The following is a 72,089-nucleotide window of genomic DNA, read 5'->3' on the forward strand; positions in this document are numbered from 1 at the left end:
TATCCAACTGAGGCTATCTTGCGAGATCGCCTTTTCGAGAGGCTGAAGAATTCTATTTTTCCAGTGACCATGAAGGAAGCCCTCGAGAAGAGGGACAAAGAACTCGCATCCGCTTGGAAGGATGTCAAGCCGAAAACCCACACATCTGAGGCCAAGCTCAAGATGGTTGTCACTTTGGAGGAAGAGAATCGTCTTCTTAAAGCCGGTGCGGAGAAGACTGTGGTGGAGCTTCCTGAGCTAAAGAAGCATTACGCAGAGTGGGAAACGAACCTCGAGAAATCCACCGCCAAGAAACCTCAGCTGGAGAAGTTCGTCGAGGACTTCAGCGTGGAACTCTGTGAGAAACTCAAAGGTATGTCGAGCGTCGGGATACTTCCCCATGATCATTCTGAAATTTTCGACTAACGTTTCTCATCCTCTGATTTTCGTTGAATGTAGCCTTTGTTGCCGATGTTAAAGAACAAACGACGCAAATATAGAAGGAGCTTGATCCCAAGAGAGGTCTTCTGAAGGACAGTGTTGGTTTGAATCTCCTCAGGTCGGACGATCACGTTGATTATGTACTAGCTTGCTTCAAGCTGCTTTAGTCAGCAGTCGGGGAGATTGACCAGGATAAAGTGCATGAATATTCTCCTATGAAGGATGCCTAGTCCCTAGTGAACCGTGTGAAGGCCATTACCAATTAACTCAAGCCGTGGAAGAAGTCATCGGCAAGGGTCAGAGCTGACATTGCCCTTTTGCTCATCTGCAACCATTGCAAGGGGGTGGATGAAGAGAAGCTGAAGAATTTTTGGGTCCGCAACTGCAAAAGCGCCAAGTAAGGTTCATGGTGGCGACCACAGGTATCGCACAGGGAATCAATCTTGACTCCTTTGTGGAAGCGGTGGAATCTTCGGCCTCCGAGTGATGCTCGGAGGAAAAACACTTAAGCTTTAATTTGCCTCGGAATGCCGAGCGATTTTATGTAACCCCAAACTTCGAGCTGGCTTTGAGCCCTCTCTTTTGTGTACCTTTAGCTAAACTTGATACCTTTATCCATAATTGATTTTGGATCTCGTTTGCTTGTTCATCGTTATTTGGGGTTGTTTATACTCCGTCGAAAGCTGGTTCGCGTCCGAGTCCTTGAGTGTGGAAGTTGTCCTCACTCGGGATTGTTTGTGACTTAGGTGAAAACTGGTTCGCGGCAAATCCCCCGAGTGTGGAGATTGTCCACACTCGAGACCGTTTTTTCCTGGGTGAAAGCGGAATTGCTACTTGGGATGATTGTCCTGTTCAACTTGGCATCCAAATGAAGATCTTGCCTTCATTCGGAACCACTTTAACTTAGGCGAAAGTTGGTTTGCAGCTAAGCCCCCGAGTGTGGAAGTTGTCCTCACTCTGGGAAGGGTTTACCTTAGGCGAAACAGGTTCGCTACCAAGAAATGTTTGTTTTGTTTATCTTGGCGTCCGAATGAAGATCTTGCCTTCATTCGGAACTGCTTTAACTTAGGCGAGGGCTGGTTGGCAGCTAAGCCCTTGAGTGTGGAAGTTTCCGCGATCACTCTGGGAAGGGTCTACCTTAGAAGAAACAGGTTCACTACCAAGAAATGTTTGTTTTGTTCATCTTGGCATCCAAATGAAGGGCACCCAGTGAGTGGAAAATCCTTAACTGTGAACCTATTTTTGCTTAACGTAAAACCAGTCTCGAGTGCGGACAATCTCCTCACTCGGGGGCTTAGCTACGAACCAACTTTCGCCTAAGCCAGGTTTGCAAAAACAAAAACCGTCTTGGTAGCGATCCTGTTTCGCTTAAGGTAAAACTTGTCTCGAGTGCAGACGATCTCCTCACTTGGGGGCTTAGCAACGAACCATCTTTCGCCTAAGCCATGTTTGCAAGAACAAAACCATCTTGGTAGCGAACCTGTTTCACCTAAGGTAGACCCTGCCTCGAGTGATCGTGGAAACTTCCACACTCGGGGGCTTAGCTGTGAACCAGCCTTCACCTAAGTTAAAGCGGTTCCGAATGAAGGCAAGGTCTTCATTTGGGCGCCAAGATGAACAAAACAAACATTTCTTGGTTGAGAACCTATTTCGCCTAAGGTAAACCCTTCCCCAAGTGAGGACAACCTCCACACTCAGTGTAACGCTCAAGATGCGACTCTATCTTTATTTTTGTGCAAGGGCCTCGACAAGGATAGAAATGCATCTCGTCATTTCACAACGATGGATATCGTTACAAGTACATGTACTGAAAAGATGAGTATATGGAATTGGCTTACACTCGCCACAAGCTACATCCAAAGTTGTCAGAATCGCAATTCTGAATTGGACCGGAGCTCCGTTGCTAGGATCGTGAATCGTAGAATTAATCTTAACTATCAGGATCGTAGAAACTTAGATTCTATGAACAAAATCGTAGAATCGGAGGGGCTAGTTTGGATCATAAGATCGTAAGATTCTAAGACTTGAGTCACGATTCTAACAACTTTGGCTACATCAGAGTCACATCAGTACATTTCATACAATCATCATGAAGAAGAGCAGGGTCCGTCTACAGACTTAAAACAAACGATAAAAGAACGACGTCCATCCTTGCTATCCCAGGCTGCTGGCCAAGAACCCATCCTAGATCAATGAAGAAGAAGAAGAAGAAACTCCAAATGAACAATCATCGCGTGCACGTCAAGTAACTCTTTACATGTACCTGCAACTAGTGTTGTAGTAATCTATGAGCCACAGAGGACTCAGCAATCTCATTTCCAAAGGTATCAAGACTAGCAAAGCTTATGGGTGAGGTATGGTTACGTGGTGAGGTTGCAGCAAGCAGCTAATCATTTATTTGGTGGCTAACTTATGAGTACAAGAATAAAGAGGGGGATGATCTACGCATAGCGGACTTGAACTACTGATGATCAAATGAATGATCCTGAACACCTACTTACGTCAGGCATAACCCCACCGTGTCCTCGATCGGAGAAGGAGCTCACAAAAGAGACAGTCACAGCTAAGCATTCAGTTGGCAAGTTTTAATTAAGCTTACTTCAAGTTATCTAGAACCGGATGTTAAACAAAGTTTCCACGTTGGCACATAACCGCAGGCACGACTTTCCGAAAATTTAACCCTGCAGGGGTGCTCCAACTAGTCCATCACAAACTATCACACGCTGTGATGGAAGGACCTCGATCAGGGATACCCGTGATCTCCTCAGGTTCCTATTTGAAAACCTCAACCTCGAGATAACCCAAAGCATCCTCGGAATCCCTCGCACAAGACGCTCGAGAAAGGTAAAACAAGTCCAGCAAGGCCCCCCGAAGTGTCGACAATCCCGATAGGAGTCGCATATCTCGTTCTCAGTGCACGACCGGATGGGCAAGACATCGGGTTGGCTAAACCCTGGGTGACCAGGGGGCGTTGGACATCGTGCAGTTTGGACCAACACTCATGAGGAGCACTGGCCCGGGGGTTGATTAATTACTCCGCGGGTGCCGGCAGGTCCTTATGCATTTTTTATTAGTTATTAGGCAAATGTAGTACCAAAGTTGGGCCTTGCCAGATGAGTTTTATCCCAAAACAAGAATCTAGGGGGTCCCCATAACAACCCCAAGCATGTTAGGAGCACTCTTTTATGGAACATAACACCGGTAGCTGAAACTAAGGCGGCAAAGATGGGACAAAACACCAGGCTAGAAAGGCCAAGCCTTCCACCTTTTACCAAGTATATAGGTGCATTAAATTAATTAGCAATAATATGGTGATATAGCAAGGAACCCATATTATCACATGGAAGCAACTGCACCTGCAACTAGCAACGCTATCACATGGTTAAGCAAGCGGTTACATAGCCAATCAATGGTTTTCTAGGTTGTAGAAGGTTGAAGGTTTCAAGGCAATGTTGAGAGGCTAACATTTAACAGGTGGTTGGCAACGAGACATAGCGAAAGAAACGAGACAACTAGCATGACAATGATAGTAATGGTATCTAGGGAAATGATCATCTTGCCTGAGATCCATCTTGGAAGAAGAACGACTCCATGAGGCAGACGGACGGAAGTAGTCGAACGGATACTCACATACCGACACGCTTGCGGAACTCTATCGATACAAAGAAAATCAGAAACAAGCATCAACACAGATATTCACCACGGCACATGCACGACATGATGCAATTCACATATGATGCATGATCAGTTGAAAATATGCAAGACATGGCATGGCAATTCACACGTCAAAGGCTTCACATTAAGTGAAGCTCAATATGCAATGAGTTGCATATTGACGAAACTCCACATTTAGTTATTAAGTTCATTATCGTTTATGTACACGTCAATATTAAATGTTGTTAAACATGGAAAGGGGTGAAGAACAAATTAATCTACCTATCTAGGCATTTTAAATGAGGCCGGAAATGACATATAGCGTCTCCGAACTGACCCCACTCGTTAAATTATAAATCTGTCCAGATTTTTCCTAATCACATTTTATCTTTATTAAACGGCAAAACAAATTGGTTCACGTGAAACTACACGTTGTTCTGGTCCATTTAAATATGTAACTTGTCGCGAACCGACGCGCGGATTAAAAGCTACGTCGTTTTCAAAATATTGCTATTTTCTGAAATAAAATAAAATCGCAGGAATAATAAAAAAACCTACGGGCCGAATCTGGAGCTACATGATGACCACAAGTATAGGGGATCTATCGTAGTCCTTTCGATAAGTAAGAGTGTCGAACCCAACGAGGAGCGGAAGGAAATGAGAAGTGGTTTTCAGCAAGGTATTCTCTGCAAGCACTGAAATTATCGGTAAGGGATAGTTGCGGGATAAGATAATTCGTAACGGGTAACAAGTAACAATAGTAGAAAAGGTGCAGCAAGATGGCCCAATCCCTTTTGTAGCAAGGGAGAAGCCTGGACGAACTCTTATATAAGGTAAAGCGCTCCCGAGGACACATGGTAATTGTGTCAAGCTAGTTTTCATCTTGTTCATATGAGTTGCGTTCGCTACTTTGGTAGTTTGATATGTGGGTGCACCGGTGCTTGGGTGCTGTCTTTACTTGGACAAGCATCCCACTTATGATTAACCCCTCTCACAAGCATCCGCAACTAAGAAATAAGAATTAAGAAAAAGTCTAACCATAGCATTAAACTGGCGGATCCAAATCAGCCCCTTGCGAAGCAACGCATAAACTAGGGTTTAAGCTTCTGTCACTCTAGCAACCCATCATCTACTTATTACTTCCCAATGCCTTCCTCTAGGCCCAAATAATGGTGAAGTGTCATGTAGTCGACGTTCACATAACACCACTAGAGGAAAGACAACATACAACGCGTCAAAATATCGAACGAATACCAAATTCACATGACTACTTATAGCAAGACTTATCCCATGTCCTCAGGAACAAATATAACTACTCACAAAGCATAATTATGTTCATGATCAGAGAGGTATTGAATAGCATTAAGGATCTGAACATATGATCTTCCACCCAGTAATCCAACTAGCATCAACTACAAGGAGTAATTAACACTACTCGCAACCTTACAAGTACCAATCGGAGTCGCGAGACGGAGATTGGGTACAAGATATGAACTAGGGTTTGGAGATGAGATGGTGCTGATGAAGATGTTGATGGAGATGAGTCCCCTCCAATGAGAGGAGTGTTGGTGATGACGATGGCGATGATTTCTCCCTCCGGGAGGGAAGTTTCCCCGGCAGGACGGCCCTGCCGGAGCTCTAGATTGGTTTTGCTCAAGTTTCACCTTGTGGTGGCGGCGTTTCTTCCCGAAAGCTCTCTCTTGATTTTTTCTGGGACGAAACCCTCTATATAGCAGAAGATGGGAGCCGGAGGGGTAACAGGGGGCCCACGAGCCCCCCAGGTGCGTCTGGCACGCTCGTGACTTCCTCGTGGCTCCCCTCCAGTATTTCTTCCGCCCAGTATTTTTTATATATTCCAAAATAGTTCCTCGCTGATTTTCATGACTTTTGGAGTTGTGCAGAATAGGTATCTCAAACTTGCTCCTTTTCCAGCCCAGAATTCCAGCTGCCGGCATTCTCCCTCTTCATGTAAACCTTATAAAATAAGAGAGAAAAGGCATAAGTATTGTACCATAATGTGTAATAACAGCCCATAATGCAATAAATATCAATATAAAAGCATGATGCAAAATGGACGTATCAACTCCCCCAAGCTTAGACCTCGCTTGTCCTCAAGCGGAATCCGAGATCAATAAATATGGCCACATGTTTAGAGATAGAGGTGTCGATAAAATAAAATACAGACATGCAGGCATCATGATCATATTTAGAACAACAATATCGTCATATAATCTCTTATGCTAAAGTGACAATTCCTTCACAATGTAAAGTATGGATCAAGAATCTTATTGAGAATTAACAACCAATAGTCTTTAGTCATTTAAGAAATTGCAATTTATCATAACATCAGAAAGAGTCAAATAAGAGCTTGTAAAGCAAATCCACATACTCAATCATCTTTTAGTCTTCTACAATTGCTAAAACTCACGCGGTACTGATCAGATCAAAGTTTCAGTTGGACACACAGAAAGATAGGGGCTTATAGTTTTGCCTCCCAATTATTTACTTGGATGTTAACGTCAACAATAATAATTCATGATTACTTACTTCCAAGTTGATATATGAATATAGATCTTTCCCTAGCACATGACGCTTGCCAAGAGAATGGCGAAATAAGGAATCGGTGTCGATCACCATGACTCTTTTAAAGATAAAAAGTAAAGGTACAAGATAGGCCCTTCGTAGAGGGAAGCAGAGGTTGTCATGCACTTTTGAGGTTTGGATGTGTGATTTCTTAGTGTGAAGGAACGTCACTTTATATTGCCTCCTGTGATAAAGAACTTTATTATGCAGTCTGTCGCTTTTATGTCTTCCTCATCACAGGTTCGTACAAAGCTTATTTTCCACACACGAATAGATCATACATATTTAAGGCGCAATTTTTATTGCTTGCACCGATGACAACTTACTTGAGGGATCTTATTCAATCCATAGGTAGGTATGGTGGACTCTCATGGCAAAACTGGGTTGAGGGTTTATGGATGCACAAGTAGTATCTCTACTTAGTGCGGAAGTTTTGGCTGATATGAGGTGGAAGCAAGCGTCACATGCTAAGGGATCTCTAGTCATATAACATTGTTCGGAACCAAGCAAACATAATTCATTATGTTGTCTTCCTTGTCCAACATCTACTTCTTAGCATGTAATAGTTTAATGAGTGTTCACAATCATAGACGGTGTCAAAGATGATATATTTATATGTGAACCTCTCTTTCTTTATTACTTCCTATTAATTGCAACAATGACCAAGGTCTACGTTTGTCCACCCACAACAAGTTTCAATCAACATTATTTTTATATGTGAAGCCACCACTTCCCATAGGATCATCACATGATCTTTCATGCTTTTGTTCTATTTTTATTTTCTTTAGATCATGGCATGAAGCAAAGCCCTTAACTAAAACACTCTTTATTATATAACTCACGAACTCAATTACATTGGGGGTAATACAAAGCAAAACTCAAGCCTAGATCATACTAAGAACTTTATTCTACTAGATAAAGATATTACCAAAAAGGATCGAACTAAGATAAAGGTAAAGGCAAAAGATGTGATGGTCGATACCGGGGCAACTCCCCCAAGCTTGGCACAAGCCAAGGGGAGTTCCCATACCCATGTGTTTAATTGTCTTCCTTCAAAGGTGATGGTGGTGGAGTTGTTGGAGTCTGGGGTTGATTCTCCGTCTTCCAAGGCATAGATTCTCCATCATGGAAAGATGACCGAGTCTCCGGAATCCTCAAATCTGTAGCAAACCGCATTTCTTTAAATCTATACTCATACTCACAGTTTTGGTTATGCAGGTCGTAGATCTGGGCTTGGAGATGATCGATGCTGTCATAGAGCTTGAAGAGGTGCTCCCCGATGTCCTTGGCATCGATCTTGTGCTTGTTGGTGAACTCCGTGATCATCATGTGGTTGGCGTTGAGTCCGTGTTCCACCATCCCTTGGCACTTGAAGACTTGCTGCTCCATTGCTTCGAGCCTTGCCTCTACGCTTCCAGTCCTCTTGGTCCCCTCAACATCACGGATGTGTAGCACCCCCTCATGCATCTCGATAGATGGAGGGTGTTGCAGCACCTCCGTGAGGTAGGGATTGCTGACCTTCTCGAAGAACTTGTTCTTCGGAACTTTTAGGGACGCGATAGCGATCTGGATCTGTCCGCACAGCATCTCGAAAAGAAAACAGAGTATATTTGCGTGATACAAGGGTCAGACCTTTCGAGAGATTATATAATGAATTTTTACCGACCATGAGGAGTATTCCACAAGAAAACGGAGTCCGGGAGACACAAGAGGTGCTCACGAGCCCCCAGACGCGCCTGGCACGCTTGTCACCGCCTCGTGCGCTTTCCAGACTACTTTAAATTTTTTGATTTTTCTAAATATTCCAAAACGGAGAAAAATTGCTATTGAAAAAGTTTTGGAGTCGGTTTACTTACTGTATCACATACCTCTTTGTTTTTGGAGTCTGAAACAAGCTGGTAAATATCCCTTATGTACTCCTCTAGAGTTATGGTATTAATAATATTGCTTTCAACATTTATGGGAGTACGTGAGATATAATGCTTGATTCTTTGCCCATTTACAAATCTTGGAAAATTACCTTCTGCGTTGTTGATTTTTATGGCACCGGATCGATATACTTCCTCAACAATGTAAGGTCCTTCCCATTTAGAGAGAATTTGCCTGCAAAAAATTTTAAACTAGAATTGTATAGCAAGACATAATCAACTACATTGAACTCACGTTTTTGTATCCTTTTATCATTCCACCTCTTAACTTTTTACTTAAACAACTTGGCATTTTCATATGCCTGAGTTCTCCATTCATCAAGTGAGATAATATCAAATAACCTCTTTTCACCAGCAAGTTTGAAATCAAAGTTGAGCTCTTTGATTGCCCAATAAGCCTTATGCTCTAGCTCAAGAGGTAAATGACATGCTTTACCGTAAGCCATTTTAGACGGAGACATGCCCATGGGATTCTTATAAGCAGTTCTATAAGCCCAGAGTGCATCATCAAGTTTCTTAGACCAATTCTTTCTAGACCTATTAACAGTCTTTTGCAAAATTAATTTAATTTCTCTATTACTTAACTCTACTTGACCACTAGACTGAGGATGATAAGGAGATGCAATTCTATGGTTGACATCATACTTAGCAAGCATTTTATGGAAAGCACCATGAATAAAATGTGAACCACCATCAGTCATTGAATATCTTGGGACTCCAAATCTAGGAAAAATAACTTGTTTAAGCATCTTAATAGAGGTGTTATGATCAGCACTACTAGTTGGAATAGCTTCCACCCACTTAGTAACGTAATCAACAGCAACTAGAATATGAGTATACCCGTTGGACTTTGGAAAAGGTCCCATATAATCAAAACCCCAAACATAGAATGGTTCAATAAAAAGTGAATAATTCATAGGCATTTCCTAACGTTTAGTGATATTACCTATTCTTTTTCATTCATCACAAGACAAGACAAAATTACGAGCATCCTTGAAGAGAGTAGGCCAATAAAAACCGGATTGCAATACCTTGTGTGCATATCTATCTCCGGCATGGTGTCCTCTGTAAGCCTCGGAGTGACACTTATCTAGGATCTGTCCCTGTTCATGCTCAGGTACACAATGTCTAATAACACCACCTACTCCTTCTTTATAAAGGTGAGGATCATCCCAAAAGTAATGTCTCAAATCATAAAAGAACTTTTTCTTTTGTTGGTATGTGAAACTAGGTGGTATATATTTAGCAACAATATAATTAGCATAATCAACATACCATGGTGTACTACGTGAAGCATTGATGACATTCAATTGTTCACTAGGAAAGCTATCATCAATAGGTTGTGGGTCATCAAGAACATTCTCTAACCTAGACAAGTTATCTGCTACGGGGTTGTCAGCACCCTTCCTATCAACAATATGCAAATCAAATTCTTGTAGCAAGAGAACCCATCTAATAAGTCTAGGTTTAGCATCTTTCTTTTCCATGAGATATTTAATAGAAGCATGACCAGTGTGAATAGTAACTTCGGAATCAACAATATAAGATCTGAACTTATCACATGCAAACACAACTGCTAAAAATTCTTTTTCAGTAGTAGCATAGTTTCTTTGGGCACTGTCTAGAGTTTTACTAGCATAATGAATAACATTTAATTTCTTATCAACTCTTTGTCCTAGAACAGCACCAACAACATAATCACTAGCATCACACAAAATTTCAAAAGGTAGGTTCCAATCAGGTGGTTGAAAAAATAGGTGCAGTTATCAAGGCCTTCTGAAGTATTTGAAATGCTTCTTCAAAATCATCATCAAAAACAGATGTAATATATTTTTGCAAGAGATTGGTGAGGGGCCTAGAAATCTTAGAGAAGTCTTTAATAAACCTTCTATAGAAACCAGCATGACCAAGGAAACTTCTTATACCTTTAATGTCTGTAGGGCATGGCATTTTCTCAATCGCATCAACTTTAGCCTTTTCGACTTCAATACCTCTTTCAGAAATTTTATGTCCCAAGACAATGCCTTCATTGACCATAAAGTGGCACTTCTCCCAATTCAAGACAAGGTTAGTATCTTTACATCTCTGCAAAACTCGACCAAGGTTGCTCAAGCAATCATCAAAAGAAGATCCGTAAACAGAGAAATCATCCATGAAAACCTCAACAATCTTTTCACAAAAGTAAGAGAATATAGCCATCATACATCTTTCAAAGGTAGAAGGTGCATTACATAAACCAAAAGGCATACGTCTATAAGCAAAGGTACCGAAAGGGCAAGTAAAAGTGGTTTTCTCGTGATCAGATTATGCAACAGGTATTTGGGAGAAACCAGAATAACCATCTAGAAAGCAAAAGTGTGTATGTTTAGACAATCTTTCTAACATTTGATCAATAAAAGGTAAAGGGAAATGATCTGTCTTAGTAGCTTTATTTAATTTCCTAAAATCAATTACCATCCTATAGCCAGTAACAATTCTTTGTGCGGTCAATTCATCTTTATCATTAGGGACTTACCCAATCACTATGAGCAACCACATAAATAATACCTGCTCCTAGGGGATTTAGTATTTCTTTTCTTACCACCTCTTTCATCTTAGAATTTAATCTTCGTTGGTGATCGACAACTGGTTTGGAATCAGGATCAGTTTTAATTTTATGCTGGCATAGAGTGGGACTAATGCCCTTAAGATTATCAAGAGTATATCCAATAGCAGCACGGTGCTTCCTCAGGGTTTTCAATAATTTCTTTTCTTCATGCTCTGAAAGGTTAGCACTAATAATAACAGGATATATCTCTTTTTCATCAAGATAAGCATACTTAAGAGTATCAGGTAATTGTTTAAGCTCAAACACAGGATCACCCTTTGGTGGAGGTGGATCTCCAAGTAATTCAACAGGCAAATTATTCTGAAGGATAGGACGTTGTTCAAATATAACTCTATCTATCTCATTCCTTTCATCCATATGCATATCATTTTCATGTTCAAGCAAGTATTGCTCTAAAGGATCAGTAGTAGGCACAACAATAGAAGCAAGATCAATAATTTCATCCTTACTAGACAATTATTTTTCATGAGGTTGTCTACCAAACTTAGAAAAATTAAATTCATGTGACACACCTCCAAAGCCAACAGTAACAGTTTGTTTCTCACAATCAATTTGAGCATTAACAGTATTGAGGAAAGGTCTACCAAATATGATGGGACAAAAGCTATCTTGTGTGGTAGCAAGAACGAGAAAATCAGTAGGATACTTAGTTTTACCACACAAGACTTCAACATCTCTAAAAATTCCCACAGGGCAGATAGTATCTCTATTAGCAAGTTTAATAGTAACATCAATAAATTCCATCTCGACAGGTGCAATCTTATCTTTAATTTCATTATATAAAGATCGAGCTATTGCACTAACACTAGCACCCATGTCACATAAACCATGATAACAATGATCTCCTATCTTAACAGAAACAACAGGCATGCCAACAACAGGTTTATGTTTGTCTCTAGCATGAAGTTTAGCAATTCTAGCAGCAGCTTCACAAAATTGAATAACCTGCCCATCAACATTATTGGCCAAGAGATCTTTAATAATAGCAATACTAGGTTCAACTTTAATTTTCTCAGGGGGTGTGGGTGTTCTAATGTAGCCCTTATGTATCACAGTTGAAGCTTTAGAATGATCCTTTATTCTAACACGGAAAGGTGATTTCTCAATGTAAGCACTAGGAACAATAGAATCATTATAAGAAATAACTTTCTATTCAACTGGATTGGGTTTTACTACATTCACTTCTATGGGAGGATGATATTTAAACCACTTCTCCTTAGGGAGATTAATATGAGCAGCAAATGATTCACATAAAGAAGCTACTATTTCAGAGTCAAGTCCATGTTTAGCGCTAAAATCACGAAAAGTATTTGTTTCAACGAAGGATTTAACGCAATCGAACTTCAGATTCATACCTGACTCCTTACCTTCATCAAACTCCCAATCTTCAGGGTTGCGTTTAATTCTTTCCAATAAATCCCATTTGAAATCAATATCTCTCTTCATAAAAGAATCGGTACAAGAAGTGTCAAGCATGGTGCGATTGTCATGAGAAAGCCAAGCATAAAAGTTCATAATAATAATTTCCCTAGGGAGCTCATGGTTGGGGCATGAGCATAACATTGACTTAAGCCTCCCGCAAGCTTGATCGATAATTTCTCTATAACGAGGCCAAAAATTATAGATATAATTCCGATCATGATGTACCAAATGAATAGGATAAACCTTTTGATGAAATTCCAATTTCAATCGGTTGTAGTTCCATGATCCAGTATCATCACATAGCCTATACCATGTCAATGCTTTATCCCTCAAAGATAAGGGAAAGACCTTCTTCTTGACCTCATCCTTGAGCAAACCTGCACGGTTAAATAAACCACAAACGTCATCTACATAGATTAGATGCAAGTCGGGATGTGATGTTCCATCTCCTGTAAAAGGATTAGCCAACAGTTTCTCTAGCATACCCGAAGGAATTTCATAATAAATATTTTCAGTAGGTGCAGTAGGTTGAGGAGCAACTTTTTGTGCTACCGGTCGAGGTGAAGATACCCCGAACAAGCCCCTCAAAGGATTAGTTTCCATATTGACAAGTGACAACAAATTTCAGCACACTATATAAATGTTTCCTTACCAAATTCCACTCACCAAAGGCGCTTCACTCCCCGGAAACGGCGCCAGAAAGGAGTCTTGATGACCCACAAGTATAGGGGATCTATCATAGTCCTTTCGATAAGTAAGAGTGTCGAACCCAACGAGGAGCAGAAGGAAATGACAAGTGGTTTTCAGCAAGGTATTCCCTGCAAGCACTAAAATTATCGGTAACAGATAGTTGCGGGATAAGATAATTCGTAACGGGTAACAAGTAACAATAGTAGCAAAGGTGCACAAAGATAGCCCAATCCCTTTTGTAGCAAGGGACAAGCCTGGACGAACTCTTATATAGGGTAAATCGCTCCCGAGGACACATGGGAATTTCTGTCAAGCTAGTTTTCATCATGTTCATATGATTCGCGTTCGCTACTTTGATAGTTTGATATGTGGGTGGACCGGTTCTTGGGTGCTGTCCTTACTTGGACAAACATCCCACTTATTATTAACCCCTCTCGCAAGCATCCTCAACTACGAAATAAGTATTAAGACAAAGTCTAACCTTAGCATTAAACTCGTGGATCCAAATCAGCCCCTTGCGAAGCAACGCATAAACTAGGGTTTAAGCTTCTATCACTCTAGCAACCCATCATCTACTTATTACTTCCCAATGCCTTCCTCTAGTCCCAAATAATGGTGAAGTGTCATGTAGTCGACGTTCACATAACACCACTAGAGGAAAGACAACATACAATGCATCAAAATATCGAACGAATACCAAATTCACATGACTGCTTATAGCAAGACTTATCTCATGTCCTCAGGTACAAATGTAACTACTCACAAAGCATAATTATGTTCATGATGAGAGAGGTATTGAATAACATGAAGGATGTGAACATACGATCTTGCACCAAGTAATCCAACTAGCATCAACTACAAGGAGTAATTAACACTACTGGTAACCTTACAAGTACCAATCGGAGTCGTGAGACGGAGATTGGGTACAAGAGATGAACTAGGGTTTCGAGATGAGATGGTGCTGATGAAGATGTTGATGGAGATGAGTCGCCTCCGATGACAGGAGTGTTGGTGATGACGATGGCGATGATTTCCCCCTCCGGGAGGGAAGTTTCCCCTGCAGGACGGCCGTGCCGGAGCTCTAGATTGGTTCTGCTCAAGTTCCGCCTCGTGGCGCCGGCGTTTCTTCCCGAAAGCTCTCTCTTGATTTTTCTGGGACAAAACCCTCTATATAGCAGAAGATGGGAGCCGGAGGGGTAACAGGGGGCCCACGATCCCCCCAGGCGTGCCGAGGGGGGTGGGGCGCGCCTGGCAGGCTCGTGACCTCATGGTGGCTCCCCACCAGTATTTCTTCCGCCCAGTATTTTTTATATATTCCAAAATAATTCCTCGCTAATTTTCATGGCTTTTGTTGTTGTGCAGAATAGGTATCTCAAACTTTCTCCTTTTCCAGCCCAGAATTCCAACTGTCGGCATTCTCCCTCTTCATGTGAACCTTATAAAATAAGATAGAAAAGGCATAAGTATTGTACCATAATGTGTAATAACAACCCATAATGCGATAAATATCAATATAAAAGCATGATGCAAAATGGACGTATCACTACACAGGCCTAATAGGGTGAGCGCAAAACAGATAAGTCTCGCACGTGCGAGGAATACATGCAACATGGGGTTGCTAACCTCGTGGGATTCGGCCCACGGAGCAGCTGAGGGGGAGGCTGGCGCGCTGACTGGGCCGGCTCAGGGCGGATGGGCCTCGAGCTAGCAGGCCGGTTGGCTTGCCAGGTGGGCCGGCAGGCTCGGCCGCTGCACTGCGCCGCGGGAGCTGGCGAGCTGTGCCGCACAGGGGAGCGTCGTCCTCGACAGGATCTCGCGCTCGTGCTCTTCACTGCTCCCAGCTGTTGGTGTTGGCTGGGATCGAGCTGACTAGCGGCGGCGGATCCAAGGTGGGGTAGGGAATTGGTGGTGGGGATGGGACATGGGTCCTAGGTTTTAGGGATTAGGTCTAGGTGGACTATATATATCAAGTTTGGCTAGGTCTAGGGTCATTTGAATCCTCCGATTTAAATAAGACAGTCGATCTAATAGGTTAGGGAGTCCAATTGCAAAACTGATGACGGTCTGAGGTAAAACGGGGTTAATCCGGATCCAACGGTCATGACCGTCCGGCTCGGGTCCGGGGGACGTTTCGGACTAGGTTGCGGACAGGTGGGTGCACTCTCAGAAGGGCTAGGTGGAGATGAAAGAGAAAATGGGCAACCCGGCGACAGAGTTTAAACAACGAAAAACGTCCGATGTTGGACCGACTATAGTGCCGCTATAGGTTTAACGGTTCGGGTATCAAACGAACTCCGATCGCGATGAAAATTGACAGGCGGCCTATCTACACTATATTAAGACCGCACGCCAAGTTTCAACCCAATCCAAGAAAGTTTGATACAGACTTTTAAAACAAAAATTTAACAATGTCGTGGGTGCGTGCGGGTGTGGTTGGTCTCGAAATGGTCAACAATGAACTCGGAGAGAATCGACAACTAATAACGGACGAAGGTTTTGAAAACTGGTGGCAACGGAGTGCCGATGCAATGAAGATGATGCGCATGATGCAATGATGAATGCGACAGACAAACGAACCACACGACAAGAACATAATAAAAGGGGAATCTTCTAGAGTGTCGGTCTCGGGTTGTAACACTCAGGGGCCTAGCTGCAAACCAGCCTTCGCCTAAGTTAAAGCGATTTTGAGTTGGCAGCAAAGCCCCTGAGTGTGGAGGCTATCCTCACTCAGGGAAGGGTTTACCTTAGGGGAAACAGGTTCGCTACCAAGAAATGTTTGTTTTGTCCATCTTGGCATCTGAATGAATACCTTGCCTTCATTCGGAACCACTTTAAAATAGGCGAATGCTGGTTTGCTGCTAAGCTACTGAGCGTGTAAGTTTCCACGATCACTCGGGTAAGGGTCTACCTTAGGCGAAATAGGTTCGCTACCAAGATGGTTTTGGTTCTTGCGAACATGGCTTAGGCCAAAGCTGGTTCGCAGCTAAGCCCCCCGAGTGATGAGGATATTGTACGCACTCGAGACATGTTTTACCTTAAGATAAACAGGTTCGCTACCAAGATGGTTTTTGTTCTTCCGAACATTGCTTAGGCGAATACTGGTTCGCAGCTAAGCCCCCGAGTGAGGATATTGTCAGCACTCAAGACAGGTTTTACCTTAAGCGAAAAGAGGTTCACAGTTAATGATTTTCCACCCACTGGGGGCGTGTTTCACCGGAGTGAAGTGTGTGTGTATAGTTGAAGAAAGTAAGCACTTTATTCTTCTATTCATTTGGATTCATTACAGTAATGAAAAAGGAAAGTTCTACGTGTAGAACTTGCGGAGCAGGTCCGCGTTCCAGGTTCTGGGTTCCTCCGCGTTGTTATTGAGATTGTACAGTCAATAAGCTCCATTGTGCACGACTTTGGAGATGGAGAATGTCCCTTGACACAGGGGTGCCAGCTTGTGGGGTTTCTATTGGTCTAGTCGAAGGACCAGATCCCCCTCTTGAAACGCTCAACCCCTGACTTGTTTGTCATGGTAGCATCGAAGGTCTTGCTGGTACGCCATGGACCAAATGAGAGCTAGTTCCCTCTCTTCCTCTAGAAGAACCACATTTTCTTGGTGCGCTGCTTCAACTTCGGCTTTGGCCTAAATCAGTCGGTAGAACTCCTTCTGACCCATACACCATGAAGAATGGAGTACGCCTGGTTGAACGATTCAGAGTCGTTCGCATACCCCACGGGACGGATGGTAATTCTTCGACCTAAGTGCCAACGACATATTTGAGGTCTCCCATTAGTCGAGGCTTCAGTCCTTGAAGTATCATGCCGTTTGCCCGTTCCACCTGCCCATTTGATTGCGGGTGCGCCACAAAGTCATAGTTAACTCGAGTGCCCTGGGAGTGGCAGAACTCGCGGAACTCATACGAGTCAAAGTTGGTTCCATTATTGGTGATGATGTCGTCAGCGACTCATAAACGGAAGATAATCTACCTAATGAAGCTGACGGCAGTCACCGCGTCCATGTTTTAGATGGGTTTAGCTTCAACCCACTTGGTGTACTTATCCAACTCTAAACTGTAAAGCATACCGCACTGAACCAGGGAGGGTCATCACTTCGCGACTGCCAGGCATTCATAACGTCCTGGGCTACCGCGGGAACGGTAGGGTCACCTAGCAGCGCATCAAGGACATATGCTTTCTTGGAAAGAATGAGGTTAAGCTTCAAACGGACCGACTCTGCATAGTTGCTTCCATCATCTTTCAGCTTCATTTTCTATAGGAATGCGTTGAAGTTCAGTGGGACATTTGCGTGGGCCATTGGATCTACAATATTTGTAAAGACAATTTTAGACTAAGTTCATGACAATTAACTTCATCTAATCAAATAATTTAATGAACTCCCACTTAGTCATCCAAGCGATACATGATCCGCGTCGACTAGCCCGTGTCCGATCATCACGCGAGATGGATTGGTCATCAATGGTGAGCATCTCCTTTCCGATCGTATCATCCATACGACTCATGTTCGACCTTTCGGTCTCTTGTATTCCGAGGTCATGTCTGTACAAGCTAGGCTCATCAAGTCAATCTAAGTGTTTTGCGTGTGTAAATCTGGCTTACACCCGTTGTATTCAAACATTAGAATCTATCACACCCGATCATCACGTCGTGCTTCGAGACAACTGAAAAGGATCGAGATGGACCTAGAGGGGGTGAATAGGTCCAATACCAAATTTTAATAATTACTTAGCAATTTTAGGCAAAAGTGCAGAATATGAGTGTAGCCCTAATAATTGCTATGACAAAGAGTAAGCTATTTAGAGTGAAGTAAGACAAGCGGTAAACAATAGTCAAGTACAAGTGCGTAATAAGGATTAACACAAGTAGAGAGTTAGGGTTAGGAATAATTGAAACTCCAAGAGAGACAAGGATGTATCCCGATGTTCACTTCCTTGGAGGGAAGCTACGTCACCGTTAGAGGGGCGGATGTTACCACGAAGGCACACCAATGCCACGAAGGCTCACCCTATTCTCCCTTTGAGATAACTCCACGAAGGCGTTTCTCAACCACTAGTGGTAAGCCTTGAGGTGGCTTCCAAACCTTCACAAACTTTCCGGGGGAAATCACAACGGTTTGATTCCTCTCCGAAGACTCCTACCGCCTAGGAGTCTCAAACCTCCAAGAGTAACAAGATCACGGGGATTGCTCAAAACTTGCTCAAATCACAAATCACTTTGGTGGGAAGCAGGAGAGGGAGACGATCTATCTTTTGATTGGAACAACACTCAAAGGGACTCACAAATGCTCTTGGGATCTAGGATTTGGTGTAGACAAGAGTGAGTGAGAAGAAAGGTGTTCTTGGATGTATTCTAGCTGTGTTGAACACCTGCTCACGAGGTGGGAGAAGAGTATATATAGTGGGGAGTAAAAAACAGCCGTTGGGGACACTTTAAGTCACACAGGGTCCGGACGTCCGACGGTTTCCGGAAGTCCGGGCATCCGCGAGGGGTCGAACGTCCGACACGGGTCGGTCGTCCGAGGCCTATAGATATGACTGAAAATACTGTAAATTGAACAGCGACCGGACGTCCGGAGAGGACCGGAAATCCGAGTTATTCGACTCAACTTCTTCTGGTGGGAGGTTCCGGATTTCCGAAAGGGGACGGACGTCCGGCCCTCGGACGTCCGGAGGGAGCCGGAAATCCGAGTTATAGAGCTCATGTTCTTCTGGTGCAGGGCTCCAGATTTCCGAGGCTAGTCGGACGTCCGGCCCTCGGATGTCCGGAGGGAGCCAGAAATCCGAGTTATATGACTCAAATACTTCTGGTGGAGGGCGCCAGATTTCCGAAGCCTGCCGGTCGTCCGGCCCTCGGACGTCCGGAGGGAGCCGGAAGTCCGAGGCAATAGACCTGTTTTGAGATAGGAACAGAGTGGAGAATATGTGGTATTGGGTATGATAGTGAAGATGTGGTATGAGCAAGTTCATCGCAAAACCTGTGATCCCCTCTTAATAGTGTGGGATCCCTATACTCAATATCAGTAAACTCAAAAGGATAGTCTACATCATCTTTTCTTAATCCCGAGCCTTCTTGAAATATAAATCCCGATCTTCTCAGACCACCTTTGACACATAATTCTCAATCTACTAAAGTACTTGCCATCGTGAGATACACTCAACAAATAGGATTAGTTTCCTATGTATGTGTTGTCATTAACACCAAAAGTCGATTAGGGGCATAGCATGCACTTTGGATCTCCCCCTTTCGGGTAGTTGATGACAACATATACATAGGTCTCAAAAAGATTTAACATACATTATAGCCTAGGAGATATTTAGTACGGAGCTCCCCCTTAGTATGTGCATGATAAAATATCGGAGCTCCCATTTAATGTAGTGTATCGAACATATAATGGATCATCATGTAAGGACAATAAATCATCATAGAAAGACAATAGATCATCATAGAAGTAGTGGAGCAAAACATAATAGTCTATGATGATATCATAGCAATCCATAGCAATCACAATCATTCATAAATAGCCATACATGAGTTTATCCATTACATTAAATCTCCAAAGACTAAAAGCTACGATACATTACTCCCCCTTTGGCACCAAGTACCAAAAAGGGAGGCACCAACAGCATCAACCATGCTCAGAGCTCATCAGCATCACCATCAGCATCATCCTCATCGTCAGGCAAGCCACTGCCACCAGCCTCGTCAAGGAAATCAGCTCACTCAGGACCAGATGGGAAGCCAAAATCAGAAGGAGGAGGAGCAGGAGGAGCCTCATCATCACTCACATCAAGAGTGCCCGAGGCTCTCAAACGAGCCTTGAGGGCATTCTTGGAGTAGACTAAGCGAGAAACCACATCATGGGTTTGACCACACTTGAAAGAGACGGCCTTCATCATAGCAGAATGTGCCTTGCCAAGGAACTTGGCAATGCGACCGAGAGGAGCGGAGCTAGATGAGGGGGTGGCTGACCGGGCAGCAGTGCGGCAAGTGGATGTGGAGGATGGGGCTTTCTTGGGAGCATAGTTATCCGCCATGTGAGCGGGAATGACCCACTTGCGATGTGTGTGAGTGAAAGCAACAGAGAAATCAGCAACATGATTAATAAGAGCCTGGATGAAGGGGGCATGAGGAAAGGCTCGCTTATATTGAAAGCTAGCAAGCCGAATCTCATGCCATAGAAAGTGAGGCACATTAATTTTGCTCCTGGGGTGCTCGTATAAGTGAGACATGATGTCAATGTAGTAGCCACTGCAAGAGCCATTATCACCCATCTTGGGATAGAGGGTGCGGATAAGACACTGAGAGATGATGAAGTAAGGTGAGCGCCAGATGGATACCTGGTTAAGATCCTTCATGCGTTCATCCGCATCAAGCTGACTTAGTGGTTTGAGAAGATACCCACACGCGTCAATGGACTTAGGCGCATGGTTAGGATCATCCCTATGTATTTGGAAGCCGGAGTTGGGGAAACCAAGTGCGGCAACAAAGGTATCATAAGAAGCTGTGAAGCGAACATCAGAGGTGATCCAGCTGACAGTGTGATTTCGAGCAAAGTAGCATGTGGCATAGAACTGGTGAATGGCAGCAGCATTAAAGTCGCGATGAAAGGCAAATGGGGCGGCAAGCCCCGATGCCTCAATAAGCTCAATGGCACCCGGGTATTTCGCCGGGTGCATGCGAATATGCTCAAGATCTATATGGAGATGAACAAATAAACCCTTAGGAACTATGACTGTGCTAAAAATGTCCGCCTGGACGTTTGTGCGGAAACGTGAGTCCGTAGAGTCACGTACGACAGCGTATGGATCAATGTCGCGGCAGAAAGTGAGGTATGAAGCCGCGCCAAGTGTGGTGAAGTTCGTGATTGCACGACCTGAAGTAGCAGGGGGTTCTAGTGAGATGCGACGAGTTTCACCTGCGGGCTGAGCAGGAGGAGGTGGTGGCATGTAGGACGCCCTGCGAGTCCCGGGCTTTGGCTTGGACCTCCGATCGACGGGCTGGTCACGAAGATCCTCGGCGACAAGCTCATCCTCGAAGTCGGGGTCATCACCTTCAGACGACGAGGAGAGCTGTGGAGACGGAGAACGCCGGGTAGTCCGTTTGAAGGGACGACGTGGCCCATCCGAGTCCGACCCCGTGCTAGGAGGGCGCGAGAGGATGAGCCAGCAACGTTCTTCCGTGCGGGGAGCTTGGTCTTGGGCATGGTGCACAATGTCCTACACGGATGGAAATCCCAAATAAGGAACGAACATGGTCAAACCATAGGAACGAACATGTAGACTTGGGAGAGAGGGAGACCTTTGAGAGGGAACCTCGCGAGGGGAATGGAGGAGTACCTATAGACGGATCCCGTGGAGGAAGAAGAGGAAGAGGAGAAGGATCCGCGGAGTAGATCGGGGCGATCTCGGGTGTGGCGGCGCTGGGGAGAGCTCCTCGAGCTGGCGGCGGCGGCTGCAGGGGAAAAATGGGGCGCGTGAGGGCTAGGGCAAAGCCCAGCCCCGCGCCCAACTACTTATAGGCCCCGATGCGTCGGACGTCCGATAGGCGTCGGACGTCCGGAGAGGATTGTGGCGTCGGACGACCGGAAGGAGATTTGTCGTCGGACGTCCGAGACATGTCGGACGTCCGACAAAGAGGAGGAGACAGAGGCTGATTCTGGATTTTTTTTATGATGAGATGATGATTTGCATGGTTTCTCACAAAAAGTATGAACATAGTTGCCTACAAGCATTACATATACTACTTGTGGACAGAAATTGATTTATGCGTACTTTGTAAGCTAAAAAAAACAGAAAATTAAGACACACTCCCCCTAAATGCATGCCCATATCAAGACACAAACATAATGTGAGTGTGTGTATGTGTGCAAGGTTTCAAGATATGTTGTCAAGCTCCAAGATACCAAGTTCACGCCTAAGTTGACAGAACCTAGCAACGCTAAGTGGCTTGGTGAAAATGTTGGCTAGCTCCATGTCGGTACCCACATGGGTAATATCAATGTCACCCTTTTGCACATGGTCTCTCAAGAAATGATACCTAATATCAATATGTTTTGTGCGAGGGTGATCAATGGGGTTCTCGGAGATCTTTATGGCACTTTCATTATCACAGAGAAGAGGAACGTGTCGATACGTGATACCATAATCCTTTAGTGTTTGCCTCATCCATAGCAGTTGGGTTGCACAGCTTGCAGCTACAATATATTCGGCCTCGGCCTGGAGAGAGAAACACAGTTCTGCTTTTTCGAGGACCAACTTACCTAGGAGCGTCCAAGAAACTGACATGCACCGGAAGTGGATTTCCGTCCCACTTTGTCACCTGCCCAATCCGCATCGGAGTACCCAATAAGATCGAACTTTGCATCCTTAGCGTACCATAAGCCTAACTTTGGGGTGTGAACAAGGTATCTAAGAATATGCTTAACCGCCGTATGATGGCTTTCCCTAGGGGAAGCTTGAAATCTAGCACATATGCCTACACTTAACATGATGTCCGGTCTAGATGCCCAAAGATAAAGTAGTGAACCAATCATGGAGCGGTAAGTAGACGGATCAAAAGGAATACCGTTTGTGTCTTCATTTAGAACTACATCTCTGGTCATGGGTGTCTTCATTGGTTTAGCATTTGTCATATCAAATTTTTCAAGAATGTCCTTGAGGTACTTAGTTTGAGACAAGAAAATCCCTTCTTGAAATTGTTGTATTTGAAACCCATGAAAGAACTTCAAGTCCGTGTTGAGTGACATCTCAAAGGTCTTGGTCATGGAAGCCGCAAACTTCTTGCATAAATGGATGTTGGGAGAACCAAAAATGATGTCATCTACATAGATTTGGCATAAGATCAAATCACCATTTTCCCTCTTAGTAAAAAGAGTGGGATCGATCACCCCCACCACAAAGCCATCATCGAGTAGGAACTTCTTAAGATGATCGTACCAAGCACGGGGTGCTTGTTTGAGGCCATACAGAGCCTTGTGAAGTTTATATACATGGTCTTTGTGGTGAGGGTCAACAAACCCAGGTGGTTGTGATACATATACCTCTTCTTGTAGAGGACCGTTAAGAAAATCACTTTTCACATCCATTTGATGCAAAGTAAAACCATTGAAAGCAGCATAGGCCAGTAAAATGCGAATGGACTTAAGACGAGCAACAGGGGCGAAAGTTTCACCAAAGTCCAAACCTTCAACTTGGGAGTACCCCTGTGCTACTAACCTTGCCTTGTTGCGTAGGACAGTCCCATTCTCATCTTCCTTGTTCTTGAAAATCCATTTAGTTCCAATGACATTATGTTCCTTAGTTGGTCGTTCTACCAATGACCATACTTCGTTGCGTGTAAAACTATTTAACTCCTCTTGCATAGCAAGGAGCCAGTCATTGTCACACAATGCATCCCGAACCATGTGTGGCACGGTACTAGAGACAAACGAAAAGTGAGCACAAAAGTTTGTTAATTGTTTACGAGTCACTCTACCTTCCGACACGCCGGTGAGGATTTGATCAATATCAACACGACCGGCCACACGTGGCATGATGGAGGTCAAGGTTTCACGAGGTTCGACTTTGTTTCCATCATCAACGTCCTCAACATATGGATCATTTATGTGCGGAGGAAGATATTCCTCTTTGTGTTGCACCTGTTGAGGTTCATCATCAAACATACCCATACTTTGGTCTAGCTCTTGAAGATCAACTTGTTCTTGAGTGTGATCAGAGTGAGAGACATGTTCTCCCACTTGATCCTGAACAACTGCCATGATGTGTGTGCTAGTATCTTGTGGAGGTACGGGCAGTGAACTGTCTTGAGGATGAGAAATACTCTCATCATCTTCATCATCATCATGGGGTCTTTGTTCCATGGGAATAAGTGCACCTACACCCATGTTTAAGATATCTTGTGGGGAGTCTTCTTCACCTGCATCATTTAGATCAACTTTCTCCCCGTGGGAGCGGTTAAATTCATCAAACGTCACATCACAGGTTTCTATAACACATCCAGTGGATTTGTTGTAGACTCTGTAGGCGTGAGAGTTTGACCCATAGCCAACAAAAATCCCTTCAGTTGTTTTGGATTGAAATTTTCCTAACCGTTAACGTTTGTTGAGGATGAAACACTTGCATCCAAACACACGAAAGTACTTAACATTGGGCTTGTTCCCAGTTAGGAGCTCATATGGAGTCTTCTTCAATATTGATCGAAGGAAGAGCCGGTTTGATGCATGACATGCTGTGTTGATGGCCTCAGCCCAAAAACTATGTGGTGACTTGTATTCGTCTGACATGGACCTTGCCATTTCCACAAGTGTCCGGTTCTTCCTCTCTGCCACACCATTTTGCTGAGGGGTGTAAGGTGCGGAGTACTGATGCTCAATTCCCTCATCACTAAGAAATTCTTCTAGGGTGTAGTTCTTGAACTCAGAGCCATTATCACTTCTTACTGCCTTGATGTCCTTGTCAAACTTCTGCTGGGCTTGTTTGGCAAAATCAATGAAGGTGATCTTCGTCTCGTCCTTGGACTTGAGAAAGAACACCCATGTATATCTTGAGTAATCATCAACAATGACTAGGCCATACTTTTTCCCTCCAAGACTTGCCCTTGAAGGAGGCCCAAACAGATCCACATGAAGGAGCTCTAACGGCCTCGAAGTGGATACAATGTTCTTGGGTGGATGTTTTGATTGATGTTGTTTCCCAGCTATGCATGCACTGCACACACGATCTTTATTAAAAGATACATTTGTTAGTCCAAGGATGTGATTGTCGTTTAAGAGATTTTGAAGATTTTTCATGCCAACATGGGCGAGCCGGCGATGCCACAACCATCCCATGTCGGCCTTGGCCATAAGACAAGTTGTATGGAAGGTGCTCTCTTTCGAGAAATCAACCGTGTAAAGGTTGCCATCCAACTCTCCAACAAAGTCCACTTCGAGAGTGTCTCTCTTAAATACTTTCACATCTGTTAGTCCAAATAATGTGTCATAACCGACGGAAGCCAATTGGCGAACTGAAAGTAAATGATATTGAAGAGATTGGACAAGCATGACATTTGCAATAGACATGTCATTAGTGGTTGCCACCTTGCCCAACCCAATTACCTGCCCATTCGACCCTCCACCAAATACAATGCTCATGTATGGTCGAATGGCTTGCATGAAGTCATAGAGCAAGTTACTATCTCCGGTCATATGATTGGTGCATCCACTGTCGATCACCCATTTGGCTCCTCCGGAGAAAACAGCCTGTAACGAATTAAGACTTGGTTTGAGGTACCCATTTTTTCATGGGGCCTTTCACATTAGTTACAAGAGTCTTAGGGACCCAAATAGCATAGAATCAGAATGCATTACGGGGACCAACGAATTTAGCATAAACCTCTCCTTCCTTTGATTTGCGTAGTACACAGGATGGAGGCATGAATTCGGTTGTCTTGTTGTGAGTAGGCGAACCCCTAGTGGCCGATCCACTCACAACCTTACCTTTCTCCTTGTGTCCCTCTCGTACAAATATTTCTTTAAGCGGAGTGGTACACTTGAGAGGAGATGCACTTTTCTTGGCGGTGCTTGGGTTGAACCCAAGCCCTTCCTTGGCGAAGCCTCCATTGTGTCGACTTAAGATCCCATTGAGAGTCTTTTGTCCTTGTGCACATGTCATGAGACCTCTGTCTAACTGTGCCTTTAGCGAACAGTTTTCCTCAAGGATAGATGTCAGTTCACTACTAGAGTTAGTAGTGCAGGTGTCAACATTAATGATAGGTGAGGAGTAGGCCTTAGCTAAAGTGTCAAGATAAGTAACCTTAAGTGCCTCAAAGCTCTTTGTAAGATCAGTGAGTTTCTCTTCCTTGTCTTTGAGAGACAAGGATAGACGCTCACAGTCCTTAGAAAGGGAAGCATGAGAGTTCACAAGTCGGTTTTTATCATTTAGTAATTCTTTGCACACAGATTCAGCCTTTTTCAAGGAGGCAAGATCATTAGCATGTTTATCAAGGTTTTCACCTACTTTTGAGCATAATGCATCATTTTGTGCTTCCTCATACATGACTTTCTGCTCAAGGATTTCATTTCTTTCCTTCTCCTCAGTTACAAGGGTTTCGAGTTCCTTGATGGTATTGGTGTGCTTACTCACCATTTCCATAAGTATGCGAAACATAGTGAGCTTCTTTCCTTTAAGAGAGCACATAAATTTGTTTATTTTAGCAAACATGGGATGATCTAAGTCATTATCCTCATAGTGATCTTCTGCATCAAGATACTCATCAGATGGAGTAGAAGCTAGACTGAAAGAGTTTAACCGTGGAGTTACCTTAACCTTATCATGGGAGCTTTGGTCTTCCTCATCTCCCATGGCAGTCTTTGCCATCAAACACTTGTGAGCGTTGCCCTTGTAGTCCTTCATATAGTTGTACTGAACAACATCACCACTTTTGTTGACTAGCCTCAAGGTGTTTTGTGTATCATGAGCTACTCCGGCAACTCCACCAACATCTTCTGGATCTGATTCTTCTTGTGCAACCATTGCTCTTCCATCTGTCCTCTTGAACTTGGAGTTCATTGGGTTTGGCAACTTCTTCTTTACAAAGGTCTTTGGAAACCTTGGTTTGTCTTCTCTCTTCTCATAAGGGCAGTCATTGGAGAAGTGGTTGGTTTCCTCAAAGTTATAGCATTTACTAACCTTCTTCTTTGGGAATCTTCCCTTGAACTTTCCTGCACTGAACTTATTTACAAAGAGAGAAATGTCCTCATAAGATAGGCTTTCATCAGAGTCAACATCATCACCATCTTCGCAGTCATCATCACCTTCTTCTTCTTCACTTTCTTCTTCGTCACATTCATGCTTGGCTTTCAAAGCAAGATTGATCTTTGATGTTGAAGTGCCATGCATGGCAAGGTGCTTTGTTGCATTTGCCTTTGACTCTTCAAGTAATTGGAAAGTGGATATGATGTCATCTGGAGTCATTTCTTTGAACCCATTGTGTTGCCTCATGTCCCATACCATTTGATGGTGATACGGAGCAAGAGCGTGAAGTAACTTGTCCACAAGAAATCTCTTGGTCAGATTGAAACCATCTTGCGTCTTGTCACAGTCACATGACTCAATGTCTGCGGCGAGAGTCATGAGCCGTTCTAGTAGTTGCTTGGGAGATTCACCCTTTTCCATACAGAAATTCTGTAATTGCCCCTTGGCAATTTCATATTGAGCAAGCCGAAGAGTGGAGGTACCGGTCTTGGTCCTTATAATGCTATCCCACAGTTCATTGGCACTTGTGATGTGAATGTAAGGTCTCCGTTGCTTGTCATTCATTCCTTTTCTTATGCACATGATCGCTGTGTCATTGAGATGCTTGTCATAAGTTTCTCTGGGAGTGAGGCACCTTGGATCTGCAGGATTGTACCCATGCTCGAGGATGTCCAACATCTCATCATTGGCGTACCTAAGATGATCCTGCATACCAACTCTCCACAAAGCAAAATCGGAATTGTCATCAAGCAAGGGAGGTTTTCCTCCAGGATTGTACTTAGGTTTCTCAATTTTAGATCTAGCATAAAGCCATGGAACACTGGTTTGGTTCTTTTCTGGAGGTTGTTGGCCAAATGAAGTACCGTGCACATGTGGCCCTGAGGCCCTCGGGGACGTGGTTGTCCCCGTGGTTAGTGATGCCAGTCTCATTTGGACCATGGCCTCAAGAGAAGCATCATGCTCCTCTTTTTTCTTGGCAAGGGCCCGTTCCAGGTCCTCAGAGGTGAAAGACTTGACTTCCGTGGAAGTCCCGTCCCTCTGCACTGGAGCTACCATAGTTGGAACCTCATCCATCTCGCTCTAGGGCGGTTAAGCCACAAGAATAGAGCACGAGGCTCTGATACCAATTGAAAAGGATCGAGATGGACCTAGAAGGGGGGGTGAATAGGTCCAATACCAAATTTTAATAATTACTTAGCAATTTTAGGCAAAAGTGCCGAATATGAGTGTAGCCCTAATAATTGCTATGACAAAGAGTAAGCTATTTAGAGTGAAGTAACACAAGCGGTAAACAATAGTCAAGTACAAGTGCGTAATAAGGATTAACACAAGTAGAGAGTTAGGGTTAGGAATAACCGAAACTCCAAGAGAGACAAGGCTGTATCCCGATGTTCACTTCCTTGGAGGGAAGCTACGTCACCGTTCGAGGGTGGATGTTACCACGAAGGCACACCAACGCCACGAAGTCTCACCCTATTCTCCCTTTGAGATAACTCCATGAAGGCGTTTCTCAACCACTAGTGGTAAGCCTTGAGGTGGCTTCCAAACCTTCACAAACTTTCCGGGGGAAATCACAACGGTTTGATTCCTCTCCGAAGACTCCTACCACCTAGGAGTCTCCAGCCTCCAAGAGTAACAAGATCACGGGGATTGCTCAAAACTTTCTCAAATCACAAATCACTTTGGTGGGAAGGAGGAGAGGGAGACGATCTATCTTTTGATTGGAACAACACTCAAAGGGATTCACAAATGCTCTTCGGATCTAGGATTTGGTGTAGACAAGAGTGAGTGAGAAGAAAGGTGTTCTTGGATGTATTCTAGCTGTGTTGAACACTCTCTCACAAGGTGGGAGAAGAGTATATATAGTGGGGAGTGAAAAATAGCCGTTGGGGACACTTTAAGTCACACAGGGTCCGGACGTCCGCGAGGGGTCGGACGTCCGACAGGGCTCGATCGTCCGAGGCCTGTAGGTATGACTGAAAATACCGTGAATTGAACAGCGACCGGACGTCTAGAGAGGACCGAAAATCCGAGTTATTCGACTCAACTTCTTCTGGTGGGAGGTTCCGGATTTCCGAAAGGGGTCGGACGTCCAGCCCTCGGATGTCCGGAGGGAGTCGGAAATCCGAGTTATAGAGCTCATGTTCTTCTGGTGCAGGGCTCCGAATTTCCGAGGCTGGTCGGACGTCCGGCCCACGGATGTCCGGAGGGAGCCGGAAATCTGAGTTATATGACTCAAATACTTCTGGTGGAAGGCTCCGGATTTCCGAAGCCTGCCGGTCGTCGGGCCTTCGGACGTCCGGAGGGAGCCGGAAGTCCAAGGCAATAGACCGGTTTTGGGATAGGAAAAGAGTGGAGAATATGTGGTATTGGGTATGATAGTGAAGATGTGGTATGAGCAAGTTCATCGCAAAACCTGTGATCCCCTCTTAATAGTGTGGGATCCCTATACTCAATATCATGAAACTCAAAAGGATAGTCTGCATCATCTTTTCTTAATCCCGAGCCTTCTTGAAATATAAATCCCGATCTTCTCAGACCACCTTTGACACATAATTCTCAATCTACTAAAGTACTTGCCATCCTGAGATACACTATACAAATCGGATTAGTTTCCTATGTATGTGTTGTCATTAACACCAAAAGTCGATTAGGGGCATAGCATGCACTTTCAACAACGATCCTTCGCAACGGTGCACACTTAGGGGAATACTTATCTCGAAATTTAAATGAGGGATCATCTTATCTTTCCTACCGTCCTTCTAAGCAATAAGATGCAAAGCTTGATAAACATCACATGTAATTATATAGTGACATGACATGGCCATTATCATCTTGCTCCTTTGATCTCCATCTTCGGGGCACGACACGATCATCATTGTCACCGGCAAGACACCATGATCTCCATCATCATGATCTCCATCATTGTGTCTCCATGAAGTCGTCTCGTCAACTATTACTTCTACTACTATAGATAACGGTTAGCAATAAAGTAAAGTAATCACATGGTGTTGCATCTCATACAATAAATTAAGACAACTCCTATGGCTCCTGTCGGTTGTCATACTCATCGACGTGCAAGTCGTAAATCATGTTACAAGAACATGATCAATCTCATACATCACATATATAACATCACATCCTTTTGTCCATATCACATCACATGTCATAACCTGCAAAAACAAGTTAGACGTCCTCTAATTGTTGTTGCAAGTTTTATGTGGCTGATTTTGGTTTCTAGCAAGAACGCTTCTTACCTACGTGATAGCGACAACATTGATATCCCAATGCTATTTACCCTTCATAAAAACCCTTATCATCAAATCCAATTCGACTGAAGTGGGAGAGACAGATACCCGCTAGCCTCCTTATGCAACAAGTGCATGTTAGACGGTGGAACCAGTCTCACGTAAGCGTACGTGTAAAGTCGGTCCGGGCCGCTCCATCGCACAATGCCGCTGAAAAAAGACTGACAAGTAACGGCAAGCAATTGACAAAATCATCGCCCACAACTTTTGTGTTCTACTCGTGCATAGAATCTACGCATAGAACCTAGCTTCGATGCCATTGTCAGGTAACGTAGTAGTAGTTCAAAAAAATTCCTACGTCACACAAGGATCTATCTAGGTCAAACCAGCAACGAGCAAAGAGGTAGAGCATCTTCATACCTTTGAAGCTCGCTAAGTGGAAGTGTTACTAGAACGCGGAAGCGTTACTAAAACACGGAACCGTTACTAAAATGCGGTTGATGGAGTCGTACTCGTACCTCTAGACCATTCCGTAACTCCTTGTGATGTCCGGGATCTCATTCGGGACTCCGACCAACCTTCGGTAACCGCGTATACTATTCGCCTAACAACTCTAGCGCCACCGAACCTTAATTGTGTAGACCCTACGGGTTCGGGAACCATGCAGACATAACCGAGACACCTCTCCGGTCAAGAACCAACAGCGGGATCTGGATACCCATGTTGGATCCCAAAATTCACGATGATCTCATCGGATGAACCACGATGTCCGGGATTCAATAAATCTCGTATACAATTCCCTTTGTCCACTAGTATATGATAACCCACAAGTATAGGGGATCGCAACAGTTTTCGAGGGTAGAGTATTCAACCCAAATTTGTTGATTCGACACAAGGGGAAGCCAAAGAATATTCTCGAGTATTAGCAGTTGAGTTGTCAATTCAACCACACCTGAAAGACTTAGTATCTGCAGCAAAGTTTCAGTAGCAAAGTAGTGTGATAGCAACAGTAGCAATGGTAACAATAGCAGCACTGACAGCAATAGCGGTAACAATAGCAGCAGTGACAGCAGTAGCGGCAAAGTAACGTAGCAAGGACCAGTTGGAAAAACTCGTAGGCATAGAATCGATGATGGATAATTATGCCGGATGACATTCATCATGCAACAGTTATAACATGGGGAGATATGTAACTACCCCAGTTCATCAATGTAATGTAGGCACGCATTCCGTATATAGTCATACGTGCTTATGGAAAAGAACTTGCATGACATCTATTGTCCATCCCTCCCGTGGCAGCGGGGTCCTAATGGAAACTACGGGATATTAAGGTTCTCCTTTTAATAGAGAACCGGAACAAAGCATTAGCACTTAGTGAATACATGAACTCCTCATACTATGGTCATCTCCAGGAGTGGTTCCGGCTATTGTCAGTCCGGGGTTGCTGGGTCATAACACATAGTAGGTGACTACAACTTGCAAGATAGGATCAAGAACACACATATATTGATGAAAATATAATAGGTTCATATCTGAAATCATGGCACTCGGGCCCTAGTCACAAGCATTAAGCATGAAAAAGTAGTAGCAACATCAATCTCCGAACATAGTGGATACTAGGGATCAATCCAAATCAAACTAACTCGATTACATGATAGATCTCATCTAACCCATCACCGTCCAGCAAGCCTACGATGAGATTACTCACGAACGGTGAAGAGCATCATGGAATTGGCGATGAAGGAAGGTTGATGATGATGACGGTGACGATCTCCCCTCTCCGGAGCCCCGAACGGACTCCAGATCTGCCCTCCAGAGGAAGAACAGGTGGTGGCCGTGCCTCCATATCATAAAACGCAATGAACTCTCCTCCTTGATTTTTTCTGGGCGAAAGGGACTAAATAGAGCTGGAGTAGGAGGTGGCGGAGCCCCGAGGTCCCCACAAGCCTGCCACGCGCGGCCAGGGGGGCGCCGACTGGGCTTGTGGGCTCCTCGCTCCATGTCTCCGGTTGATTCTTGCGCCAGTATTTTTTATATATTCCACAAAAAATCCTCGTAAATTTCCTGGTCATTCCGAGAAATTTATTTCTGCGCAAAAACAACACCATGGCAATTCTGCTGAAAACAGCGTTAGTCCGGGTTAGTTCCATTCAAATCATGCAAATTAGAGTCCAAAACAAGGGCAAAAGAGTTTGGAAAAGTAGATACGATGGAGACGTATCAACTCCCCCAAGCTTAAAGCCTTGCTTGTCCTCAAGCAATTCAGTTGATAAACTGAAAGAGACAAAAGAAAAACTTTTACGAACTCTGTTTGATCTTGTTGCTGTAATTATGTCTAACTCATATATTCAGATTTTTAGCAAGATCATAAGCTAACCACATAAGCAATGACATTTAGGTCTCATGGTAAACTCATATCAATGGCAAAATCAACTAGCGAGCAATAATAATAAGTTTCGAACGTCAACACTTCAATCAAAAACAATCATGAAGCAATATGAACACATGGTATCTCGCTAGCTCTTTCTGAGACCGCAAAACATAAATGCAGAGCACCTTCAAGGACCAAGGGATGAATGAACATTGTAATTCATGGCAAAGAAGATCCAGTCACAGTCATACTCAATAACAATTAAAAGCAAAGTATAAAAATGACGGAGGTGCTCTCTAATTAGTGCTTTTATAAGAATAGGATGACTCAACAGAAACATAAATAGATAGGCCCTTCGCAGAGGGAAGCATTGATTTGCAGAGGTGCCAGAGCTCAAGCTTTTAAGACAGAGATAAATATTTTTGGGTGGCATGCTTTCATTGTCAACGCAATGACAAAGAGTTTTCACCATCTTCCATGCTACACATATTATAGGCGGTTCCCAAACAAAAAGGTAAAGTTTTGACTCCCCCACCACCGATCAATCACACTCCACGACTAGCCAAATCCTCTGGTGCCGTCCATACCAACAACAATCCAGGGGGAGTTTTTTTCTAATTATCTTTTCCATTTGATTATGGAACTGGGCAATCCGATTACCGGCCCCTTTCTCGTGAGTGATAGTGAATAAACACGTATCGAGGATAAAACGCCTAGCATGGAAGATACTGACTGCCCCTTGTCACCACATGAGCGGTTCGGGCATACAAAATAGATTATAACTTGAAGGTTTAGAGAGTGGCACATGCAAATTTACTTGGAACGGCAGGTAGATACCGCATATAGGTAGGTATGGTGGACTCATATGAAACAACTTTGGGTTTATGGAAGTGGATGCACAAGCAGTATTCCTGCTTAGTACAAGTGAAGGCTAGCAAAAGACTGGGAAGCGACCAACTACAGAGCGACAACAGTCATCAATATGCATTGAAATTAACCAACATTGAGTGCAAGCATGAGTAGGACATAAATCAACATAAACATGAATATCATAGACGCTATATTGATTTTGTTTGAACTACATGCGTAAACATGCGCCAAGTCAAGCCACTTGAATCATTCAAAGGACGATACCATCCTATCATACTACATCGTAATCATCTTGAAATTCATGTTGGCATCCAAGACAAACCATTATAAGCTCCTAGCTAATTAAGCATGGAATCAGAAACTATGATCTCTAAGTTGTGATTGCAAACATGTTTCTCTCATAACAAAGCTGAATTAGGAACTATGAGCTAGTCATATTTGCAAAAACAAAATAGATCGAGTTCATACCAGCTTTTTTAGGCTCACTCACTTCATCATATATCGTCATTATTGCCTTTCACTTGCACGACCGAATGATGTGAATCATAATGATAGTGTTCGTGCATTGGACTAAGCTGGAATCTCCAGGCAAACACAAAGGAGAAGACAAAGTAATATGGCTCTTTGACGGATAAACATATATGCATGCGAGAGCCACTAAACATTGTAACCATGGTCTTATACCTTGACCCAAAGAAAAAAAACTATTTACACGGGAAAGCTCCCAAGAAGCAAAAGAAGAACGGGAAATCTTTTTGGGTTTTCTCAATCTAAACAAACACACGATAAGAAAGCGAGAAAAAGAAATAAACTAGCATGGATGATATAGTGGCAAGGTGTGAACACTGACTAACAAGGTGAAAGCGTGAGCAAGAATATAAAGTCGGTGAGAAACACGTACTCCCCCAAGCTTAGGCTTTTGGCCTAAGTTGGTCTACCTCCACGGAGGGAAGTAACCATCTCCGGGGTACTCCGACGTGTACTGAGGGTGCCACTGCTGAGTGAACTCCTCTGGCTCCCACTGATAAAAGGTGGGAATAGAAGGTTGTGACTTCTAGATTCATCCATCTCAACGGGGATGTGCATATCCCCAACAAGTAAATCATACTTCATCTTGACAGTAGGTATAGGGCATTCAAAGCTTCCCATAAGAATCGATGAAGTTTTTTCAATAGCATTGATGCAATGTACTCGATATTGTTTCTTCGGAAAGTGCACCATATGCTCATTACCATTGACATGGAAAGTGACATTGCCTTTGTTGCAATCAATAACAGCCACTACTAGAATTGAGAAATTTGCCGTCTGCGATGCCTTTGCCGTCTGCTGACGCATGGCAAAGATCCTCTTTGCCGTCAGCTGGTACAAAGCAGACGGCAAAGAGGTTGCTGATGGCAAAGGTTTTATTTGCCGTCGGCCACCTCTTTTCCGTCTGCTGACGCATGGCAAAGGCCCCAGAAGCGGACGACAAAGAGCACGCAGACGGCAAAGGGGCGCCACCCGAACGGCCGAAGCCCGCCCCACCCCACCCACCCATTTGTCGTCCGCCTCCCAGCTTCTGCAGACGGCAAAGGGGCGCTCCCCCTAACGGCACCCAGCCCCCACCCCCGCTCCCCTAACGGCACACTCCACCCCCGCTCCCCTCGATCTCATGCCTCTCTCGCGCGCGCCCCTGCCCACTCCAGCACCGCCACCACCACCTGAGCTGCTCCGGCCCACCGCCGCCGCCCACAACCGGAGCTCCCCGATCCCCTCCTCCCCGCGTCCCTCCTCCCTGCGGCCCTCCTCCTCGCGCTCTACCCACCCAAGCGCCGCCACCACAACCACCGGAACCGCTCCGGCCCACCACCGCCGCCCACGGCCGGAGCTCGCCCTCCCCTCCTCCCCACGCCCCTCCTCCCCGCCGCCCAGGGCCGGAGCTCGCCCTCCCCCCTCCCACTGCCCTCCTCCCACTGCAGGTAAGTTTTTTTTTTCTTTTTGTCTTTATTTCCTGTTTTTTCTTTTAAATTAGATAGTTAATTTAGATAGTTAGTTTATTTTCTATTTTTTCTGTTAAATTGGATAGTTAGTTTTTTTTTCCGTTTTTTATGTGAAATTAGATAGTTAGTTTATTAGGTAGAAAAAGTAGATAGAGAAGAAGAAAAATAGATAGAAGAAAAACTTAGAAGAAAATAAGAGAATAATAAACTAGAAGAAAAAGGAAGAAGAAGAAGAAGAAGAAGAAGAAGAAAGAGGAAAGGAGGAGAAAGATAAAAGAAAGAAGAAGAAGAGGAGGAGGAGGAGGAGGAGGAGGAGAAAGAAGAAGAAGAATAATAATATGATGATCAAGAAGAACAAGAAGAAGAGGAGAGAGGAGAAGAAGAAAGAAAAGGACCCCGACCCCCGGCCCACGACCCCCAACGCCCGATGCCACCAACCCCCGACCCTCGACCCCCGACCTCCGACGCCACTGAGACCCGACTCCCGACCCCCGACGCCCGACACCACTGACCCCCGACCCCCGACTCCCGACCCCCGACTCCACTAACCCCCGACCCCTGATGCCCGACGCCATTGACCCTCGACTCCAGAAGCCACTGACCCTCGACCCTCGACCCCCGACGCCCGACGCCACTGACCCTCGACTCCCGACGCCACTGACCCTCGACCCCCGACACCCCTGACCCACGACCTCCGACCCCCGACACCATTGACCCCCAACCCCCGACCCCCGACACCTCTTCGGCCTCTTGTTGACCAAAGAGACCCCAACCCCCAACGCCAGTGATCCTCGACCCCCGACAACACTAACCCCCGACCACCGACACAACTAACCCCCGACCGCCGACGCCACCGACACCCGACACCACCGACCATCGACGCCACCGACACCCGGCACCACCGACCGTCGACGCCACTAAGCCGACGGGGTGATAATTTTGTAAAGTATGAGTTAGGTCACATATTTTCCGATTATGTTAATTATAAAAACATCATATTTCTGTTGATCGGGTGAATTTCAATGTGCAGTTGTTCGACGACCTCCACGTGCATTGGACGACCTCCGCCCTTGCGTTTGTTGGTGAGAACAAATGACTTCTCCACCTACCCCCTTAATTTGCTCTGTCCCGGTCTTCGTGCCGATGAAACTTGCTAGCTATAGGTTTCTTCAATCATGAGTATGCGTGACCAGTATGCGTCTCCCGTTCGAAAGGGCGACATCTATAAATATGCATTTCTTTGCATATTTATAACCGCCATCGTTTTGAATTGTCCAACATTATCCATGGACAGCCCGAGTATGTGTAGATTGGGTTTGTTTTCCCGTATGCTGTGCTCCGGATCCGATGCGGAATTTCGTCAGTGCCTCCCCTGTTGTTCTCCGGGTACACATCCTCTCTGCTTATTGCCGAGACGTGTATCAGGAGAACAGTGGGGAGGTGCTGCCGAAATTCTACGTCGCATCTGGAGCAGAGCATGGGAAAACGAACCCAGTCTACACATACTCGGGTGGGATTAGGACCTATCTTTACCTATTAGCGTGTAGGTTGCATGGACGTAATAAAACTGAAAAACTTGATTAGAGTATGAATATAGATGATGAATTATATATTTATTTCTTGTGCCCCCATAGGTAGGTAGGCAACATGAGTGATCGTGCTTGGATGTACACTGGTCACCCTAGTCAGAAAGACATGACCCATGAATGGTTAACAAAAACCAGGGGGTTTGTGAGAGCCGCATTTGCAAATGGCCAGCATAAAACATGGTCCCCCTATCCCAACTGCGACAACTGGAAAAAGCAGACAGAGTTTGAAATGGGTAAACACCTGCAGAAGTGGGGTTTTATGCCTAATTATACGATGTGGACTTTTCATGGTGAGTCTGACCAACGTGCCAGAGCTGAGGTGATTCGTCGTCGCACCGACGAGCATGGTACCGGGATTGAAGACATGGTGCAAGACTTTGATGATGCTCGTGATTCGGACAATGAGATGGAGGAATCTGCAAAGGCCTTCTATGAAATGCTGGAGTCTTCAAAACGTCCTCTGCACGAGCAGACTGAGCTTTGTCAGCTGAATGCCATCGCGCAAGTAATGGCTCTGAAGGCTCAATTCAACCTAGGCAGAGAATGCTATGACGCGATGATGACGATATTTGGACGCTTTCTACCCAAAGGCCATGTACTGCCTGCAAACCTGTACCAGTCAGAGAAAATCCTCCGTGTACTTAAGATGCCCTATGAGAAGATACATGCCTGTGAGAATGGATGTGCCTTATTTAGGCTTGAGTATGCGGCCTTGAACTATTGCCCCATTTGCAATTCTTCCAGGTATATTGTGGTAGACAACGGCATGGGTGAGAAGAATCACACCAAAATCCCCATTAGTGTTCTTTGATATCTGCCAATCGTACCAAGACTTCAACGTCTTTTCATTGTCGAAGAGACGGCCAGACAGATGACATGGCACAAATTGGGTAAAAGAACCGAACTAGATGCGGATGGGAACAAGATACTGGTACACACTTCAGATAGTTTTCCGTGGAGGCACTTCGATGCATTACATAAGGATAAATCGGAAGATCCAAGGCAACCTAGAGTTGCCATCAGCACGGATGGGTTCAATGTGTATGGTATGACGGTAGCACAATACAGTTGTTGGCCTGTATTTGTAATTCCACTAAATTTTCCACCCGGAGAAATTATGAAAAGAAAGAACATTTTCCTGACGTTGATAATTCCAGGGACCAACTATCCGGGGAAGAATATGAATGTGTACATGCAGCCGCTTAAGGATGAGTTGCAAGAAGCCTGGGATAATGGGATCAAGACCTACAACGCGGCTACCAAAACAAATTTCAAAATGCATGTGTGGTACATGTACTCGATGCATGATTATCCGGCGTTTGCGCTATTCGCTGGCTGGTGTGTGCATGGAAGGTTGCCGTGCACCACATGCAAGGCAGCTCTTCAGTTCCGTTGGCTGCAGGCTGGTCGCAAGTATTCTTGCTTCGACATGCATAGACAATTCCTGGATCCTGACCATAAGTTCAGAAAAGACAAGAAGAATTTCATCAAAGGTAGAGTTGTCAAAAACATTGCTCCAGCTGCGTTGACAGGCCAACAGACCCTTGATCAGTTAAACGCTGTCGAGCCTGATCCTTTGCGTCCAGGATACTTCGAAGGGTATAATACGGAACACGCCTGGACTCACAAGTCATGCTTATGGGATCTCCCTTACTTCAAAGACCTCCTTTGCCCAGACAACATTGACGTGATGCACACTGAAAAGAATATTGCGGAGGCCAGTTTTGGTACATTGTTCGGCATAGAGGGGAAGTCAAAAGATAATCCTAAGGCTAGAATCGACCTGGAGGCTCTATGTGATAGACCATTGCAAAACTTGCGACAACGGAAAGGAAAGCAAAGCATGGCGAAGCCAAAGGCATGGTTCAATCTTGAAAGGCCAGCTATGAGGGAAATTCTATTGTGGGTGAAAATGCGGTTGATGTTCCCCGATGGGTATGCTGCGAATCTAAAGAGGGGAGCGAGTCTTGAGAAATTGAAAACATTTGGGCTCAAGAGTCATGATTGGCACATATGGATTGAGCGGGTAATGCCGGTGATGTTGCGTGGCTTTATCCCTGAGGATGAATGGCTAGTACTGGCAGAGCTGAGCTATTTCTTCCGTTCTCTTTGTGCGAAAGAAGTATCGCCTGGCGTGCTAGATGAAATGGAAGAGTTGGAGCCGGAGTTGATCTGCAAATTAGAAAAGATCTTTCCACTGGGCTTCTTTAATCCAATGCAACATTTGATTTTGCATCTCCCGACCGAGGCAAGAATGGGGGGGCCTGTTCAAAATCAATGGTGCTACTCAACTGAGAGGATGCAGAAGACGCTTCAAGCTAAGTGTAAAAATAAACGTAGAATTGAAGCATCGATGGCCGAGGCATTCATTACTGAGGAGGCGGCAAACTTCGTGACAACACACTACGAAGCCAAAAATCATCATTTGCATAACCCGAAGCCTCGGTACAATGATGGCGATCGAGAAAAAGTTCGATCCAACCTCAGCCTATTCAAAGGTAAGCTCGCACCATCCAGTGCTTCGAAAGGGAAATCGTTGGATGTCGAAGAATGGCGGACCATTTCATTGTATATCTTCACCAACCTAATAGAAGTGCGGCCGTACATCGAGTAAGTTCTCAGTAATTTATTGTTCCGCAACTTCTAATTGCTTTGAACTACCCTTATTCCTAGATATTTCATATAGTCGATACGTCGCCGAATTCTCGGATGGAGCGGTCATCGAAAAGGATTCCGTCGAAGAGTATGAGCTTCTCACAAAGCATGGAGGCGACTATCCCGGTTTCATATCTTGGTTCAAACAAAGGGTAATTAATTACCATTAAGGGCCCATTTGATTTATTGGTCTATTTTGCAAGCATGGAGGCCTGCCGTTAACACTTAACGGGGACGTTGCAATATGTGCCGTCCCATTTATTTTGCCGTCTGCCCCCTCATGGCAAAGATTCTTTGCCGTATGCTTTGAGAAAGCAGACGGCAAAGAACCTATTCACCGTATTATTTTTTTTCCGTCTACTTTGCCGTCAGCTGACCGACGACAAAGCCTTTGCCTTTGTAGCGACCCGACTCAAGACGAGTCAAGCCTCTATGTTTCTGTGCCATCCCTGGATCAGTATGCTGGCACACACAGTACATCAATGTATATATCAAAGTGAAATCACATGTAAATAGCGTAAAACTGATATATACCTTAATTATCTCAGCGGAAGCAGTCAAAGGAGTGGAGTCCCAATAAACAACAACGGCAAGTTGAGTGTATACCGTAACCCAGAATCGTACTCTTACTCGCTGAAGAAAAATGTCTGCAACATAAAATGTTGCAGCCGTGTAGGTCAGCATATTGAATATGCCGGGAAGTCACATAAGAGCGGGGTGAAAAGTAATCATCTATACTATATGCATATATGGCAGGTGGGGCTATAATTTTTTAGCGAAAAGCAAGTTTTCTCCTACATCAAGAGAGGGCTAAAAGCAAAATGTTACTACGTTGTTGGTTGTTAACGAGATGGTTCCGCCAACCAATTCTCGTACCCGAGTTGTCAATAATTCCCACATCAATATTATTATTTGTGTTGAGAATTTCGGATAACTTCAGTTCCTTTGGCTCAAGTTGTCCATGACCGTGGACACGGCTAATTGATTAGGTTTGAGTACTCTACAGAGTTTTGCACACGTTCCCCACAAGATTTGATCGCCTCTGTGTATGTCCTCGCACTTCAGGGTGTTTGAAGACCGGATGATCAAAACATGGTCTTTCAACGGGTCCCCCTGAATCCCTGTCGGTGCCCATCCATTCCTACCGTTCTTCTACATCTGCTAGCACCGCCTGTCCAGAGTCGCCGCGTTGTCCAACCAAGCCAGAGCCCATAATGACTTGTGGCTGTGCAGGTAAGCCTTGGGTCTTGAAAATATCCGTCCGTCTCTTTGAGCCTGGGTGAAGATTTCCGCAGGATGTCATGGCCGTCTCCAGCATCCCGGGTCATCCACTGGTTTCTCTAGGGAGCCGATCAACCGTCCTTCACCCAGAGTTGCATTGCATCACGAGGTCTTGAAAAGTCTTGACTTAACCGGTCTTGGTTATTAAAGTATCCTTGCGTCACTCGTGATAAACTCTCAACCAGAATTCCGTCTACTCAAGCATAGCAATATGAAATTTGTCGTCCCGGGCCTAGTAACGGGGTTGTTGGGTGCCTACCAACTGATACTACAATATGTAACCAAAATTTCCAAGTACCTACTCAGCATGAAATTGGGCATAGGATGGTAGAACTACGATGCATAAAACATAGGTGATACATGATCAAATGACTTGCCTGGTGATGTTGACGAAGAAGAATTTTCGTTCTCGAGGAATAACTTCATAGACTACTCGTCACTCTCCGATGAAATCTATATAACAACCATATCATTCACGTAAGCACTCATACTAGCAATCATTCTAGCAATCAAAACAAAGGAGAGAGTGAATAAAATCCGAAAGAAACTTCAAATAAGACTAGGGAGTCTTCTACTACATCAAAAACTAAAATAGTTTTTGTCTAGCAGAAAATAATAATAGGGAACTAAGATATAAATTTAACTAAGATAAAATAAAGTATTTTTCACAAAACTATTTGAAAGTATTTCCAAACGGGATTTGAAACAGTGGAGAAACCAATTGCAAGTTACTGGAGAACTAGAATTGATTTCATGATAACATATAAAAATCAAAATCAAAACTTGTTGCAAACCTACTGTTAACTAACAGAAAAAAACATAATCTTTCTGAAATATAAAAGAAAATAATTTAAAAACAATTATAGAAAAGGAATTAGCCATAATCCTAAAAGAGGTGAAACAGAAATTGTTTCACAAGAAAGAATAAGCTAAAATACTCAAACAAATCTGAAATTTATACCACTGATAAATAAGATCACTAGTGATCAGTAGCAAAAAGAATCAAATTAAAAGCTATTTTTGAACTCCTGGAATAGGCAAAACAAGGTTTAAACTAAATCTGATATAATTCAAATTTTAAAATTTCAAACATAGACAAATTATATGTTTTTAAACACTAAAGACAAATTGTGATCTACTGGAAAAAGAATCAACCTAATTGGATCTCTAGATCAAAAGTTATGATTAAAACAAGATTGGAACTTTCTCTGTTTTGGAATTAAAACAGAAAAAAGAAAAAAATCTGATTTGTGAACAGGGGGTCCACGTGGCATCTTCTGGTTGGCCTAGGTGGTGTGTGTGCTGCGGGGATAACTAGCAAACAGCCGATACTTAAGTAGAACCTTCCGGGTAAATCATAAGTGAAGTAAAACCCGCTTGGTTCTTAACTAAAAACCGAACAGTTATCTCGATCTAATCTACCGCGTTGATCTTAAATCGGACGGCTAAGGGAGGTGGGGGAGAGTGCTCACCCTGGGGAGTTGTTGGTGCTTCTTCTCCGGCTGGAAGAGAAGGTGCGGTCGACGGGGAGGGTCCTCCGACGGTCTCCGGCAGCTGCCGAGGTGACGGGGACGTTGCGGAGGAGCTCCGGTGTCCTAGGGGAGCGACAGCGAGGCGGGAGATGGTCGGGGGCGTGGTGCTCGAGTTCCTCGAGTTCCTGGTGGCGTCTAACTCCGGCGAGGTGAGGAGCGGCAGCGTGGAGCAACGAGGGGGCTGTCTAAGGGGGAAAATGGAGCGCGGTGGACGAGGGGAACTCGATGGTGGTCACGGTTGGGGCGGGGAGGCGGCGGTGGCGCGGTAGGGTGGCGAGCCAGGTTCTACTGGAGCTTGGCTCCAGTGAGGGAAGGGCAGGGCGAGGTGGCGTGGGGAGGAGGGGCCGAGGGGGGGGCTGGAAGCGGCTTAAATAGGGGAGAGGGGGCGAGGGAAAGGAAGGGGAAGGGAAAATCGGGAGGGATCCCGTGGATCAGGGGGATGGCAGGAGGTGCTCCATGAAAAGAGGGCGTGGGGCTGGGAAGGAAAGAGTCACGTGGGGAAGAAGGAAAGAAGGAAGAAGAAACAAGGAAGAAAAGAAAAGAAGAAAAAAAAATAAGGGAAAGAGGGGGTGCGCTAGGGCTGGATGCTCATGTGGGGAGGAAGGATTCGGCCAAAGGGATCTCTCCAGCGATCTGGGGACCTGGCTAAGGAAAAATCTCCTGATTTGTTTTTTTTAAACAGCAAGAGAAAGAAATAATAAAAGGAAACAAAATAAAAAGATTTGTATGGGGTATTATATACCAAAAATTTCAGAAAAATATTCCCTACTCGTTTATCATTTTTCCAACACCAAAATAAAAAATTTTAAAAAATGTTTTTTTCAGAAAAATCCCTAAGGCTTTATTTTCTTATGGCAAAGTATTTTCCCAATAAACATGGGTCTTCTTGGCTCAAAATATTTCAGAAATGCCTCACATTTTGGAGGGTCAATTTCCTCCGCTCTTTCTTGCGTGCAAGAATTTTGTCAGGGCATTTTCTCGGGGAAGAAAAATATAGAAGCAAGGGCAAATATTTTGAAAGGATTCAAATGCAAACTCCGTTCAAATTCTTTATAGTTGAAGAAGTCATGTCATCTTCTCTCTTTTCTTTTAAAAGATTGAATTTGAATTCATCGGAGATGGGGAAAGTCATTTTATTCCCTCTCATTCAAAAGTTTTTGAAAAGTTTGAAATTTCACTCAAGTTTCAATCACTCAAGCAAACAAACAAACAATATAATAATTATATTAACATTCCAAATTTTGGGATGTTACAGCCGTCCGTGGTTGCACCCTTTGCCGTCCGCCTTGGCAGACTGCAAATTTCTGAATTTCAGTAGTGAGCCCCTGCAGTGTTTAAAAAGGGTCTTCCAAGGATGACCGCCATGGCATCATCCTCGGGAATATCTAGAATAACAAAGTCTATTAAGATGGTGACGTTAGCAACCACAACAGGCACATCCTCGCAAATGCCGATAGGGAAAGCAGTTGGTTTGTTGGCCATTTGCAAAGACATTTCAGTGGGTGTCAACTTATCCAATTCAAGTCTACGAAAAAGAGAGAGCCATAACACTAACACCGGCTCCAAGATCGCATAAAGCAGTTCTAACGTAGTTTCCTTTAATGGAGCAAGGTATAGTGGGCACTCCAGGATCACCTAGTTTCTTAGGAGTTCCACCCTTGAAGGTGTAATTAGCGAGCATGGTGGAAATCTCAACCTCAGGTATCCTCCTCTTATTAGTCACAATATCCTTCATGTACTTAGCATAAGGAGACATTTTGAGCATATCTGTCAAACGCATTTGCAGAAAGATAGGTCTAATCATTTCAACAAATCGCTCAAAATCCTCATCATCCTTTTTCTTGGATGGTTTGGGAGGAAAGGGAATGGGTCTATGAACCCATGGTTCCCTTTCTTTACCATGCTTCCTAGCAATGAAGTTGTTCTTATCAAATCTCCTATTCTTAGGTTGTGGGTTATCAAGATCAACAGGTTCAATCTCCACATCCTTATCATTGCTAGGTTGAGCATCTTCATGAACACCACTATCGATATTATCACTAGGCTCATGTTCATCACCAGATTGTGTTTCGGCATCAGAAACAGAGACATCGTTTGGATTCTCGGGTGTAACAGCAGCAGGTTTGCTAGCATGCAGGTTCCTATCATCTTTCTTTTTCTTCCTATTACTAAAATGACTAGGTGCCTCAGTGCTAACTCCTTGAGAATCTTGTTCAATTCTCTTAGGGTGTGTTCGGTTTGAGGATCAAAAGCTGTCATGGTTCCATTCCGGATGCATGGGTTGGTTCCATTCTTGTGTTCGGTTGGACATAAAAAATGGCATGGGTTGATTCCGTCCATGTGTTTGGTTTGGGAGGTGAAATGAGAAGAATCTCATTCCACTCACCTCTCCATATGAATGGTGAGATTACCTCTAATGTGCTCATACCTTCAGGAGGAGGAGGGGCTGCTGCAGCTTGAGGAAGATGGGGTGGGCGCGGCGTTTCGGGCTAGGAGGAGGAGCTGCTGCACGTCGGCCTGGGAGAGCAGCTGCTGTAGGTCGGCCTGGGAGGACGAGCTGCTGCAGGTCTGGCTGGGGGAGGAGCTGCTGCAGGTCGGACGGGAGGAGGAGGGGCTGCAGGTCGGGCTGGGGGAGGAGCTACTGCAGGTCGGACGGGAGGAGGAGGGGCTGTAAGGTCGGCCGGTTCCTTTTTTGTTTCCTCGCCTTCGGTGGTCTTCTTCCCGTCCGGTGGCGGCGGAGCCAAATGCAGCGGTGACTTCTGTCGAGAGGTGCGCACAGGGTGAGAGCGGTAACGCGAGCGTCCCCTTTTCTTTTTTCTAGCGGCCGAGAGAAGAATAACCAAGTGATTCCAAGGATTCGACGGTATCAGTTTATGAAGCATCTTAAGGGTATATTCTGTCCATGAGGATCAGTCGGTTCTGGTTCATGAGCCAACTGAACACGAGAATCTTGGGTAGGGATGGAACCAACCTGTCCAGTTCCACCAAATCCTCAAACCGAACACACCCTTAGGATGACCCTCAGGATACAAAGGTTCCTGGGTCATTCTACCGCCTCTAGTGACGACTCTAACAGAATTGTCATTCAACTCATTGAGCAAGTCATTTTGAGCCTTATGTACTTGTTCTACTTGAGTGGTGACCATAGAGTCATGTTTACTCAAAAGCTTAAGATCATTGACATTTCTATCCACACAAGCACTTAAATGACTAAGCATACGAGCATTCTGTTCCAATTGTCTGCTAACATAATCATTGAAACTATGTTGTTTGGCAACAAAGTTATCAAATTCATCTCAGCATAAGCTAGTAGGTTTATCAAAGGGTATATCACTCTCATTGAATCTACGAAGAGAATTCACCTCTACTACCTGTGTCGGGTTATCAAGACCATGGATCTCTTCGATAGGTGGTAGATTCTTAACATCTTCAGATTTAATACCATTCTCTTGCATAGATTTCTTAGCTTCTTGCATATCTTTAGGACTGAGGAATAGGATACCTCTTTTCTTCAGAGTTGGCTTCGGAGGTGGTTCCGGAATAGTCCAAGCATTCTCATTCCACAAGATATTATTCAATAGAATCTCAGCTTGTTACACAGTTAGTTCCCTGAAAACACAACCAGCACAACTATCTAGGTGGTCCCTAGAAGCATCGGTTAGTCCATTATAGAAGATATCAAGTATTTCATTCTTCTCAAGAGGGTGATCAGGCAAAGCATTCAGTAACTGGACAAGTCTCCCCCAAGCTTGTGGGAGACTCTCTTCTTCAACTTGCACAAAGTTATATATATCCTGCAAGGCAGCTTGTTTCTTATGGGCAGGAAAATATTTCTCACAGAAGTAGTAGATCATATCCTGGTGACTACGCACACAACCAGGAGCAAGAGAAGTGAACCAAGTCTTAGCATCATCCTTTAGCGAGAAAGGAAACAGCTTAAGGATATAGTAGTGGCGGATCTTTTCCTCACTAGTGAATATGGTGGCTATATCATGCAGCATAGTAAGATGTGATACAACTGTTTCAGACTCATAACCATGAAAAGGATCAGATTCGACCAAAGTGATTAATTCAGGGTCGACAGAGAATTCATAATCCTTATCGGTCACAAAGAGAGGTGAAGTAGCAAACTTCGGGTCGTATTTCATCCTAGCGTTCAGAGATTTTTCTTTCCACTTGTGTAGTAATTTCTCAAGATCATAGGTATCCTTACAAGCAAGAAAGTCCTCAGCTACCTCTCCCTCCATAACATAACCCTCAGGTGTATCAGGCAATTCATATCTAGGATAGCTAGTTCTAACAGGTGAAATAGCATGTTCTACTTCAATAATCTGAGCAGTTTCAGAAGTATCATCACATTCAGCAGCAACTCTAGCAATCTATGCATCTAGGAATGCACCTAGTGGCAAAGCAGTATCAAGCAAAACATCATCACAAGAATCATGGATAGAAGAAGTAGCATCATCAAGCACAGGCAACACATCAGAATTTCTAGCAGGTGGTGGTGTCGCAAACTTACTCATAACTGAAGGTCAATCAAGTGCAAAGCAAGATCGCAGTTCCTTACTTGTCCTCGTAGTTGAGGGCAAGACCTTAGATTTTGGATCTCTCGGATTCCTCATAGTGATCAACAAACGTAAATCCCAAGTGACTCAGAGAATAGAGCTATGCCTCCCCGGCAACGACGCCAGAAAATAGTCTTGATAACCCACAAGTATAGGGGATCGCAACCGTTTTCGAGGGTAGAGTATTCAACCCAAATTTGTTGATTCGACACAAGGGGAAGCCAAAGAATATTCTCGAGTATTAGCAGTTGAGTTGTCAATTCAACCACACCTGAAAGACTTAGTAACCCAGCAAAGTTTCAGAAGCAAAGTAGTGTGATAGCAACAGTAGCAACAGTAACAGTAGGAGCAGTGACAACAATAGCGGTCACAATAGCAGCAGTGACAGCAGTAGCGGCAAAGTAACATAGCAAGGACCAGTAGGAAAAACTCGTAGGCATAGGATCGGTGATGGATAATTATGCCGGATGACATTCATCATGCAACAGTTATGACATGGGGAGATATGTAACTAGCTCGAGTTCATCAATGTAATGTAGGCATGCATTCCGTATATAGTCATACGTGCTTATGGAAAAGAACTTGCATGGCATCTATTGTCAATCCCTCCCGTAGCAGCGGGGTCCTAATGGAAACTACAGGATATTAAGGTTCTCCTTTTAATAGAGAACTGGAACAAAGCATTGGCACTTAGTGAATACATGAACTCCTCATACTATGGTCATCTCCGGGAGTGGCTCCGGCTATTGTCACTCCGGGGTTGCCGGGTCCTAACACATAGTAGGTGACTACAACTTGCATAATAGGATCAAGAAAACAAATATATTGATGAAAATATAATAGGTTCAGATCTGAAATCATGGCACTCGGGCCCTAGTGACAAGCATTAAGCATGGCAAAGTTGTAGCAACATCAATGTCACAACATAGTGGATACTAGGGATCAATCCCCATCAAAACTAACTCAATTACATGATAGATCTCATCCAACCCATCACCGTCCAGCAAGCCTACGATGAGATTACTCACGAACGGTGAAGAGGATCATGGAATTGGTGATGAAGGAAGGTTGATGATGACGACGATGACGATCTCCCCTCTCCGGAGCCCAGAACGGACTCCAGATCAGCCCTCCATTGGAGGAACAGGTGGTGGCGGCGCCTCTGTATCGTAAAACGCGGTGAACTCTCCTCCTTCATTTTTTTCGGGGTGAAAGGGACTAAATAGAGCTGGAGTTGGAGGCGCGGAGCCCCGAGGGCCCCACAAGCCTGCAACGCGTGGCCAGGGGGGCCGCGCCTCATGGGATTGTGGGCTCCTTGCTCCACGTCTCCGGTTGATTCTTGCGCCAGTATTTTTTATATATTCCACAAAAAATCCTCGTAAATTTTCAGGTCATTCCGAGAACTTTTATTTCTGCGCAAAAACAACACCATGGCAATTCTGCTGAAAACAACGTTAGTCCGGGTTAGTTCCATTCAAATCATGCAAATTAGAGTCCAAAACAAGGGCAAAAGAGTTTGGAAAAGTAGATACGATGGAGACGTATCAGTATGATACTTGCACGAGATTCAATAGTCGGTATCCCTATTCCTTGTTCAATCTCGTCACTGGCAAGTCTCTTTACTCGTTCCATAACACATCATCCCCTGGCTAACTCCTTTGTCACATTGAGCTTAGTATGATGATGCATTACCGAGTGGGCCTAGAGATACATATCCGTCACACGGAGTGACATATCCTAGTCTTGATTCATACCAACCCAACAGACACCTTCCGAGATACGTGTAGTGCACCTATATAATCACCCAGTTATGTTGTGATGTTTGATACACCCAAAGCACTCCTACGGTATCTGGGATTTGTACAATCTCATGGTCTAAGGAAATGATACTTGACATTAGAAAAGCTTTAGCAGATGAACAATATGATCTAGTGCTATGCTTAGGATTGGGTCTTGTCCATCACATCATTCTCCAAATGATGTGATCCCGTTAACAATGACATCTAATGTCCATGATCAGGAAACCATGATCATCTATTGATCAATGAGCTAGCCAACTAGATGCTCACTAGGGACACCTTGTGATCTATATATTCACACATGTATTCCGATTTCCTGTTAATACAATTATAGCATGAATAATAGACAATTATCATGAACAGGGAAATATAATAATAACCACTTTATTATTGCCTCTAGGGCATATTTCCAACAGTCTCCCACTTGCACTAGAGTCAATAATCTAGTTACATTGTGATGAATCAAACACCCATAGAGTTCCGGTGTTGATCATGTTTTGCTCGTGGAAGAGGTTTAGTCAACGGATTTGTGACATTCAGATATGTATGTACTTTACAAATATTTATATCTCCATCCTGGATGTATTCACAAATGGATTTGAAGCGTCCCTTGATGTGCTTGGTCTTCTTGTGAAACCTGGGCTCCTTGGCAATGGCAATAGCACTAGTGTTGTCACACAAGAGAGTCATCGGGCCCGACGCACTAGGAATCACTCCTAGCTTGGTGATGAACTCCTTCATCCAGACTCCTTCTTGTGCTTCTTCCAAAGCAGATATGTACTCCGCTTCACTTGTAGATGCCGCCACGACGCTTTGCTTGCAACTGCACCAGCTGACTGCCCCACCATTCAAAATATACACGTATCCGTTTTGTGACATGGAGTCATCCGGATCTGTGTCGAAGCTAGCATCGACGTATGCCCTTACGACGAGCTCTTGGGCACCTCCATAAACGAGAAACATATCTTTAGTCCTTTTCAGGTACTTAAGGATATTCTTGACTGTTGTCCAGTGATCCACTCCTGGATCACTTTGGTACCTTCCTACCAAACTTATGGCAAGGTTCACAGCAGCTCTGGTTCACAACATGGGATACATAATACAGCTTATGGCTGAAGCATAGGGGACGATACTCATCTTTTCTCTATCTTGTGCCATGGTCGGGCGTTGAGCTGTGCTCAACCTCACACCTTGTAATACAGGCAAGAACCCCTTCTTGGCCTTATCCATATTAAACTTCTTCAATATCTTGTCAAGGTATGTGCTTTGTGAAAGACCAATGAGGCGTCTCGATCTATCTCTATAGATCTTGATACCTAATATGTAAGCAACTTCTCCAAGGTCCTTCATTGAAAAACTCTTATTCAAATAGGCCTTTATGCTTTCCAAAAGTTCTATATTATTTCCCATCAACAATATGTCATCCACATATAATATGAGAAATGCTACAGAGCTCCCACTCACTTTGTTGTAAATACAAGCTTCTCCATAAGTCTGTACAAACCCAAACACTTTGATCACCTCATCAAAGCGAATGTTCCAACTCCGAGATGCTTGCACAAGCCCATAGATGGAGCGTTGGAGCTTGCATACCTTGTCAGCATTATTAGAATCGACAAAACCTTCCGGCTGTATCATATACAATTCTTCCTTAAGAAAGTCGTTCAGGAATGCCGTTTTGACGTCCATTTGCCAGATTTCATAATCATAAAATGCGGCAACTGCTAACATGATTCGGACCGACTTCAGCATCACTACGGGTGAGAAGGTATCATCGTAGTCAATACCTTGAACTTGTCGATAACCCTTAGCCACAAGTCGAGCCTTATAGATGGTCACATTACCATCCGCGACAGTCTTCTTCTTAAAGATCCATTTATTTTCTGTGGCTCGCCGATCATCCGGCAAGTCCACCAAAGTCAATACTTTGTTCTAATACATGGATCCTATCTCAGATTTCATGGCTTGAAGCCATTTGTTCGAATATGGGCCTGCCATCGCTTCTTCATAGTTTGAAGGTTCACTGTTGTCCAACAACATGATTTCCATGACAGGGTTGCAGTACCACTGTGGTGCTGAACGTGTCCTTGTGGACCTTCGAGCTTCAGTAGAAACTTGATCTGAAGTTTCAGGATCATCATCATTAACTTCTTCTCTAGCCGGTCCAGGCACCTCACAAACATTTTCTTGTGCTGCGCTACTCTCTGGTTCGAGAGGAGGTACGATTACCTCATCAAGTTCTACTTTCCTCCCACTTACTTCTTTCGAGAGAAACTCTTTCTCTAGAAAGGATCCGTTCTTGGCAACAAAGATTTTGCCTTCGGATCTAAGATAGAAGGTTTACCCAATAGTTTCCTTAGGGTATCCTATGAAGATACATTTTTCCGCTTTGGGTTCGAGCTTCTCAGGTTGAAGCTTCTTCACATAACCATCGCAACCCCAAACTTTCAGAAACGACAGCTTAGGTTTCTTGCCAAACCATAATTCATACGGTGTCGTCTTAATGGATTTAGATGGTGCCCTATTTAAAGTGAATGCGGCAGTTTTCAATGCATACCCCCAAAATGATAGCAGTAAATCAGTAAGAGACATCATAGATCGCACCATATCCAATAGAGTGTGATTGCGACGTTCAGACACACCGTTACGCTGCGGTGTGCCAGGCGGCGTGAGTTGTGAAACAATTCCACATTTCCTTAGGTGTGTGCCAAACTCGTGACTCAAATATTCTCCCCCACGATCAGATCGTAAGAACTTTATTTTCTTGTCACATTAATTCTCTACCTCACTCTAAAATTCCTTGAACCTTTCAAATGTTTCAGACTTGTGTTTCATTAAGTAGACATACCCATATCTACTTAAGTCATTAGTGTGGGTGAGAACATAATGATAACCTCCACGAGCCTCAACGCTCATTTCAATAAGTTGGTTGCTCGCTCTATTGTTGCGGAGAACAGAGTCTTGGTCATCTTGACCATGAGCCACTGTTCACATGTGTCTAATGATTCAAAATAAATAGACTCCAAAAGTTCATCTGTATGGAGTTTCTTCATGCGCTTGACACCGATATGACCAAGGCGGCACTGCCACAAGTATGTGGGACTATCATTATCAACCTTACATCTTTCGATACTCACACTATGAATATGTGTAACATCACGTTCGAGATTCATCAAGAATAAACCATTGACCAGTGGGGCATGACCATAAAACATATCACTCATATGAATGGAACAACCATTACTCTCAGATTTAAATGAGTAGCCATCTCGCATCAAGCAAGATCCCGATACAATGGTCATGCTCAAAGCTGGTACTAAATAACAATTATTAAGGGTTAAATATAATCCCGAAGGTAGATGTAGAGGTAGCGTGCCGACGGCGATCACATCGACCTTGGAACCATTCTCGCGCGCATTGTCACCTCGTCCTTTGCTAGCCTCCACTTATTTCGCAGTTCCTGCTTTGAGTTGCAAATGTGAGCAACAGCACCGATATCAAATACCCAGGAGCTACTATGAGCACTCGTAAGGTACACATCAGTAATATGTATATCATATATACCTTTGACGTTGTCGGCCTTCTTATCCGCTAATTACTTGGGCCAGTTCTGCTTCCAATGATCTGTTCCGTTGCAATAATAGCACTAAGTCTCAGGCTTGGGTCCTTTCTTTGGCTTCTTCCCGACAACTGGTTTGTCGGGAGCGGCAACTACTTTGCCATCCTTCTTGAAGTTCTTTTTACCCTTGCCTTTCTTGAAATTGGTGGTCTTATTCACCATCAACACTTGATGTTCTTCCTTGATTTCCACCTCCGCTGATTTCAGCAATGAATACAACTCGGTAATGGTTTTATCCATCCCTTGCATGTTGTAGTTCATCACAAAGCTCTTATAGCTAGGTGGGAGCGAGTGGAGGATTCTGTCTATAACCGCGTCCTCCAGAAGTTCAACTCCCAGCTGAGACAAGCGACCGTGCAACCCAGACATTCTGAGTATGTGCTCGCTGACAGATCCATTCGCCTCAATTTTACAACTGAAGAACTTGTCGGGGACTTCATATCTCTCAACCCGGGCATGAGCTTGAAAAACTAGTTTCAGCTCTTGGAACATCTCATATGCTCCATGATGCTCAAAACGCCTTTTGAGCCCTGGTTCTAAACTGTAAATCATTCCGCACTGAACCAAGGAGTGGTCATCACTTTGCAACTGCCAGGCGTTCATAATGTCTTGGGCTATCGCAGGAACGGAAGGGTCACCTAGCGGCGCATCAAGGACATACGCTTTCTTGGAAGCAATGAGGATAAGCTTCAAATTACGGACCTAGTCCGCATAGTTGCTTCCATCATCTTTGAGCTTCATTTCTCTAGGAACGCGTTGAAGTTCAGTGGGCCATTTGCATGGGCATTGGATCTACAATATTTGTAAAGACAATTTTAGACTAAGTTCATGATAATTAAGTTCATCTAATCAAATTATTTAATGAACTCCCACTTAGATAGACATCCCTCTAGTCATCCAAGTGATACATGATCCATGTCGACTAGCCCGTGTCCGATCATCACGTGAGACGGACTAGTCATCAATGGTGAGCATATCCATGCTGATCAAATCATCCATACGACACATTTTCAACCTTTTGGTCTCTCGTATTTCGAGGACATGTCTGTACATGCTAGGTTCGTCAAGTCAACCTAAGTGTTCTGCGTGTGTAAATATGGCTTACACCCGTTGTATTCGAACGTTAGAATCTATCACACTCGATCATCACGTGGTCCTTCGAGACAATGATCCTTCACAATGGTGCACACTTAGGGGAATACTTATATTGAAATTTTAATGAGGGATCATCTTATCTTTGCTACCGTCATTATAAGCAATAAGATGAAAAACATGATAAACATCACGTGCAATCATATAGTGACATGACATGGCCATTATCATCTTGCTCCATTGATATCCATCTTCGGGGCACGGCATGATCATCATTGTCACCGACATGACACCATGATCTCCATCATCATGATCTCCATCATTGTGTCTTCGTGAAGTCGTCTCGCCAACTATTACTTCTACTACTATAGCTAACGGTTAGCGATAAAGTAAAGTAATCACATGGCGTTGCATCTCATACATTAAATTAAGACAACTCCTATGGCTCCTGCCGGTTGTCATACTCATCGACATGGAAGTCATGAATCCTATTACAAGAACATGATCAATCTCATACATCACATATATAACATCACATCCTTTTGACATATCACATCACATGTCATACCCTGCAAAAACAAGTTAGACGTCCTCTAATTGTTGTTGCAAGTTTTACGTGGCTGATTTGAGTTTCTAGCAAGAACGCTTCTTACCTACGTGACAGCCACAATGTTCATATGCCAATGGTATTTACCCTTCATAATGACCCTTTTCATCGAATCCAATTCGACTAAAGTGGGAGAGACAGACACGCTCTACCACCTTATGCAACAAGTGCATGTCAGGCGGTGGAACCAGCCTCACATAAGCGTACATGTAAAGTCGGTCCGGGCCGCTTCATCCCACAATACCGACAAAAAAAGATTGGTATAGTAAGGGAAAGCAATTGACAAAATCATCGCCCACAACTTTTGTGTTCTACTCGTGCATAGAATCTACGCACAAAACCTAGCTTAGATGACACTGTTGGGTAACGTAGTAGTAATTCAAAAAAAACCTACATCACACAAGGATCTATCTGGGAGAAACCAGCAACGAGCAAAGGGGTAGAGCATCTTCATACCTTTTAAGATTGCTAAGCGGAAGCGTTACTAGATCGTGGCCGTACTCGCAGTGATTCAGATCACGGAAGATCCCGATCTAAGCGTCGAACAACGACGCCTCCGCGTTCAACACACGTGCAGCCCGGTGACGTCTCCTTCACCTTGATCCAGCAAGGAGGGAGGAGAAGTCGAGGGAGAGATCTGGCAGCACGACGACGTGGTGATGGTGGAGCTGCGTGGTAATCCGGCAGGGCTTCGCCAAGTGCTACGGAGGACGAGGACGAGGAGAAGTAGGGTTGCACCGAGGGAGGATGAAACTTGTGTGTTTGCAGCCCCAAATCCCTTGTGTTTATATAGGAGGATGGGGAGGACGGGCCGACCACCCTAGGGTTTCCCCTAGGTGGTGCAGCGGCCAAGATGGAGGAGGGCGCGCCCTAGGGGTGGGCTTGCCGCCCAAGGCAGCCCCTCCACGCCCTATGGTTGGCCCCCTTAGTCCCCTTATGCGACTTGGGCCCTTCGTGGTGGCACACCAACACACCTAGGGGCTGGTTCCCATCCACTTTTGGCCCACGTAGCCCTTCGGGGCTGGTGGCCCCTCCCAGTGGACCCCGGAACCCTTCCGGTGGTCCCGGTAAAATACCGACGATCTCCAAAACACTTCCGGAGATCAAATATGCACTTCCTATATATGAATCTTTACCTACTGACCATTTTGTAACTCCTCGTGACTTCCGGGATCTCGTCCGGGACTCCGAACAACCTTCGGTAACCATGTATACTATTCCCATAACAAATCTAGCATCATCGAACCTTAAGTGTGTAGACCCTACGGGTTCGGGAACCATGCAGACATAACCAAGACACCTCTCTGGTCAATAACCAATAGCGGGACATGGACACCCATGTTGGATCCCACATGTTCCACGATGATCTCGTCGGATGAACCACGATGTCGGGGATTCAATCAATCCCGTATACAATTCCTTTTGTCTACCGGTATGATACTTGGCCGAGATTCGATCGTGGATATCCCTATACCTTGTTCAATCTCGTTACCGGCAAGTCTCTTTACTCATTCCGTAACACATCATCCCATGGCTAACTCCTTAGTCACATTGAGCTCAGTATGATGATGCATTACCGAGTGGGCCTAGAGATACCTATCTGTCATGCGGAGTGACAAATCCCAGTCTTGATTCGTACCAACCCAACAGAAACTTTCACAGATACTTGTAGTGTACCTTTATAATCACCCAGTTAAGTTGTGACGTTTGATACACCCAAAGCACTCCTACGGTATCCGGGAGTTGTACAATCTCATGGTCTAAGGAAATGATACTTGACATTAGAAAAGCTTTAGCAAATGAACAATATGATCTAGTGATATGCTTAGGATTGGGTCTTGTCCATCTCATCATTCTCCTAATGATGTGATCCCGTTATCAATGACATCCAATGTCCATGATCAGGAAACCATGATCATCTATTGATCAACGAGCTAGCCAACTAGAGGCTAACTAGGGACACATTGTGATCTATATATTCACACATGTATTACGGTTTCTCGGTTAATACAATTATAGCATGAATAATAGACAATTCTCATGAACAAGGAAATATAATAATAACCACTTTATTATTGCCTCTAGGGCATATTTCCAACACGAGGAACACACCCTTTGGAATGATATTCTGAGTGGACCCAATCTTTGCCAAGTCCTCGGCCGCTTGGTTCTTGGCTCAGGGCACATGGTGTAGTTACAACCCTTCAAAGTTTTTCTCCAGTTTTCTATCCATGTTGCACTAGACTGTCATTGTTGGGCTTCAGATGTCCCATTCCTTCATTACTTGGTTGACAACGAGATTCGAGACGCTATAAACCATCAATCGGCAAATGCCAAGTGAGATGGCCATGCAGAGCCCGTACAAGAGGGCCTTGTACTCGGCCTCATTGTTGGATGAATGGAAGTGGATTTGGAGCACGTAGCTCAATCGATCTTCCCTGGGGGAAACAAGGACCACTCCAGCCCCGAGCCATGGAGCATTTTGGATCCATCGAAGAACATGGTCCAATGCTCGGGGGCGACTGGAGTCGGCTGCTCTTGCTCTACCCACTCGGCTGGGACTTGATTGCTTTCTTGGCTTCAAACTTGATATCCGATGGTAGGATCTTGATCGCCCATTTGTCCACTTGGCTGGTTGCATCCCGATTGTGCACAATTTCCACCAGGGGAGCATCATTCATGACAGTGCCCGAGTGATCTTGAAAATAGTGGACCACCTTTTTCACAGTCAGGTAGATCCCACAGACCAGCTACTCGTAATGTGGATACCTTTGTTTTTAAGGGGTCAACACTAGAGAAATGTAGTAGATGGGCCTTTGTACCTTGTACGCTTTGCCCGCTTCTTCATGCTCTACGATGATTACACTGCTAACCACTTGGCTAGTGGCAGCGATCTACAGGAGCAAGGGCTCCCGGCTGCTTAGAGCAGCCAACACCGACTGCATGGAAAGCAGAGCTTTAAGTTGGTAAAATGTGACATGCCCTTCATCGATCGAGTCAAATCTGACGAATTTCTTCATCAATCGGTAAAGAGGCAAGACCTTCTCACCGAGTCTTGAGATGAAGTGATTCAGGGCAGCAAGGTAGCTTGTAAGCCTATGCACATCATGGATGCGCTCTGGTCGTCTCATTTGGACGATAGCTCTGAACTTGTCAGGATTTTCATGGATACCCGTTCGGAAAAATGAAACCGAGTAGCTTACCAGCTGGTACACCGAAGGTGCATTTGGCTGGATTGAGCTTAATCCCAAAGCGTCGAAGGTTTGTGAAGGTTTTGGCGAGGTCGGCCAGGAGGTCGGAACCTTTCTTGGACTTGACCACGATGTCGTCCATGTACACTTCGACAATCTAATTGATCTGTTCCTGAACACATTTTTGAATCATGCGCTTGGAGGTAGCTCCAGCATTTTTGAGACCAAATGGCATCGTGATGTAACAAAAACACCCGAATGGGGTGATGAAGGTTGTTTCTATTTCGTCAAGTCCATACATTCGGATCCTGTGGTACCGAAGTACGCATCCAGGAACAACATCCGTTCATATCCAACAGTCGAATCTACAATTTGATCTATACTGGGCAGAGGGAAGTTGTCCTTCGGGAAGGCCCTGTTGAGTTGCTTGAAGTCAATACACATTCAAAGTGAATTGTTCTTTTTGGCACCAGGACCACGTTAGCCAACCACTTAGAGTGGTAGACCTCACGGATGAACTCGACAGCTAGGAGCCGAGCAATCTCCTCGCTGATTGTCGTGCACTTCTACACGGAGGAGCGGCGCACGTGTTCCTTGACGGGCTTGACCTTCGGGTCCACTCGGAGGCATTGCTCAGCCAGCTCCCTAGGAACCCTCGGCATGTCAGACGGCTTCCATGCAAAGATATCCCAGTTCTCACGGAGGAACTAGATGAGCTAGGCTTCCTATTTCTCTCCGAGTGAGGTGGAGGTGTTGGTCGCAGAAGCACTCGGATCGATGGGGTGGACGTTGACCTCCTTCGTCTCACCGACCGACTGAAAATAAAATTCAGTAGTTGGCCGCTTTAACTTGAGCAGATATGCGGTGTCCACTACCTTCGTGTACCCATCACGCTCGGCTGCGAGGACCTGCTCGTTGGCGATCCTAGAGCCTTGCTGTAGGCACTCCTCGGCAACCTTCCGATTGCCAGTCACCATGATTATGCCTTTCGGCCCTGTCATCTTAAGCTTAAGATACACGTAACGTGGGTGGGCCATGAAACGTGCATAGGCGGGCCTACCCTGGATGGTGTGATAGGCGCTGCGAAAGTAAACCACTTCGAAGGTCAACCTCTCCTTGGGGAATTTTTTCTCGCTGCCAAATATGATTCTCAAAGTGATCTGGCTGAGTGATTCGGCCTTCTTCCCATGGATGACCCCGTGAAACTGCATGTTACTCTTGCTCAGCCAGGACAACAAGATGTCCATGGCTTTAAGAGAGTCCACGTAGATGATGTTGAGGCCGTTGCCTTTGTCCATGAGGACTTTCCACAGTCGGAACCCATTAACCACGGGGTCTTCCACTAACGCCTGCCTCCCGGGGGTGGCTATGTTGGCGGGGTGGTTCAACTGGTCGAATGCGTCTTTGCCTAGTCGAGGTACTTTTTGACAGCAGGGGCAGCTATGTTTACCTCCCGATTGATAACTTTCAATCAGCTCTTCCTCTCGACGTCCGCGAGGATCATGAGAGTCGCCTCAATGTTCGGATACCTGGAGGCATCCGTTGGGTCGTCCTCATCTTCCTTGCCGGCGGAGGGCTCTCCGCCCATCTCCTTCTGGAGCAGGCGGTAGTTGCGAGTTGTGTGCTTGGCGCGGATGGTCTCCCCTTCTTCATCTTTGCGAGAATGAATTGGACACGGTTGGTCCAAACGGCTGCTCTTGGACTCGGCCTTCTTTTTGCCAGTCGAGTCCTTCTTCTTCTTGGATTTATTATGGCTCTACCCTCGAATAGCAGTTACTTCGACTTTTCCCGATTGGTCGCCTTTTCACTTCTGCTTATTCCGAGCATAGCCCGACTGAGGGGTTTCGCTGGCTCGGCCTTTGTCGCTGCGGAGGCAGTCTTCCTCTTCGCCATTCACTTAACGATTGGCGATTTCCATGGCCTGACTAAGGGACAGGTCCCCTGATGGGCCAAACTTGAGAATGAGCTCCCGATACCGAGTGCACACATTGAAAGCGCACATGGCTTGGTGCTCAAGGACATTCTCAATGGTATTGTCTAGTGTGGTCCACCACTGGATGTACTCCCTGAGAGTCTCGTTGCTCTTCTGGACACAATGTTGCAACTCTATCAGGCCGCCTGGGCGCTTGTATGTGCCCTCGAAGGTCTTGACGAACACTCGGGCAAGATTGCCCCAGCTGTGGATGCTGCTGGAGGGTAGCCGGTTGAGCCACACCCTCGCGAACCCCTCAAACATGAGGGCCAGATGCTTCATAGCGTCATAATCGTCGCCGCCGCCAATCTGGACGGACACTCGGTAGTCTTCCAGCCATGTCTCTGGCTTTGACTTGCCATTAAACTTTCCGATCCCCGTGGCCAATTGGTAGTTGGAGGGGATTAGTGCCTCTCGGATGTGTCGGCCGAAGCACTCGAGGTCGGACACTCCCCGGCCAGCTCGCGATCGATCAACCACGTGTTGTGTGATTATAGACCGAGCATTGAACTCGGGGGCCCAATAGTCGTCGCCCTCGTTACCGTGACGTCGATTGGGGCTTGGCATGCGGTCATGAGGACAGCGACCAAGTGAGCCACTTCCCTAGGGAGGTGACCTGCTTTGGTCTCGGTGACCTTGCCTTGAGTTTCCATGCGGGCCTCTCGGAAGAGGAGGAGACCTTTGGCATCGTCTTTGCACGTGCGGGCTTTGAGCCGACTGCATGGTGTTCGCCTGGACGGACTTGCTGTGAATGCAATGTCGCAACTGCAACACTGCAGAATTTTGCTGCATGGCAGTCTTCAACAGAGCCTGGATCTGTCGAATGCCTTCCTCGGCAACATTGTCACTCAGCTGAATTGAATCAGCGATCCGAGTGGTTGCGGCCAGGTTTAGCACACGTGTCTGCATCACCTCGATGTGACGTTGGCGGTCGTTCAGCAATAACTACTTGCTGCCGTGGCTGGAGCTTGCTGGCCCCTCGCATCTCGAGCATTGAGCGACTACTGGAGTCGCTCACGCTCGACCAGATTGTCTAGACGCGCGTTCTGCAGCGTGATCTCCTCTGGGGTGTTCCCGGTGATGGGGGTGCGGAGAGCTTGATTTATCCTCCGCCGAAGTTCCTCCCGCTGCTGCTCGGTGAGCGGCTGCGGAACATGGTGGGTGCTATCGCCGTGGCGACGCTCTCCACCATCACGCATGAGAGAATTTTCTGCGGCGTAACCTGTGTTGCCTCCCCTGTTGGTGTCGGCCATCAGGATCTCGGTGGCACCCTTGTTGCTTTCGCTGTCGGAGTCATCGAGTGACTCCTCGCTTGATGACGGGAAGATGCTAGCATTGGGCTCATTGGAGCTGAGCATGGCCACCTGCCCAAATTTGGCCTGATTGGCCATGGCATGCTTGATCCACCGCTGCATCCGCGAGCGCCTGGAGCGCTTGCGGCGAACAGCAACATACGGCACCGACGACTGCACTAAAATGTGATGTACCTCGTGCAGGGAGGGCGTCGGTGTCCATTGGTGCATCCTGCAGCCACACCGAGTCATCAACGATAAAGCTGAGGGAATCGGAGAGGATCTCTCTGCCGAGTGTCATCATGCTGACGAAAAATGTGATAAACCTCCAACTGCGCTGGATTTGCTAGACGCGCAGCCCCAAGGTGGGCGCCAAATTTCATGGGAATGATCCTGACAATAGTACCTAGGAGTACGAACAAGGGGGTGAAGTCTAACTAGGCACAATGGATACACTCAGATGTACGATTTCAGGCCCCACTCGGAAGTGGTAACAACCCTACGTCTCGAGGACTGAGGCTGATGTTTGCTTATGGGGTATGGAAGATTACAAGATGTTGAACCCTTGAGTTGGAGCCCGCGAGTTGCTTATATAGTGTTGAAATATGCCCTAGAGGCAATAATAAATTGGTTATTATTATATTTCCTTGTTCATGATAATCGTTTATTATCCATGCTAGAATTGTGTTGATTGGAAACTCAAATACATGTGTGGATACATAGACAACACACTGTCTCTAGTGAACCTCTAGTTGACTAGCTCGTTCATCAAAGATGGTCAAGGATTCGTGCCCATAGGCAAGTGTTTTCACTTGATAACGGGATCACATAATTAGGAGCATGATGTGATGGACAAGACCTAAACTATAAACGTAGCATACGATTGTGTTAGTTTATTGCTACTATTTTGTGCATGTTAATGTATCTGTTCCTATAACCATGAGATCATACAACTCCCGGACACCGGAGGAATACCTTGTGTGTATCAAACATCGCAACGTTACTGGATAACTATAAAGGTGCTCTACAGGTATCTCCAAAGGTGTCTGTTGGGTTGGCATGGATCAAGACAGGGATTTTTCACTCCGTGTGACGGAGAGGTATATCGGGGCCCACTCGGTAATACAACATCACATACAAGCCTTGCAAGCAATGTGACTAACGAGTTAGTCACGGGATCTTGTATTATGGAGCGAGTAAAGAGACTTCCGGTAACGAGATTGAAATAGGTATGGATATACATACGATCATATCTCGGGCAAGTAACATACCGAAGGACAAAGGGAATGGTATACGGGATTATATGAATCCTTGACATAGAGGTTCAACCGATGAGATCTTCATAAAATATGTAGGATCCAATATGGACATCCAGGTCCCGCTATTGGATATTGACCGGAGAGTTTCTCAGGTCATGTCTGCATAGTTCTCGAACCCGCAGGATCTGCACACTTAAGGTTCGGTGACGTTTCGGTATAGTTGAGTTATAGGTGCTGGTGACCAAAGTTTTGTTCCGAGTCCTGGATGAGATCTCGGACGTCACGAGGAGTTCCGAAATGGTTCGGAAACGAAGATTGATATATAGGAACTTGGTATTTGGATTCTGGAAGGATTTCGGTCATTACCGACAATGTACCGGGAGTGACAAATGGGTACCGGGGGTCCACCAGGTGGGCCCACCACTCCCCAAGAGGGCCACATGGACTTGATGGTGGCGCAACAGCCCTTGATGGGCTGACTTGTAAACCAAAGAAAGCCCATGAGGTAAAAAGTGGAAAAAACAAAAGAGGTGGACAACTTGGGGAGGAGTCCTACTCCAAGTAGGATTGAAGGAGGACTCCTCCTCTCCTAGTTCGGCCGAGACAAGGGAAGGCTCCCTTGGTGGGAAAGGCTAGGCCCTCCTTCCTCATATATATACTAGAGGTTTGAGGGTTTTTGAGACACAATTTCAGCCACGTGCTACCCTCTCCTCTAGTTTGTAGTTCTTCCTCTAGATCGGATTTCTGCGGTGCTTAGGCGAAGCCCTGCAGGAATAGATCACCACCATCATGGCGCGTCATCACACTGCCAGAGAACTCATCTATTTCCCCGTCTCTCTTGCTGGATCAAGAAGGCAGAGATCGTCATCGAGTTGTACATGTGCTGAACGCGAAGGTGCCGTCCGTTCGGCACTAGATCGGGATGGATCGTGATGGGATCGCGGGATGGATCGTGATGAGATCGCGGGACGGGCTGCAATTTGGATCGCGAAGATGTTCCACTACATGAACCGTGTTATATACGCTTCCGCTTACCGATCTACAAGGGTATGTAGATTCTCTCTCCCCTCTCGTAGATGATCATCACCATGGATAGGTATTGCGTGTGCGTAGGAAATTTTTTGTTTCACATGCTGCGTTCCCCAATAGTGGCAACATGAGCTAGGTTCATGCATAGGTGATATCTAAAGTAGAACACAAAATATTTTGTCAACAATGATGTTCAATTTGCTGTCCTCCCTAGTCTTTTCTTGATTTGGCGGTACTATTGGATTGAAGCGGCCCAGACCAACTTTACTCGTACGCTTACAAGAGACCGGTTTCATCGACTGTCATGCAACTTGTTGCATAAAGATGACTGGCGGGTGTATGTTTCTTCAACTTTAGTTGAATCGGAGTTGACCGAGGTGATACTTGGAGAAGGTTAAATAGCAATTTGCATATCACTGTTGTGGCTTTGCGTAAGTAAGATGTGATCATACTAGATACCCATAGCAGCCACGTAAAACATGCAACAACAAATTAGAGGACGTCTAACTTGTTTTTGCAGGGTATGCATGTCATGTGATATGGACAAAGACATGATGTGATATATTGGATGTATGCGATGATCATGTTGTAATGGTTAAATATCGACTTGTACGTCGATGATACGGCAACCGGCATGAGCCATAGGGTTGTCTTTAAACTAACGTTTGTGCTTGCAGATGCGTTTACCATATTGCTAGGTAGTAGCTTTAGTAGTAATATCATAGATAGCATGACAACCTCGATGGCGGCACAATGATGGAGATCATGGTGTGGCGTCGGTGATGATGAAGATCATGTCAGTACTTTGGTGATGGAGATCAAGAAGCACAAGATCATGGCCATATCATGTCACTTATGATTTGCATGTGATGTTAATCCTCTTATGCACCTTATTTTGATTAGAACAATGGTAGCATTATAAGGTGATCCCTCAGTAAAATTTCATGATAAAATTGTGTTCTCCCCCACTGTGCACCGTTGCGACAGTTCGTCGTTTCGAGACACCACGTGATGATCGGGTGCGATAGACTCAATGTTCACATACAACGGGTGCAAAACAGTTGCACACGCGGAACACTCGGGTTAAACTTGACGAGCCAAGCATGTACTCACATGGCCTTGGAACACAAGAGACCGAAAGGTCGAGCATGAATCATATAGTAGATATGATCAACATGGAGATGTTCACCACTGAAACTATACTCAACTCACATGATGATCGGACTTGAGTTAATGAATTTGGATCATGCGATACTCGAATAACTAGAGGGACGTCTATTTGAGTGGGAGTTATTAGTAATATGATTAGCTAAACTCAATTATTATGAACATAGTCAAAAGGTCTTTGCAAATTATGTTGTAGGTTGCACTGTAGCTCTACTGTTTTTGATATGTTCCTAGAGAAAATTTAGTTCAAAGATGATAGTAGAAATTATGCGGACTGAGTCCGCAAACTGAGGATTGTCCTCATTGCTGCGCAGAAGGCTTATGTCCTTAATGCACCGCTCGGTGTGCTAAACCTCGAGCATCGTATGTGGATGTTGCAAACATCTGACATACACGTTTTTGATGACTACATGATTGTTCAGTGTGTAATGCTTAATGGCTTAGAATTGAGGCGCCAAAAACGTTTTGAAACGTCACAGAACATATGATATGTTCAAAGAGATGCAATGGGATTTAATTCTCGTGCCCTTGTTGAGAGGTATGAGACCTCTGACAAGATTCTTTGTCTACAAAGTAAGGGAGAAAAGATCAATCGTTGAGCATATGCTCATATTGTCTGAGTGCTACAATCGCTTAAATCGAGTGGGAGTTAAATCTTCTAGATGAGATAGTGATGGTTCTCTAAAGTCACTTCCACCAAGATACTAAAGCTTCGTGACGAACTATAACAGATCAGGGATAGATATGATGATCCTTGAGCTATTCGCGATGTTCTACGCCACGAAAGTAGAAATCAAAAGGAGCATCAGTTGTTGATGGTTAGTAAAACCACTAGTTTCAAGAAGGGAAAGGGCAAGAAGGGATACTTTATGAAACGGCAAACCAGTTGCTTCTCTAGTGAAGAGACCCAAGGTTGAACCCAAACCCGAGACTAAGTGCTTCTGTAACGAGGGGAACAATCACTGAAGAGGAACTACCCTAGATACTTGGTAGATGAGAAGGCTCGCAAAGTCGACAGAAGTACATTGGATATACATGATATTCATGTGTACTTTACTAGTACTCCTAATAGCACGAGGGTATTAGATACCGGTTCGGTTGCTAAGTGTTAGTAACTCGAAATAAAAGCTACGGAATAAACGGAGACTAGCTAAAGTGAGGTGATGATGTGTGTTGGAAGAAATTTCAAGATTGATGTGATCAAACATCACACGCTCCCTCTATCATTGGGATTAGTGTTGAACCTAAAAAATGTTATTTGGTAAAGCGTGAACATGATTAGATCGTGTTTATTGCAAAACCATTATTCATTTAAAGAGAATAATGGTTATTCTATTTGCTTGAATAAATACCTTCAATAGTTTATTGAATCTCGATCATAGTAATACACATGTTCATAATATTGATGCCAAAAGATACAAAGTAGTAATGTTAGTACCACTTACTTGTGGCACTGCCGCTTGAGTCATATTGGTATAAAACGCATGAAGAAGCTCCATGTTGATGGATATTTGGACTCACTCGTTTTTGAAATGTTTGAGACATGCGAACCATGCCTATTGGTATAAATGTATGAAGAAACTCCATGCAGATGGGTCATTTGGACTCACTTGATTTTGAATCACTTGGGACATGCAAATCATACCACATGGGCAAGATGACTGAAGGCCTGGTTTTCCAGTGAGATGGAAAAAGAAAGTAACTTGTTGGAAGTAATACATTTTGATGTGTGCGGTCCAATGAATGCTGAGGCACGCAGTGGATATCATTATGTTCTTACTTCACTGGCGATTTGAGTAGATACAGGAGTATTTGCTTGATGAATCACAAGTCTAAAATATTGAAAAAGTTCAAGCTATTTTAGAGTGAAGATCGTTGTGACAATAGGATAAAATGTCTATGATATGATCATAGAAATGAATATCTGAGTCGAAAGTTTGGTACACAGTTAAGACAATGTGGAAATTGTTTCGCAACTCATGCCACCTCGAGCACCATAGTATGATGGTGTGTCTGAATGTCATAGTCGCGCCCTATTGGATATAGCGCATACTGTGAAGTCTCTTATCGAAATACCACTATCGTTTTGGGTTAGGAATTAGAGACAACCGGATTCACTTTAAATAGGGAACCACACAATTCCGTTGAGATGACAACATATGAATATCGTTTGGAGAAACCTAAGTCGTGTCCTTTCTTAAAATTTTGTGGCTATGACGCTTATGTGAAAAGTTTTAGTCTGATAAGCTCGAACCCAAAGCGGATAAATGCATCTTCATAGGATACCCAAAACAGTTGGGTACATCTCCTATCTCAGATCCGAGAGCAAAGTGTTTGTTTCTAGAAATGAGTCCTTTCTCGAGGAAAACTTTCTCTCGAAAGAATTGAGTGGGAGGATGGTGGAAACTTGATGAGGTTATTGAACCATCACTTCAACCAATATGTAGCAGGGCGCAGAAAGTTGTTCCCATGGCAACTACAACAATTGAAGTGGAAGCTGATGATAGTGATCATGAAGCTTCGGATCAAGTTACTACAAACCTTTTAGGTCGACAAGGTCACATGATGCTCCAGAGTGGTACGGTAACCCTGTCTTGGAGGTCATGTTGTTGAACAACAATGAACCTACGGGCTATGGAGAAGCTATGGTGGGCCCGGATTCCGGCAAATGGCTGGAGGCCTTGAAATCCGAGAGAGGACCCATGTATGAAAATAAAGTGTAGACTTTGGAAGAAATACTTGATGGTCGTAAGAATATTAAGTACAGATAGATCTTTAAAAGGAAGACACGCGATGATGGTGAAAAGTCACCATTAAGAAAGCTCGACTTGTCGCAAAGATGTTTCCGACATGTTCAAAGAGTTGACTATGATGAGACTTTCTCACTCGTAGTGATGCCAAAAGTCTGTTAGAATTATGTTAGCAGTTGCTGCATTATTTATGAAATATTGCACATAGGATGTCAAAACATTGTTTCCTCGACGATTTCCTTGAGGAAAGGTTGTATGTGATACAACCAGAAGGTTTTGTCGATCATAAGGATGCTAACGAGTATTCAAGCTCCAGCGATCCTTCTATGGACTGGTACAAGCATCTCGGAGTTGGATTATACGCTTTGATGAGATGATCGAAGCTTTTGGGTTTAGACAATGTTTGTGAGAAACTTGTATTTCCTATGAAGTGAGTGGGAGCACTATAGAATTTCTGATGAGTATATGTGGTTGACATATTGTTGATCGGAAATAATGTAGAATTTCTGGAAAGCATAAAGGGTTGTTTGAAAGAAGTTTTTCAAAGGAAAGCTTGGATTAAGCTACCTGAACATTGAGCATCAAGATCTATGGCGATAGATCAAAGCGCTTAATAGGACTTCCAACGAAATTCATGCCTTGACAAGTTTTTGAAGGAGATCAAAATAGATCGGCAAAGAAGGAGTTCTTGGTTGTGTTGTAGGTTGTGAATTTGAGTAAGACTCAAAGATCGACAACGGCAGAAGAAAGAGAAAGGACGAAGGTCGTCCCCTATGCATTAGCCGTAGGCTCTATACTATGCAATGTTGTGTACCGCACCTGATGTGTGCCTTGCCATGAATCTGTCAAGGGGTAAGGAAGTGATCCAGGAATGGATTACTGGACAGCGGTCAAAAGTTATCCTTAGTAACTAGCGTACTAAGGAATTTTCTCAATTATGTAGGTGATTGAAGAGTTCGTTGTAAAGAGTTACGTCAATGCAAACTTTGACACTAATCCGGATGACTCTAGGTAGTAAACCGGATTCGTATAGAGGAGCAGTCATTTGGAATAGTTCCAAATGGCGTGTAGTAGCAACATCTATAGGATGACATATAGATTTGTAAAGAACACATGGATCTGAAAGGTTCAGAACCATTGACTAAAAACCTCTCTCATAAGCAAGACATGATCGAACCCCACAATTGTATGCGTGTTAGATTCATTACAATCACACAATGGTGTGAACTAGATTATTGGCTCTAGTGCAAGTGGGAGACTCTTCGAAATATGCCCTAGAGGCAATAATAAATTGGTTATTATACATTTCCTTGTTTCATGATGATCATTTATTATCCATGCTAAAATTGTATTGATTGGAAACCCAAATACATGTGTGGATACATAGACAACACACTGTCCCTAGTGAGCCTCTAGTGACTAGCTCGTTGATCAAAGATGGTCAAGGTTTCCTGGCCATAGGCAAGTGTTGTCACTTGATAACGGGATCACATTATTAGGAGAATGATGCGATGGACAAGACCCAAACTATAAACGTAGCATATGATCGTGTCAGTTTATTGCTACTGTTTTCTGCATGTCAGTGTATCTGTTCCTATGACCATGAGATCATGCAACTCCCGGACACCGGAGTAATACCTTGTGTGTATCAAACGTCGCAAAGTTACTGCGTGACTATAAATGTGCTCTACAGGTATCTCCAAACGTGTTTGTTGGGTTGGCATGGATCAAGACTGGGATTTGTTACTCTGTGTGACGGAGAGGTATCTCGGGGCCCACTCGGTAATACAACATCACATACAAGCCTTGGAAGCAATGTGACTAAAGTGTTAGTCACGGGATCTTGTATTACAGAACAAGTAAATAGACTTTCCGGTAACGAGATTGAAATAGGTATGGAGATACCGACGATCGAATCTCGGGCAAGTAACATACCGAAGGACAAAGGGAATGGTATACGGGATTATATGAATCCTTGACATAGAAGTTCAACCGATAAGATCTTCGTAGAATATGTAGGATCCAATATGGACATCCAGGTCCCGCTTTTGGATATTGATCGGAGAGTGTCTCAGGTCATGTCTGCATAGTTCTCGAACCCGCAGGGTCCTCACACTTAAGGTTCTGTGACGTTTCGGTATAGTGAGTTATAGGTGTTGCTGACCGAAGTTTTGTTCAGAGTCCCGGGTGAGATCCCGGACAACACGAGGACTTCCAGAATGGTCTGGAAACAAATATTGATATATAGGAAGTTGGTATTTGGATTTCAGAAGGATTTCGGGCATTACCGGGAGCGTACCGAGAGTGACAAATGGGTACCGGGGGTCCACCAGGTGGGCCCACCACTCCCCAAGAGGGCCACGTGGACTTGATGCTCGCGCAACAGCCCTTGATGGGCTGACTAGTCAACCAAAGAAAGCCCATGAGGTAAAAAGTGGAAAAACCAAAAGAGGTGGACAATTTGGTGAGGAGTCCTACTCCAAGTAGGATTGGAGGAGGACTCCTCCTCTCCTAGTTCGGCCAATCCAAGTGTCGTGGTTTTGTCATGGCAGATGTCCTCGTGAAAGGACTTAGAGATGGAGCCATCGCACCTTGGTGGCGACTCGAAGGGGTGAGCGAAAGCGAGACTCAGATTTACCCAGGTTCGCCGCCTCGTGAGGAGGTAAAAGCCTACGTCCTGCTATGTGTGGATTAATGGTGGTTTCGGTTACAAGGAGGGCGTAACTCGCCTGACCTAGCTCTCGATCTTCTCTAACTCGCCTGACCTCTCCCTGGGACTCGCCTTTATATACATGTCGAGGCCCTAGGGTTTACAAAGTCCTGCCATTCTACTCTTTGTGGCTTTCCTTATCTCTAAGTCGCCGTGTCCCCCACGATCAGGAGCTTTCTTGGTAATCCATCATCCGCACGATCTCTCGAACCGCCATCCAGCTTCTGGGCCATGGGACGCATAGCTAATGGTGAGTCGCCCCTTTCGTGACCCGGCCCACTAAGGGCGGGTTGCCCATAGGTAATATCCCCAACATTAGGCCCCAGATTGTCCTGAATTCATTCATGTCAATAAACTCCCATCAACTTGGGGCGACTCTCCCCATTTCTAACCTTTGACGAATGTTAAGTCGCCATCCGTTGTACCTCATCTGAGTCGCCATGTAGTATTGAATGACATCACCCCGTCCCCTTAGTTCCAGGGCTCTTAACACAGCAACCGTCAACGGATCTTTTGTTCATAATCACTTATCCCGAATACCTAGGCACCATTATCGCACTCTCTGACTTGTCGCCATGATCTCTGCCTCAACAGTCTCGATTTCTGTTCCTGCTCTTTAAATAACAATGGAAATGGGAGGGGGGAAATCCCGTCACCAACCTCCATCTCTTCCTCGTCTTCCTCGCGCGCTTCATCTCCGAGCACCAATGTCCCGGCGTCGTCTCCGGCTCCCGGAGCTTCTCCATCAACCGTGATCTTCCGAGCATCAAGAAACACAAAGCACTACGCATTCGTCCCCGGCACCGATCTCCTGCCCTCAGGTACACACATTCCCTCTATTTAGGGTTAGGCTGAGAACACCATGACTGTAGTTTCTTGCGAACTAGCTTCGACGATGTGACAAACACCTTTATCTTCCTTAGATCCGTTTCAAGCTCTCGTGATAAACCTTAGGCAGTAGCAGGCTTCGGCCACTTGTTCATGTCCTTTCGTTAGCTTAGACCTTCATACCGCAGACCCAATGTTGTCGCCGCGTTATGTGCATAGTTCTCTATCATTATTCCAAGCAATATCCTTCTATTTTGACCTATTTGTAGATCCACAATTTCCTGCCTATTTTTAGAAACATGTTTGTTCATCTGTCGAGAATATCCCTAAGGAAGAAAACACCTCTGAGAGTCGCCGTTTAGCTCCGGCCTTCATAGCGACTTAGCTTTATTACCATAGCTATGACACCTCCCCTTCCAGTCTGAAGGGCAAGTTATAATACTTTTGAAGATATGCCCATGGATCGCCCAAATAATGGGCTATGATGTATGTCAACCATTTGGCAGGTTACCAAATCTTTTCCGAACACCGTAGACCCATACCAGCGGGTTAGAACATTTCCTAGTTTTTTTACTGAGTCGCCTCATTCCCCTCTCTTTTGTAGTCATGGCCATTACGAAGTGTGACTGGTTACTGACCAAAGTCGACGATGCCACGCTTGAGAAGTTTGTTAAGGCGGGTCTCCTTGACAGTAAGGAAACCATTGGTTTGAGAATCACCCCGGGCGAGTTGACACCCAACCCCGCTCCAGGAGAAGTAGTAATCTTTACCTACTACATTGAGTGCGGTTTTAAACCGCCCGGGTCAAAGTTTTTCCGGGACGTCCTGCACTTCCTCAATGTTCATCCTCAAGATCTGGGACCAAACTCCATCAGCAACCTATGCCATTTCCAGGTTTTCTGCAAAGTGTATTTGTAGAGAGAGCCCGTAATTCCCTTATTATGGAACTTTTTCCATCTGAACCGCGAGACCGAGTTTCCCAACAGTCCCAACCACGAGATCGTAGGAGTCAACATCCAAAGTCGTCGTGAACGTGGATTTCCAACTGTTCTCCTGCCCAGCCATCCCAAAGGTTGGGTCGAGTCATGGTTCTACTGCCGAGACACCTCTCCACCTAGCGAGAACCCTCTTCCGGGCTTCAGAGCAAATCGCTTGCCCATGGATTTCAAATTCCCCGAGAAGCTCACAGAGGAAGAAGAGTCGGAGTTTATCCCCATCTTCTCCAAGTTAAAATCTTTGAACAACAACGTGCTCATCGGGATCGATCTATTCCGCTGCTGGATAGAATGGAACATCCTTCCCTTGAGCCGCCGAGACGGGCTGATGTACGAATATGATGGTACAGTAGATCATGCACAGTGCTTCACTCACAAAAAACTCTCGGAGAGTGAAATCGTCGGAATCATCAAGAAACAGACCGGCGAATCCTTGGAAGAATGTGCCAAAATTGGGCTTAGGGCCTTTTGCCGCTCCAACCCAGTGCCGCCAGTAAGAATCCAAGCCGCCTTTCGTCCTTTTTATGCTTAACAATGCTCTTGGTTTAAAATTTGCTTCCATTCATCAGAAAACAGATGTATTTTGGTGAAGGGGCCCCAAAGTGGCCGCCCAAAAGACCACCAAGCCGCCACCAAAAAAGAAGA

The sequence above is a fragment of the Hordeum vulgare genome, chromosome 5H, assembly GCF_904849725.1.
Source record: "Hordeum vulgare subsp. vulgare chromosome 5H, MorexV3_pseudomolecules_assembly, whole genome shotgun sequence".
NCBI lineage: Eukaryota > Viridiplantae > Streptophyta > Magnoliopsida > Poales > Poaceae > Hordeum > Hordeum vulgare.